We start from the raw sequence: 72,089 nt of genomic DNA, 5'->3' as shown, positions 1-72,089 counted from the left end.
ACCCGAATTTCAACAAAGATAACACCTACAAACCGGTTAAAGGGAGCAACCTCCTTGATATGAGCACTATGATCAACAAATTCCATTAGGTCAAGAATGACAATCTTGACAACAAGTATGAGTGGCTCATTAAAGAAGCTAAGTCCTTTGTCTTGCCTAGAAAGATTTGTCGTATCTCCGTCCGTATACCTGACTACCTATGACCCGTCTCCAAGGAAGCCGAAGTGATAATTAAGCAACATAGGTAATCAAATGCAAAGCCCTCCTCTTCCACCATTGTGACTCCACCATATCCCTTTGCCTACCAAGAATTCAAACCGAGTGGCTCTAATGTCATGGTAGGCAACGACTATTTGACCCAACTAATGCAACAAATGCATAAAGAAGCTCACGAAGACCGAGTGAATGCTTATCGTGCCCAATATCCACCCTACTACATCTAGCTAGGCAAGGACTTCTTGATCCTTCAGGTCCTTTACCTAGTTTGGCGGATAAGGAGGTATTCTTCCCAAGTGCTTCTAAAGATGCCGAAATGGATAGTCGGGTGGCTAGTTGAAAGGAAATTGTTGTTGTTAAAGACGGGGAAGGTAGCAATTCATGCCAAGAAGAAGAAGAAGAAGAAGAAGAAGAAGAAGAAGAAGAAGAAGAAGAGCAAGGTTCAAATGATGATGATGAGAGTGGTGAAGCCTCCAGGTCAATGGAGGTGGATGATGAAGAAGATAATGAAGAAATTGATGATGAAAGTGATGATGAAAGTGATGATAATTGTTGGGCCCAGAATTACCATGGCTCATCAGACATAAATCAGGTGATACCCAAAGCCATTCCTGAACTAAGATCATCCAAGACAAGACAATTGGGACACCTGATCAGGCATCAACCAGGAGGGAAAGACAGGACAGGCACCTAATAGGCATGGCCTGAAAAGATAAACCGTCAGGCATAAAAGCAGCATAATCAAAGCAAGTCAGGCAACAAGAGAAGCACGGTCAGGCTGTAGAAAAAGAGTCCCTATAAACAAGGAAGACCCATTCAAATACTCAAACAAGAACATAGAAGAATTGACCATGCAAACGGCTGGAATATAGAAGAATTCAAATAACCACTTCCGGGTAAATAGGGCACGAGTCCTATTTACCAGGAAACCCTAAAACTAACCTAGAGGAACCGTTGGCAAGCTACTATAAATAGAAGAGAAGAAGGAAAGAGGAGGACACGCATTTACACAGCTACCTACCCACATTCTATTCATATATTTGTATTCAACTAAAGATCTTAACATTATTATTAAGCAGCCTTGTTAATTATCTTGCCTGACATACACATTCTCTGTCAGGCTATCCAAAGTCATAGTGATAATCCCTCGTGGCTTGGTGCCCGTGATTTTTTCCCTTATTCCCAGGGTTTTTCCACGTATAAATATTTGTGTCATACTTTTTCATTTATTTCTTTATTTGTTCAATTATACTAGTCAGGTAATTTGAATTAAGTTAGATTACCCTGCAAAATCTTCACTGGCAGGACCTTATCTTTGATTAAATTCCTGCTAAAACAATTGGCGCCCACCGTGGGGCATCTAGCTCAAAAATAATCAAAACCTAAAACCAAACAACACAAAAACAATTTCAAAAAATGACTGGAGATAGCATTGAACAACAACTGGCTGCCGCCCAGCAACAATTGTTGGAAATGGAACAGTTGAAACAAAAAATGGCCCAGGCTGAAGCTGAAGTTGTGAAACTAAAGGAATCAGAATCTAGTCTGAAACAAAGGCTAGGAGACAAAGCCTCAGGCTCAAAATTAAAAATTTAGCCTGGCACACCATTCTCCTCAATCATCAGGATCATTGATTTCTCCAACTTTGGTACTCCAACTCCATTAAAATCCAGAGCAGGAGAAGGTGATATAAACTCAGAAGAAATCCCAAATGAAGAGGCTGTACCAGATCAAACCAACACAGCAATAATGATGGCCATGCTCCAGGAAATCCAGAAACTCCATGAGAAATTTGAGAAGATTTCTGGAGTACCCACACCCATTGAAGAAGCAAATCCAGAAAGTTATGCTGACTCACCCTTTGTGGATGAGATAGCAAAGATAGATCTACCAAAAACGTTTGTGGTACCATCAATGAGAGTATATGATGGAACTACAGACCCACAAAACCATGTAGCCTACTACAAACAAAGAAGGTTGGCAGCCTCCATACCTAGTGAACTACGACAAGTCTTCATGTGCAAAGGATTTGGGGTAACCCTGAATGGACCAGCCCTACAATGGTACATAAATCTACCAAATGGAATCATCAAGTCCTTTGCTGACCTGATAAACTCCTTCAACTACCAATTCGCCAGCAGCAGGGAACTTGAAAAGAGATCTAGTGATCTGTACAGGATCAAGCAAAAGCCTGGCGAATCAATCAGAGCATTCATGACCAGATTCAACAAAGAGAAAGTATCAATCCCCAGATGTGATGTTGGAACAGCCGTGGAAGCTTTCAGGCAAGGGATACCATTGGACAGTGATTTCTATGATGAAATGACTATGAAGTCTTGCCAAACCTTTGAAGACGTCTATGCACTAGCACTTGGCTACATCTGGTTGGAAGAAGTTAAAGGTTTCAAAGCAGACACCACTGACAACAATTCAGGATATGACAGATCTAACTGGAAAAGCTCCAATAATAGGGGAAACAGTTCCTGGCCATCCCCTTATTCGAGGCCTGACAGATTAGAAGTCAACTATCCACACGAACAACGAGGTAATTCCTATACTTATCCCCCTATTCAAGAATATAACTTCTTTGTTGACACTGCAGGATTAATCAAAAGGCTTGACAACATGAGAGACATTGTCAAGTGGCCAAAGAAGACAGATAACCCTAACTCAAGGAAAGATACAAAAAGGTAGTTTGAGTTCCACATGGATATAGGACACACAACAGAAGAATGCCTGGGACTATGCAGGCAAGTGACTTACCTATTAAAGAAAGGCTACCTTAAAGATCTGATGTCGTCAAAGAGCAGGGAGGACAATGGAGCAAGAAAGGACCAGTAGAAACACAACGTGACCTACCTCCAGCACCACCCATCTATGAAGTCAAATTCATCAATGGAGGATCTGAGATCTGTGGCCTGACCAGTTCTGCTGCAAAGAAAATAGCCAGGGAGTCAAAAATGAAATCTCCTTTTATACCCAAAAATTTACCTCAAATTACTTTTGATGATACTGACATGCAGGGAATCCATGATGTACACCATGACGGTCTAGTCATTACCATGCAAATAGGAACTGCACGTGTCCTCAGGATCTAAGTAGATAGGGGCAGCTCAGTTAACCTGATCATGCTTGACGTCTTGAAAGCAATGAAGATTGATGAAAGCCAGATCATAAAGAAATCAAATGTCCTGGTAGGATTCAGTGGTAAAACAAAGAACACTCTGGGAGAAATCTACCTGCCAACATACGTGGAAGGAGTCTCCTCATATGAGAGATTTGGAGTCCTGGATTGCCTGTCATCCTACAATGCTATCCTAGGCCGACCATGGATCCATAATGTCAGAGCTATACCTTCCACTTACCACCAGTGTGTCAAGATACCAACAGAGTGGGGAATAGCAACCATTAAAGGTGAACAAAAGTCTGCCCAGGAATGTTATACTGAACCATTAAAGCCTTCTAAGGCAGGTAAGTCTCTCGCCTAGCAATTACAGTACCCTGTCAGAAGCACTTATGTAGCTGAAACCAAAATGGAAACAGATCAGGTAATTTTAGACCATGAGTATCCTGATAGGCATGTGCTGGTAGGATCTGATGTCCCTGACAATATCAAACCAAAACTAGTAAGTTTTCTTAAAAATAAATTTTCATGCTTTGCCTGGTCCCACTTTGATATAAATGGTATAAACGCCAATATTATTACTCGTAAACTCAATATTGACAAATCATTTAAGCCTGTGTAATAGAAAAGGAGGAAGTTTGCCCCTGAACGCAACTCAATTATCAATGAAGAGGTTGACAAACTCCTGGACATGGGAATGATCAGAGAAGTCATGTACCCTGAATAGCTAGCAAATGTGGTTGTGGTACAAAAGAAAAATGGTAAGTGGAGAGTTTGTGTAGACTACACAGACCTAAACAAAGTCTGCCCAAAATATCCATTCCCACTTCCTCATATAGATGCCATGGTAGATGCAACAACAGGGCACGCACTCTTAACATTTATGGATGCCTCAAGTGGATTCAACCAGATGAAGATGCAACCACCTGACCAGGAAAACACTGCATTCATCACGGAAAGGGGCATATATTGTTACGCAGCAATGCCCTTTGGCCTGAAGAATGCAGGGACAACCTACCAACGCCTAGTCAACATGATGTTCAAAGATGAAAAAGGTGCTACAATGGAGGTCTATATTGATGACATGGTGGTTAAATAAAAAAAGGCTGAAGATAATGTAAAAGATTTAGAAGTAGCCTTCAAGATCCTGGACGAATTCAATATGAAGCTCAACCCTTCCAAATTCCACTTTGGAGTCTCTTCAGGCAAAGTCCTTGGATACATGGTGACAAAAAGAGGGATTGAAGCCAGCCCAGAACAGATAAAAGCCATTCTGGAATTGGAATCTCCCAGATCGGTTAAAGATATCCAAAGGTTAACATGAAGAGTTGCAGCCCTGAAAAGATTCATATCCAGATCATCAGAAAGATGCAGATCCTTCACTGACCTCCTTAGGAAGAATAAATCATTCAAATGGTTGCCTGAACACGAAGCAGCTTTCCAGGACTTAAAAACATACCTGACTACTCCTCCACTACTGGCTAAGCCAAACAAAGGAGAACCCCTGATGGTTTACTTATCTGTCACTGAAACAGAAGTATGTGGAGTCCTAATCAAAGAGGTCGAAGGCCAACAACACCCTGTCTACTATGTAAGTGAAAGTCTCTTGGATACAGAAACAAGGTATGGACTACTTGAAAAATATGTACTTGCTTTAATTATATCGTGTACTAAATTTAGACCTTACTTTGAGAGTCACCCAATAATTGTCAGGACCAACCTACCTATCAAATCTGTCCTGAGAAAACCTGAGCTTTCAGGCAGAATGGCAAAATGGTCAGTACAACTAAGTACTTATGACATAACCTTTGAACCTAGGACAACAATTAAATATCAGGCATTAGCATACTTTGTGGCTGAATTTAGTCCGAACCTAGAACCAGACCTCATAAAAGAGGTCAACCATCTAGACACCCAAAAATCAGGCCAGGAATGGACCTTACACGTAGATGGAGCAACAAACATGAGAGGAACTGGCCTAGGATTAGTACTAAAATCACTACAAGGAGACCTAACTGCTCAGGCTATAAGTTGCGAATTCAAAGCAACAAACAATGAAGCTGAATATGAAGCCTTGATAGCTGGACTCAAGTTATGTATAGAACTTGGTGTGAAAAAACTTAAGGTAAAAATTGAATCCCTCTTAATTTCCAATCAAGTCAAAGGAACATACGCTGCAAAGGATTCCAAAATGATTCTATATCTAGACTACGTCAAAAACCTATGCAAAAAGTTTAGTTCATTTGACATTGATCAAATACCAAGAGACTTGAATACTCTGGCTGATGCCCTAGCCAGCCTGGGATCAAATTTCAGCCCTGCTATGCTTGATAAAATACATATTGTTCACCTGCTGGAACCAACCATTGAAAAGCATGACCAAACTTGTCCCATCAATGAGGACACAAATTCTTGGACCAAAGCATACTATGATTGGTTCTTACAGGGAACACTACCTGTTTTAGCAAGATTTTCCTGAATGGATCCGGCTAGAATAATTAATAATAAGGGTATCTAGCTCAAATGAATTTAGAATAATAGTGTGAATAAATGACAAGAAAGAATTAAGTATAAATAATATTGTTGGTATTTCTCTGATAAGCTGACCACAAACTCGTGTATACAATTGAATATTTAGGAAAAAGTAAGAAATTAATTATAATACTATTTATGAATAATGATCTACCCTTTACAATTGTTTGATCATGCTATTTATAGATTCTCAGATGTTAACGTTGTATTCAATCTTAACGTTCTTCTTAATTGTCGGAGTTGTTGCCTGATTAATAGGGCACATTCCCTATTAATACGGTTGACTCGTTCTTCTTTGGGTTTTCTCTTTTTGAACGTCTTGATTCATAGGGATGAGGTAGTCTTGTAGTTGATGTGACCATAATTAGCGCATATTTAGCCCCCGAATTAGCCTTGTTCCCATGCTTTTTAGTGCATATTTGGGTCATTTCTTATCTTTAGTTCTTTGTTTTGCTTATTCTTTAGATTTTGATCCCTTGGTAGGAAAGCAGTAAGAATCTTGCATTTTCATGGCAAAACGAGACTAAATTGATCGAATTCAATGACCAAGCATCAAAGAGAGACAAGATTAGAAGGCCTTTGTACATATTATAGTAGAAGAGCAATGTTGAGAAAGGATCCTTGAGTCCCCAAGGAAATCCCCAAGGAATTTATGAAGAAAAGGGAAGAAAAGAAGAAGATTTCTTGCTGAGTGACAATCTGTGCGGATTGCCACCAATCCGGCCGTCCCCCAGCTGCACAATCCGTGCGGCTTTCCTCTAATCCGCTCGGATTCCACCTCCACAATCCGCCCGGATTCCCTCGAATCCGCTCGGACCCCATCGCCAGAATCCGCCCGTCCCGACCTTATTCCGCCCGGATTCCAGCACAGCTTGATTTCCTCTTCTCCAAGCTACAAAGAAATAAGCCCTTCCTTCGAAAAATACCGGCTCCTCCTTGCTCAATCTAAAAAGTGTAATTTCTAGTTTAGCCCTTAGTTAACCCTAATGCATCCTCCCTAATTTCCACTATAAATACCCCATTAGTCTAATTAGAGGAGCATGTTCTTCTTATCAATAATTAGAGTAGTTAATATCAATAAAATCTCTCTTTTGTATTGTAATCAACAATTAATCAAGTTCTAATACAAGTTTTATTTCCTTAATCTCTCTTTTGTTCATCCTTTATTTTGGGTAATTGAAGATTATTTGGGTTATTGTTGGGAGATTGACAACCTCTCAATCAAGCATTCAAGTACTTCTTTTATCTTTGCTTTATTATTGGAATCATTAGTAGGTATAATTCTCTTAATCTCTTTTAATTATTGTTAAGTACTTTCATTTATTCATCATGTTTAATATTGTTGGTATGATTGACAACCTTGCTAGCATGATCAACATGATAATGAGTGAGTAGTCTCTTAGCTAGGGTTAATGGGTGATTAGGGGAAACCAACATGGGGAATGATTCATGCTTAAATTAATATGCTTTCATGTTTTATTTGCTTGCTTGTTTTGATCTCAACTCATGCACATGTTATATTTGATGAAATGCTAAGCCTATGAATCCTTGCATTTACTATCATCTTCCATCTTTTCAATGAGACTTGTAAGACATAACCCAACTCGAGTCTCATTAGACCATGCATGTTGTTGAGTAGGGAAGATTAAGTCGACTTGTAGGTGTTGTACAATCTAATCGATTCGGCTCCGGGACCCAAACTTTCCTAGGATTGTAAGATATAACCCAACTCAATCCATCACAACAATAATTGCTTGCTTATAATTTGAGAACATGTTTGTGTGATCAATTCCCATGATTCCCCTATGATCCCATGACACCCTAGTGTTTTTAATCAATTGTTTACACCCCTTTAATTCATCTTGCTTGTTTATTTTCATTGCTATTTTAGTTTAGTGACCTTCTACATCAACCCAATTTGTGACACCTCTTAGACACCACTAGTTGCAATAGAAATCTCATTTCAATACCCGTCCCTTGGGATCCGACCTTTACTTACCTATTTACTAATTGTAGAGTTGTTTTGTGAAGCTATAAATTGTGTTTTGATTCGACCGTGACCCAACGACCACATCTATTTGTGAACACGAAACGGACCGATCAAAAATGGCGCCGTTGCCGGGGACGGTGTTTGTTTGATTTAGATTTCCTTTTTATTGTTATTAGTTGTGTCTTTCTTCGCCTTGGGGAAGTAAAACTCCTCAAGGTTTGTTCTAATTGTTTTCGAGTTGTTTGATATTTTGCATGTCTAGATGGTCACAAGGTGATTTGTTACCTTTTGACCGTGAAATCGAAAGAACCTTGACGAACAATAGGAGACTTGTTAGGAGGAATTTAAGAGGTATTAGTGAAGTTGTTCAACCCACTAGTGAGTTCATCAATCCTTTCGCAATAGAAGGAGAGGAGAACCCATTACACAATACCCCACAAAATCCACCTACAATGCCTAAATTCTCGTCACACTCCGTACCCACCGAGGAGAATCTACCAAATGTTACTCCTACACCGCAACATCTAACCGGAAATTTTATTGCCAAGTCCGCCTTCATCCAATTAGTTGAGAGGAGCCAATTTTGGGGGATGCCTAGTGAAGACCCTCATTCTCATATGGAAACCTTTTGCGACTATTGTGATGCAATCTCTCAAACGGGTGTGACTCAAGACCAAATTAGATGGGTCTTATTTCCTTTTTCTCTAATCGGCACCGCGAAGCAATGGTTGAAGGGCCTGGATAAGGCCACCCTCGGAGTTGATTCTTGGAAGAAGTTGGCTCTAGCTTTCTACAAAAAATTCTACCCACCGGAAAAGACTAACATGCTAAGAGCTCAAATTACGGGTTTTAAGCAAAGGGATGAAGAATCTTTGTATGAAGCTTGGGAGCGGTTCAAGGGTATTTGTCGCTCATGTCCTCACCATGGACTTAGCGAATGGTTTTTGGTACAACAATTTTGGAATGGTTTATATGAAGATTCTAGGAACATTCTCAATATGGGATCAAATGGAATGTTCACCGAAGTTGATGACAATCAAACATGGAACAAGATTGAGGAAATGACGGTCCATAATTCACAATATATTAGACCTCGCAAGGCTACTAGAGGAGGAAAGCATGAAGTGGACTCCGTTACTCAATTGGGTGCTCAACTTAGTGCTCACATTGACACAATCAACTTGAAGTTTGAACAAGCTATGGCTAGACTTGAAGAAAACTCAAAATCATCAAAGCATCATGTTAATGCCATGACGGCATCTTCATCAATCCCAAGTGGGATATGTGAGAATTGTGGAACTTTGGGACATGACCAAGGTGAATGTAGGGGAACAAATGAACAAGTGAATGCTTTCCAAGCATACAAGAGTGGTACCCCTTATTCCAACTATTACAATGAAAACACCAAATTCCATCCAAATCTCTCATACAAAAGCCAAAATGTTCAAAACCCTCAAACAACATACACTCCACCACCCATGAGAAACCAAAATCAAAGACCCTTTTTCAATCAAAACCAAGGTTACCAAAATCAAAATCCATACAATCACCAAAATGACCAAGGCTTTGATGTCCAAAAAGCGGTCCTCCAAATGCAAAAGAATCAACAAGAATTTTTCACTCAAATGCAAAAAGATAGCCAAGCAAAGGAAACCACCGTCAACAACATCCTAGCTCACACCAAGATGTTGGAAACACAATTGACTCAACTAGCATCTTCAAGCTCACAAAGACAAAAGGGGCAATTACCACCTCAAAGTAATCCCCCTAGACATGAAACGGTTAGTGCCATTCACTTGAGAACTGGTACAAGGTATGAAGCACCGAAGAAGCAAGTTGAAGATGAAGTTGTGGAAGCTAGTGAAAAGGAAGAAATTGTGCAAAGCTCCAAAGATGGAGAATCATCAAAAGAAGAAAGTTCAAAGAAAAATGAAGACAAGGTCAAGGAGAAGGAGCCCATTGTGATTAGACTTCCTTTTCCAAGTCGTCAAGCCAAGCCCAAATTTGATGATCAACTTGGAAAGTTCATGGAAATTGTGAAGAACTTGGAAGTCTCAATTCCTTTCACGGAATTAATCAATCACGTGCCGGCCTATGCGAAATACATGAAAGATATCCTCACAAAGAAGAAGTCAATCCGGAAACTTGAGACTATTGCCTTCACTAAGGTGAGTAGTGCAGTACTTCAAGGGATTTCACCTCCAAAGCTAAAGGATCCGGGAAGCTTCTCAATACCGTGTACCATTGGCGACACAACGATCAACAAAGCCTTATGTGATCTAGGGGCTAGTGTGAGTATCATGCCGTACTCGGTGAGTAAAAGGTTGGGGATGGGAGAGCTTAAATGCACCAACATCACACTCCAAATGGCCGATAGATCGACGAAGACACCATTAGGGATATGGGAAGATGTCCCCGTGCGAATTGGGAAGTTTTTCATCCCGGTGGACTTTGTCATTGTTGATATGGAGGAATATTCCAACATTCCAATCATTCTAGGAAGACCTTTTCTACACACCGTGGGTGCGGTGATTGATGTGAAACATGGTGAGCTCACTCTAGAAGTGGGAGATGAAAGCATAACCTTTAATCTTGACAAGACTATGAGAGCTCCTCGTTTGCATGAACCATGTTTCATGATTGATCATTATAGCCGAAAGGATGAGAGGAAGAAATCGGAACTCCAATGGAAGAAGAAAATTGAAGATGCTCCATTCAAAGAGCAAATGAATTGTGACAAGGAGAGCTTGCAAAGCTCATCAAAATCAATCAAGGAAGAAGAGAATGGCCTCATTGGCCAAGAGAAGAAATTGGGAGAGTTGTCTCCATCAAATCAAGAGATTTTCAATGATCAACTTAATGAAGTTTGTGGTCTTTGGGACAACGAATTTGAAGGGATTTTTAATCCCTACATTGGTAATGCCATCGATCAAGACCGAAAACAAGGGCCAAGGTCTATTGAAGACCTCTACCATGATAATGAACAAGCTTTCGATTACTTTTTCAAGGTGTTGAGCAACATCAACAACACCTTGGACATGCCCCCTTGACATCTCATCAAGAATGAGAGTTTGGTGGAGTCCTCCCTAAACCACCACTTGTAAATATTTCTAACTCCCTAACTCGCATTTCAATTCTTGTATTGCATTTTTGTCATCTTTGGATTTATTTTAATTTACTTTGATCAAGATAATTGTCATGTTTGAGAGAAGTGAGGGAGGGACTAACAATTTCAATTGATGTGTAGTGTTTTAGCTTAGTGTGGGGATGACAATTGCCTAGGCTATCCATGCCTAGTAGTGCCCCCACAATGAAGAACACAAGATTTGAAGAAGAATAGAAGAATGGTAAGGGAAATGCATTGTACACGGATGGAACTGAATCCGGGTACAAGGGGTCGAATCCGAGCGGATTCAGGAGAATCCGCCCGTCTTCAGAAAATCCGAGCGTACTGCAGCAAAGACGCCCGTCCTGAACTGAGCTGAATTTTGAAAATTTTTGACTGTGACAGAATCCGGGCATCCTGAGCAGCAATCCGCCCGTCTTGAAAGAAAGACGTCCGTCTTTGCAGCTGAGGAAAACAAGAAAAATTTCCTGGACTAAAATCGGTCCGTCTTCAGCAAAATCCGCCCGTCCCGTGTTTTTAAATCCGAGCGTCTTCGAAGGAATCCGCCCGTCTTTAGGCGAGATTTTCCAACCCAGAAAAGGCAGAATCCGCCCGTCTTTGGCTGAATCCGCACGGATTGCCCCTGCAGTTCGAAAATTTCGGTCTTTATAAAATCCCTCCCACCTTCATTCATTCATTCATTCATTCATAAACACTACCCACAACATCAAAACCCTCATCCTCTCCATCACAAAATCAAAATCCCTCAACAACATTCACCAAAAACAAATCAAATCATCCTTCTAACAACAAATCAATCACTCCTTCTTCAATAAAAATCAAAACCAAGCACAAAATCTTCAACCTTTGAGTCGATTTTTGAATTCATAAAGGCAAAGCCTTTCACCTTTAAATCGATTTGGGTACACTAAAAATTGAAGATTTTTCATTCTTTTCTTGGTTAATCCATCAATGGGAAGGACTAAGGGAGCAACAAAGGCAACAAAGGCACCAAAGGCACTCTCACAAAGGCAAAAGGCTCTTCAAACAAAGAAAGCATTGGCTATGGTGGTAGCAACACCAAACTTGGAAGTGCAACAACAACAACAACCTTCTATGGGAGCAACAACATCTTCTACTCCGGAAATCGATCAACTTTTGCATTATCCGGAGGTAACTTTTATTTCCGAAACCCATAGAAATACTTTTGCCAAGTTTGCTAGAAAATCAATTCAATCCACCAAATTTATATATGAAGATACCTTGGATAAATTGGGTGTCCTTGAGCAAACTAGAGCCTTTTTCAAAGCCATGGGGTTGAAGAAATTGTTTGAAACAAAGGAATTGACATACCCCTCCCTTACCTTGGAATTTTTAAGTTCTTTGAAAGTCACCAAAGTTGAGAATAGGGAGAATCTCGAGTTTCGTCTAGCTAATGTTAGTAGACGCATTTCCTTTAGGGAATTGAGTGAAATTTTAGGTCTTAGTGATGAACCGCGTTATTTTAAGAATTATGGAAAGTATGACCCCGACCCTCTTTGGGAGGCAATTTCCGGGAGGAAATTTGAGGACTTTCATGCGAGTCGTGCTCTTTTGGTCCACCATCCGGGCATAAGAGTATGGCACAAGGTCATGGGAAACACCATAATTGCAAGGAAAGATACCAACCATTTCACCAAACTTGATTTTATTCTCCTTGAATCAGCTTTGAACATTGGAAGAGTACACACCAAGCCTTACAATTCTTTGAGGCTCTTGGTAGATAGATGGCTCAACATTGATTGTGGGAAGAAGGGCACTACCGTTATTGTCAATGGCGGCCTAGTCACTATCCTAGCTAAGTACTTTGATCCTAACTTCAATAAGGATAACAAGTACAAAGCAAAGGAGGGTGGTCATCTTGTTTATATGCATACTATGATACACAAGTACAAGTGGGTTTCTCATAACCCCCTTGACACTAAGTATGGATGGCTCACTATTGAAGCTAGATCGTTCACCTTGCCTTCAAAGATTTCTCGTCTAAGTGTCCACCGGACCAATTATCTACTTCCCCTTTCTAAAGAGGCCGAGTATATTATTCAACAACAAAAGGGTGAACTTGAAATTCCCTCCTCTTCCATTGTCATACCACCTTACCCCTTTGAGTATCAAGAGTTCAAGCCGGAAGGAGTTGAAGCTAGAAATGACTACGTGACTCTTCTCATGCAAGCAATGCATAAGCAAGCCTTTGAGGATTGGAAAAACGCTTACTTGGCTCAATATCCACCCCTCCTACATTTAGCTAGGCAAGGACTACTTGATCCATCATGTCCTTTGCCTAGTTGGGCGGATAGAGAAGTCTTATTTCCGGGTGCATCTAGGGTCGTTTCGGGTGACAATGAGGTTGTTGGTAATGAAGAAGTTGATGATAACATTGGTGAAGAAACAAGTGAGGAGGAGAGGATGATGAAGAAGATGATGAGCAAGATAAGGAAGAAAGTGATGAAGCAAATGAAGAGGGAAGTGGCAATGTGACCACTTCTAATGAGGAAAGTGATGATGGTCATGACATGATGGAAGATTAGCAAGCCTTGGAGACTCCTACCCTCTCATGGTTTGTCTATTTCTCTCTTTGTTTTTATAATTTTTCTTGATCATTGTTGGAGTAGTCCTAGCACCATAGAGGACTCACACCTCGGTACCATGGAGGTGTTCTCATTTTATTGTTCCCATGTTCAAAATCCAAAATGACAAATTAGTTTCATGCATTGCATAGTGTGTGCATAAACTACACCCATCCTTGGACATTAGCAATAGTGTCTCACTCGGTTTGGGGAAGTTAATGCATACACAACGGGAGTTAATCTAAATTATCCTCTCCGTCATAAACAAAAACCATGCATCATGTAGTATAGCTTAGTATAGATTGCATTTAGTATAGGAAATCATGCATCATCTTTGCATAATTTCCATCATTTTGGCCATTGAGGACAATGCCCATATTAGTGTGGGGATGGGAATTCTAACATTTAACTCTTATTAACTCTTATTCAAAAATCCAAAAAATTTGAAAAATTTCGAAAATCATAAAAATTTGAAAAATTGAAAACCCAAAAACATGTTTATTTCCTCTTGTATATATTGTCTTCTATATATTGTGTTTGTTCTATCCTTGTTCACATTGATTGACTACGCCACATCCGAGACATGAGGATATTGAAGATCGCATGGTATGATCTTTCCAATCTCCTTTTTCCTCTTTATGTTAATGACTATGTGGCTTTATTTTGATTGATGCGGTATAAAAATGTGAACTTAGGACTTGCATTTAGTTTATATGACATATTAGTTGATAAAATCACTTGCATTAGGATGTTTATATTAGTTGCATCATGGCATGTAGTTGCATGTTAGAAATGTTTTGAAAAATGCCTAATTAGGAACATTGACAAGAGCAACTAAGCCATTACAAATACTTGTTCAACTTAAGACTTTGTCTACTAGAATGGTTGTAAAACACCCTAGATAGTGTCATACTAGTATCTTTTGACCCATGACCCAAGGCCTAATCAAGGGTTTGCATGTGAGTCACTTATCCAACCCCGTGATGCGATGTGGACTTGGTTAACTTGTCTAGGTGACCTTGATTGACCTTGTGGTAAGGCAACCCAAAAATATTTTTTATCAATAAGCTTGAATTGCTCATTTCAAAGAATTTTGTCATGTGGAAGTAATTTAATGCCAAGGAAACCTCAAATGTTATGAATTGTTGAAAGTTGAGAAATTTAAGTTGTTTTGATGGAGGCGTACCACTTCGATGTGCTTTGGTGCGGGATCCATTGAATTGGGCCCCCATACGGTTGTGAATTCGGCCGCCCAGAGACAGAGTGACTATCACCCCGAAAAGCTATTGTCTAGAGGTTAACCGGTTGCCTAATAAGCGATTGGCGAAAGCAAAGGACACTAGCCCGGAAGGGACAAACCCCATCTTAAATTTTTGAAATGTGAAAGTGAAATGAGGACAATTTTGAATACTAGTCATATCCACCCGTTGTGAATAAAGATTTGAGCATTTCATTCCAAAAAAGTCTTTTGTCAAGCCACTTGGTCGAGCTTGGGACGATCCATGACCTTTACTTTTGTAGATAATTCGAGACTTGTCATGTCATATGCTACTAGCATCATAGGGATCATCATTCCTCCACCATCCGATCGCTCTTGACGAAAGCATTTGGAAATTGAGGACGAAAGTAGTCTAGTTTAACACCATTTGGAGGTGATTTAGTGCCATCCTCTTAGACTTAGTAATTTGTTGAACTAGTATTTGTGAAGGATTACATGCTCTTAAATTTGTTCCTCTTTAGTGCCTCCGCCACTTGATGAGGAAGTGGCTATTCTTTTGTAGATGCATCCATTATGTGTTTTTGTGTGCTTAATGTTTGGATGTGTCGCCATTTTGGCAAGACCCACCTTGCCTTACAAGAAGGCATCCTACCTCATGGTTGTCTTGTTGTGAGTTGAAGGGGCGGAGTGAGACCCGCTAATTGTCTCATATCGGCTATATTATTAGGATAGGTTAGTATTGGTCCTAGTCTTTGTCACCTCTTTACTCGGGACGAGCAAAGGTTCGGTTTGGGGATATTTGATGTGACCATAATTAGCGCATATTTAGCCCCTGAATTAGCCTTGTTCCCATGCTTTTTAGTGCATATTTGGGTCATTTCTTATCTTTAGTTCTTTGTTTTGCATATTCTTTGAGATTTTGATCCCTTGGTAGGAAAGGAGTAAGACTCTTGCATTTTCATGGCAAAACGAGACTAAATTGATCGAATTCAATGACCAAGCATCAAGGAGAGACAAGATTAGAAGGCCTTTGTACATATTATAGTAGAAGAGCAATGTTGAGAAAGGATCCTTGAGTCCCCAAGGAAATCCCCAAGGAATTTATGAAGAAAAGGGAAGAAAAGAAGAAGATTTCTTGCTGAGTGACAATCCGTGCGGATTGTCACCAATCCGGCCGTCCCCCAGCTGCACAATCCGTGCGGCTTTCCTCTAATCCGCTCGGATTCCACCTCCACAATCCGCCCGGATTCCCTCGAATCCGCTCGGACCCCATCGCCAGAATCCGACCGTCCCGACCTTATTCCGCCCGGATTCCAGCACATCGTGATTTCCTCTTATCCAAGCTACAAAGAAAGAAGCCCTTCCTTCGAAAAATACCGGCTCCTCCTTGCTCAATCTAAAAAGTGTAATTACTAGTTTAGCCCTTAGTTAACCCTAATGCATCCTCCCTAATTTCCACTATAAATACCCCATTAGTCTAATTAGAGGAGCATGTTCTTCTTATCAATAATTAGAGTAGTTAATATCAATAAAATCTCTCTTTAGTATTGTAATCAACAATTAATCAAGTTCGAATACAAGTTTTATTTCCTTAATCTCTCTTTTGTTCATCCTTTATTTTGGGTAATTGAAGATTATTTGGGTTATTGTTGGGAGATTGACAACCTCTCAATCAAGCATTCAAGTACTTCTTTTATCTTTGCTTTATTATTGGAATCATTAGTAGGTATAATTCTCTTAATCCCTTTTAATTATTGTTAAGTACTTTCATTTGTTCATCATGTTTCATATTGTTGGTATGATTGACAACCTTGCTAGCATGATCAACATGATAATGAGTGAGTAGTCTCTTAGCTAGGGTTAATGGGTGATTAGGGGAAACCAACATGGGGAATGATTCATGCTTAAATTAATATGCTTTCATGTTTTATTTGCTTGCTTGTTTTGATCTCAACTCATGCACATGTTATATTTGATGAAATGCTAAGCCTATGAATCTTTGCATTTACTATCATCTTCCATCTTTTCAATGAGACTTGTAAGACATAACCCAACTCGAGTCTCATTAGACCATGCATGTTGTTGAGTAGGGAAGATTAAGTCGACTTGTAGGTGTTGTACAATCTAATCGATTCGGCTCCGGGACCCAAACGTTCCTAGGATTGTAAGATATAACCCAACTCAATCCATCACAACAATAATTGCTTGCTTATAATTTGAGAACATGTTTGTGTCATCAATTCCCATGATTCCCCTATGATCCCATGACACCCTAGTGTTTTTAGTCAATTGTTTACACCCCTTTAATTCATCTTGCTTGTTTATTTTCATTGCTATTTTAGTTTAGTGACCTTCTACATCAACCCAATTTGTGACACCCCTTAGACACCACTAGTTGCAATAGAAATCTCATTTCAATACCCGTCCCTTGGGATCCGACCTTTACTTGCCTCTTTACTAATTGTAGAGTTGTTTTGTGAAGCTATAAATTGTGTTTTGATTCGACCGTGACCCAACGACCACATCTATTTGTGAACACGAAATGGACCGATCAGTAGTTAGACTTGGTCTTCCTTGAGAATATGATGTGAGCATTTATCTTTATATAACCGTCTTGTTGCTCCTTGACTTGATCCAGCATGCTTAAGTGTCCCTCCAGGCTATTCTGCACTTACCATCAGGCTTTTCTTCTAGGATTTAGTAGCTTGCTTATCTTGTGGTACTCTTCATCTGCCAAATAGTAGTTAGATTTGTCCGGTCCTCGGCTGCCTCAACCAGCCTAGTAAGGTCAGACCAAGTTAGAGTCGGACCAGGCTAAATTGGGCCTAACAATTGCCCCTTGACATTTTACCCGTGCTGGATCAGGCCAGGGGTGAGATGTAAATATACCGGGCTAAACAATAAAAATAATCATATTTACTCAAGGACACTTAGACTTCTAGTGACCGTTAAACACTGCAATGGCTAACTGCATGATGTCATGCTGACAGTTTTGCAGGGTTTTTGCACCGTTACTCCTCTTCTATAAATACGGTATTTGTGATGAGTTTATTTTTCACCAAATTTCTTCCACTTTCCTTGCTAAATCTTCTCTAAAATTCTCCCCTATTTCCCAGGAATTCCAATTTGCTAACTTATAATTTCTCATTAAGTAAAATTTATCACGATAAACAAAACAATAAAGGATATGGGAGCCAAAAAGCGTCCTGCTTCCCAGAAAGCTGTTGCTGAGCCTGAACCCACAGACGTCCATGAGGAGGAGGTGGTTGAAATTGATCCTCCTGCTCGTGCTATAGCTTTTAAATATCAAGATTCTATTTTTTCTGCTCTTCAATCTCTGGATCCTTATTTCCCTGAAGAAAACTTATTGAAAACGAACTATGATAGGGTTTTAAGGGAGAAAAAATTAATTCCTGATTCGACTGAGGTTTGGATTCCTGAGTCTTGTCCAGTCAGAGCTAATTGGGTGTCACCTGGTTGGTTCTGTATTTATGAATCGGCGTTCAAAGCAGGTTGTAAGTTACCCTTTACTCCATTAATGATTGATACTATTCGTGCTATGAAAGTATCACCTTTCCAAATCATGCCAATGGTTTGGAAACTTGTCCATTCTATTGAAAATTTATGTGTTAAGCATAAACTTGTAATTACTATTAATGATATCAAGGCAGTATATCATATGAAAAATCCTTCTACTGGTCGCTTCAATTTGAGAATTAAATCGAAAATGTCTCCATTAATTACTAACCTGGACTCTGGAGATGATAAAAGCTGGGCAAAGACTTTCCTGTTTATCCGGACTGAAAGTCTGGGGTCAGGCTTTGATTATTTGAGATATCCTCCTTTGGACAGTGGTAGGTTTCTTGTACTCTTAATTTGCAATTTATATTATACGAAATTAGGATATTCAAATTTTACCTGTGCATTTTTGGTCATTTTTGTAGCTCCTGATTGGAACTTCGACCCTCTTGACGAGGAGGCTGTTTCAAGGATAGAGGCTTTTCTTTCTATTCTTGAGGAAGAGAGGGCTTGGCCTGCTAGTCTGGGCAGGGATTTATTGCCCCGGTATATGAAGACTAAGCTGAGTGTGGTTAAAGTACCCAAAGGCAAGCCTAGCTCCACTGCTCTCTCCTGTATGTCTTCTATATGTCTCTGTGTTGATTGTTGTCTTCTTATCGCTTCTCTTCTGATATTTATGTGTATTTTTTATTTATTCGGTATTCAGGTCTTCTGCTAGGTTGGCCAGCTTTACTGCAAAAGACTTAAAAGCTGGGGTTGCTAGGATTGCTGAACAGTCCAAGAGCCAGGAGGCTAGTAGGAGTGACAAGACGCTTGGCGTTTTGGTTTCTGATGTCCAGCCTCCCCAGGAACCGCCCAGGCTGGTATCACCAGAGGTCGTTCAGGCTTCTAAAAGGAGGAGGGAAGCTGTTATTCCTGAAGAGGAAGGGAGAGAGAAAGAGCATATTCAAGCTCAACCAATCAGGAGTGTCAGGCAAGTGTCTGCTAGGATGGACGATATGGACGCTGCCCGGGCACAGATAAATGATTTTTCTGCTAGAATGAGCGGCCAGCTTTTATCTACTAATACCCTTGAGTCTTCTACTAGAGTGGTTTCTATCTTGTCTTCTCTTGTGGCAAAGGCTGCTGAACTTGCTTCTCAAGCTAAGGAGGTTTGTTGTGAAGGGATATTTTAATTGTTATGTGTTCTTTGTGTTGCTTTATGTTTGGTTGATTGACTTTCTTTTGTTTTTCTGTAGGGATTGGACGCCGGGTTAGCTACTGCCTGTCAGCTCAGGGATGCCCAGGCTAGGATTTTTGGCTTGGAAGAGAAATTATATAAAGTTAACCATGAGCTGCACACATCCAGGGGTAATGAGGTAGTACTCCAATCTCAGCTGGGGCAGCTAGAGAGGCATCCAGGGCTGCTTTGGTTTGTGAGGTGGCTGCAAAAAATGCTGAGAAAGTTGTCAGGCAAGAGTTGGAGGCTGTCAAGGAAGAGCTGGCTGCCGAGAAGCAGGCAATGCAGGATCAGCTGAGGAAAAATGAAGAGCTTGGTGCTGAAAAGGAGCTAGTGGAGGCACGGCTTGCTGATGCTGCTCAATACTTCTTTGGAAAAGGTCGGGTTGATGCTATGACGGATCCGGAATCTGACCGGGCTAATTGGGATCCGGATCGGGATGAGACAGCTTTGGACACCCAGTATCCTGATTTTGCCAATATGGGTCAAGAAGAAGAAGTGGATTCTCCTCCTTCCAAGGAGAAATCTGGTGATCAGGAAATGGTGGATGGTTGTGAGTCGGTTACTGGTTCGAAGCTTGTTTAGATTTATGTTTTTCCTTTTCGTTTTGGCCCATCTAGGGGAGATGTTCCTGGAATGAATATTTATTAGGTATGTGGCAAGGCTAGCTTTTTTGGATGAATATTTTGTCTCGGTTTTGAATAAATATTTGGTCTTTGTTGGTTTCTTTTTTTGTTTTGATAAGGTACATTTGTAGTGTTGGATGTATCTTGGATCGGCGTTATTCAACCTGGATCGGGCGATTTTTTTTTGGATCTCGCGATTCTTTACGCTGGATCTGGCCTGTTCTTTGTGATATGGGTGGGGTTATTGCCCGTCTGGAGGGCATATGTCCCCTGCCTGTCTGGAGGGCTTATGACCCATCTATGTTGTACAAGCCAGGAAAAGGTTTTCCAGGTTTGTATATTAAATTGAGCTCAATATTTTAAGGCCTGTTTTTGCAACTGAAAGTTGGATATCAGTTGGATATCAGTGGGGTGGCCCCCAATCTTTAAAATTTGTTTTAAGTAAAGTACAGTATGTAAAACAAATATTGAAGATTCTATTCGGTAAAGAGAAATACGAGAATATTTACAAGTACTTGGGCACGTAATGGAAGAAATTATATAAGGCATTTATTCATATAATGGCAAATATCATACATTTAGTTTCATATCAGGTCAGGCAGGAAATGGTAAGATGAAGATTATACCTGGACTGGGAGATATATTTTATATGTGAAATAGTTTTAAGTGTGTAATATTCCAAGATCTTGGGATCATTTCGCCGTCCAGGGTTTGTAGTCTATAAGCTCCTTGACCGACTATTGAGTCAATCAGGTAGGGACCTTCCCAGGTTGGGGCCAATTTGCCAGCATTCTTATCTTTTGTGTTTTGAAAAACTTTTCTGAGAACAAGGTCTCCTACCCTGAATACTCTAGCTTTGACAGTCTTGTTGTAGCTTTTTGCAACTCTTTGCTGATATCTTTGCCATTCTAATGTCGGGTTGCATCTCTTAGCTCTTCCGTCAAGTCCAGGTTATCCTCCATTAGAGGTATATTGCTTGTTATCGTATTCAGGCTGTATCTGGCTGATGGAATGTCGACCTCAGCTGGGATTACTGCTTCACATCCATAGACCAAGGAGTAGGGGGTTTGGCCTGTGGATGTTTTAGGCGTGGTTCGTCGGCCCGGAGGACCAAGGGGAGCTCTTGACCCATCTACCTTTCCTTCTTTCTAGCTTCTTCTTTATGCAACTGATTATTACTTTGTTACTAGATTCTGCCTGGCCGTTAGCTTTTGGATATCCTGGTGTGGAGGTTACCAGGTTGATGTTCCATTGAGCACAGAAGGCTGATTTTTTTTTCCCACGAATTGCGTGCCATTGTCGCATACTATTTCAGAGGGGATGCCATATCTACATATGATGTTGTGTTTGATGAATGCTATGACATCCTTTTCTTTGACTTGCCTGTATGAATCAGCTTCTATCCACTTGGAGAAGTAGTTAGTCATTGCTAGCATAAAAACTTTTTGCCCGGGTGCTTGAGGTAGTTTTCCTACTATATCCATGCCCCACTTCATAAATGGCCAGGGTGCGGATATGAAATGTAGTTCCTCAGATGGCTGGTGGATATATGGTCCATGAATCTGGCAAGCTTCGTATTTAGAGCTGAATTCCAGGCAATCGGCCCTCAAAGTGGGCCAATAATATCCTGTTCTGAGTACCTTGCTTGCCAGGCTCCTTCCGCCCTTATGATTTCCACAGTATCCTCCATGGATTTCTGATAGTATCTGTTCAGCTTCTTGTGGTTCTAGGCATCTGAGGTATGGTCTTGCCTGCGATTTCTTAAAAAGCACGTTGTTAATAATAGCATATGAAGCAACTTTTATTTTGAGTGCCCTAGCATCTTGCTTATTCAGGGGGAGGATTCCTTGTTGTAGCCAATCGTAGTAAGGTTTTGTCCAAGAATTGGCAACATATATGGGGAAACTTTCATCTTGTTTGTTTATTGCAGGTTCTAATAAATGTATGATGGGTATTTTGTCAAAGTCAGGGGGACTGAAGTTGGATCCTAGGTCGGCTAGGGCATCGGCCTGGGTATTCAAGTCCCTAGGAATTTGATCAATATTAAAATTGCGGAATTTTGATTTCAAATTTTGGGCAACTTCTAAATAAAGCATCATTTTTGAGTCTTTTGCAGTATATATTCCATTTACTTGGTTTGAAATAAGGAGGGAATCAGTACGTACCTTTAGGTTTTGTACACCGAGGTCAATACATACCTTTAGTCCGGCTATTAGGGTTTCATATTCTTCCTCATTGTTGGTGGCTTCGAATGCACAGCTTATAGCTTGTACTATCTTATCCCCCTGTGGCGATTTTATTACTACCCCTAGGTCTGTGCCCCTCATGTTGGCTGCACCATCGACAAATAGGGTCCATTCTAGGTCTGTTTGGTCATTGGTCAATCTATTTACTTCTTTTATTAGGTCGGGTTATAGGGCTGGACTAAAATCAGCCACAAAGTCTGCCAGTGCTTGTGACTTAATTGCTGTCCTTAGTTCAAATGTTATGTTGTATGTGCTTAGCTGGACTGACCATTTGCACATTCGTCCGGACAATTCTGGTTTTCTAAGTACGGACTTGATAGGAAAATTGGTTCTGACTATTATAGGGTGGCTTTCAAAGTATGGTCTTAATTTTGTGCAACTCATAATTAAAGCTAAAACGTATTTTTCAAGTAGGCCATACCTGATCTCTTCATCTAGTAGACTTTTACTTACGTAGTAGACAGGGTGTTGTTGTCCGTCCTCTTCTTTGACCAGGACCGCACCGACAAAGTTGAAGTGATTTCCGTGGACGACAATGTATCTTGTCGGGGTTTGTCTTTGACTGGTTTTGCCAACAAGGGAGGAGAGGATAGATATGTTTTCAGATCATCAAAGGCAGCCTGATGATCAGGGGTCCATTGAAAGTCCTTGTTTTTCCTTAGCAGATTATAGAATGATTTGCACCTTTCTGACGATCTTGAAATGAACTGTTGTTGGTCGCTATTCTTCCTGTCGGCTTTTGTATGTCTTTGACTGTCTTTGGTGGTTCTAGCTCCAGGATGGCTTTGATCTGTTCTGGGCTGGCTTCTATTCCTCTTTTTGTCACCATATAGCCCAAGAATTTGCCTCTTTGAGACTCCAAAATGGCATTTCTGTGGATTGAGCTTCATATTGAATTTCTCCAGTATTTTGAAGGCTACCTCCAGGTCTTTAATGTGGTCTTCTGCCTTTTTTTACTTGACTACCATATCGTCAATGTAGACTTCCATGGTATCTCCTATTTGATCTTTGAACATCATGTTGACTAATCTTTGATAGGTTGCACCTGCATTTTTTAATCCAAAGGGCATAGCAGTATAACAGCATATTCCTCTTTCAGTGATGAAAGCCGTACTTTCCTGATCTGCGGGGTGCATCTTTATTTGGTTGAATCCACTGGAGGCATCCATGAATGTTAACATCTCGTGGCCTGCAGTGGCATCCACCATTGCATCGATATGTGGCAGGGGAAATGGATCTTTGGGACATGCCTTGTTTAGGTCGGTGTAGTCTACACAGACTCTCCATTTGCCGTTTTTCTTTTGGACGACTACTACATTTGCAAGCCAGTCGGGGTATATTACTTCCCTGATCATTCCCATGTCCAATAGCTTGTCAACTTCTTGGTTGATGATTTCGTGCCTCTCTACAGCAAATTTTCTCCTTTTCTGCTGTACAGGCTTAAAGGATTTGTCAATATTTAATTTAAGGGTTATAATATCAGCATCTATAACAGTCATATCAAAATGTGACCATGCAAAACAAGACATTTTAGTTTTGAGAAAGCTGACAAGATTGGGTCTGACTGAGTCAGGTGCATCTGACCCTACAAGTACCTTCCTGTCAGGGAATTCTGGGTCTAGAATGACCTCTCCTGTTTCCATCTGTGACTGTGCAATATATTCTTTCCTGACAGGTGACTTTAATTGCTATGCGAGGGACTTACCTGACTTTGAGGGTTTCAAAGCCTGGGTGTAGCATTCCTAAGCTGTCCTTTGTTCTCCCCTGATGGTGGTTATCCCCCATTCGGTTGGTATTTTTATGCATTGATGGTATGTTGAAGGGAGTGCTTTGACGTTGTGGATCCATGGTCTGCCCAGGATTACGTTATACGAGGATAGGCAATCCATTACCCCGAATCTTTCATAGGAAGCCATACCATCCACATAGGTTGGCAGGCTAATTTCTCCCAAGGTGTTCTTTGTTTCTCCGCTGAATCCAACCAGGACACTCGATTTTTTGATGATTTTCTCTTCATCTATCCTCATAGCTTTTAGGACGTCAAGCATCACCAAGTTGATTGAGCTGCCCCCGTCTATCAGGATTCTTGATACTTTAGCTGTGCCAATTTGCATGGTAATTACCAAGCTGTCATGGTGTAGATCTGATATTCCCTGCAAGTCCGAGTCATCAAAAGTAATAGCAGGTAATGATTTAGATCTAAGAGGGGGTTGAAGTTTAGACTCCCTGGATATTCTTTTGGCAGCCGAGCTAGTTAAGCCACAAATTTCTGATCCTCCATTTATGAACTTGACTTCATAGATGGGGGGAGGAGGAGGAGGAGGAGGATCTCTGTTGTTCCCTGAATCTCTTTTGTTTTGTCCTTCATCTCTGTTCTTTGGCTGCTGGATTAAGTCCTTCAGATGGCCCTTCTTTAGGAGATATGCCACTTGTTTCCTGAGTTGGATGCATTCTTCTGTGGTGTGCCCAATGTCTTGGTGGAAGTCACACCATCTCATGGATCTTTCCTAAGGTTGTCGGATTTTTTGGGCCATCTAACCGCATCTCCCAAGCTTTCCAGGCGTTTGATTAATCCTGCAGTATTTATAGAGAAGTTATATTCAGGAATAGTTGGTAGGATAGAAAGGTTACCTTTGTGTTCTTGTGCCATATTGACTTCAGATCGTTCAGGCCTGGAATAGGGTGCTGATCTGGGGTTGCCTCCTTTCTGGTAGGAGCTTTTCCTGTTAGTGTGTCCATAGCCTTGCTTTCCTCCGGACGAGTTTGTTCTGAAGTTGAGATCTTCTTCCAATCTGACATGTTCTAAGGCGATGGATTGAACAGTGGCAAAGTTTGGGCAGGCTTTTTTTGGTTAAGTCTGCATAGATGTCACTGTCAAGCAGGACTCCTTACCTGAAGGCTTCTACCGCTGTCTCTTCGTCACACCTGGGAATGACTACCTTCTCCTTGACAAATCTTGCCAGGAATTCTTTGAGAGATTCTTCAGGAAGTTGCTTTACCCTGAACAGGTTGTTGGGTCTCTTGGCCATGTCTCTGCTGCTTGCGAATTGTTGAGTAAAGGCATTGACCAGTTCTGCAAAATTCTTGATACCTCCATTTGGGAGATTGATGAACCATTGTAATGCTGCTCCAGTCAGGGTTGTACCAAAGCCTTTACACATGCAGACCTGCCTGAGTTCACTGGGTATTGAGGCGGCTAACATCTTCTGTTTGAATATGACAACGTGATTTTGTGAATCAGAGGTCCCATCATAAGTTATCATGGATGGGACGGTAAAATTCTTGGGGAGATCAATTTTTGCAATTTCATCTGCAAAGCGTGAATCAGCGAAGCTGTCAACTTCTACTTCAGCCACAGGGTCTGGCACTCCAGGTATATTTTCTATTTTGTTGTGGAGTTTTTGAATTTCCTGAAGCATAGCCATCATTATAGCTGCTTCAGTTTTGTTTGTTTCATCATTGGGAATGATTTGGGTACCGGATGAGGTATCCTTCTCTGGGGTTCCAAAATTGGAAAAGTCAATGTTTTTGATAATGGAGGAGAATCGGGTTCCTGGTTCTAATCTGGTCTTGGAACCTAAAGCCTGATTTTCCAATTTTTTTCTCAGGCTAGACTCAGATTCCTTCAGTCTACTGATTTCAGCTTCTGCTTGGGCTGCCTTTTCTTGAATTGTCTCCAAATCTTTGATCTTAGCCAAGGCAGCCGCCAATTGTTGTTCTGGGGTGAGTTCTACCATTTTTGTATGTGAATGTTAAATGAAGAATGGCAAAAGGAATTTTTTTATTAATGAACTAGATGCCCCACGGTGGGCGCCAATTTTTTTAGCAAGATTTTCCTGAATGGATCCGGCTAGAATAATTAATAATAAGGCTATCTAGCTCAAATGAATTTAAAATAATAGTGTGAATAAATGACAAGAAAGAATTAAGTATAAATAATATTGTTGGTATTTCTCTGATAAGCTGACCACAAACTCGTGTATACAATTGAATATTTAGGAAAAAGTAAGAAATAAATTATAATACTATTGATGAATAATGATCTTCCCTTTACAATTGTTTAATCATGCTATTTATAGATTCTCAGATGTTAACGTTGTATTCAATCTCAACGTTCTTCTTAATTGTCGGAGTTGTTGCCTGATTAATAGGGCACATTCCCTATTAATCCGGTTGACTCGTTCTTCTTTGGCTTTTCTCCTTTTGCATGTCTTGATTCATAGGGATGAGGTAGTCTTGTAGTTAGACTTGGTCTTCCTTAAGAATATGATGTGAGCATTTATCTTTATATAACTGTCTTGTTGCTCCTTGACTTGATCCAGCATGCTTAAGTGTCCCTCCAGGCTATTCTGCACTTATCATCAGGCTTTTCTTCTAGGATTTAGTAGCTTGCTTATCTTGTGGTACTCTTCATCTGCCAAATAGTAGTTAGATTTGTCCGGTCCTCGGCTGCCTCAACCAGCCTAGTAAGGTCAGGCCAAGTTAGAGTCGGACCAGGCTAAATTGGGCCTAACTATTGCCCCTTGACATTTTACCCGTGCTGGATCAGGCCAGGGGTGAGATGTCAATATACCGGGCTAAACAATAAAAAGAATCATATTTACTCAAGGACTCTTAGACTTCTAGTGACCGTTAAACACTGCAACGGCTAACTGCATGATGTCATGCTGACAGTTTTGCAAGGTTTTTGCACCGTTACTCCTCTTCTATAAATACGGTATTTGTGATGAGTTTATTTTTCACCAAATTTCTTCCACTTTCCTTGCTAAATCTTCTCTAAAATTCTCCCCTATTTCCCAGGAATTCCAATTTGCTAACTTATAATTTCTCATTAAGTAAAATTTATCACGATAAACAAAACAATAAAGGATATGGGAGCCAAAAAGCGTCCTGCTTCCCAGAAAGCTGATGCTGAGCCTGAACCCACAGACGTCCATGAGGAGGAGGTGGTTGAATTGATCCTCCTGCTCGTGCTATAGCTTTTAAATATCAAGATTCTATTTTTTCTGCTCTTCAATCTCTGGATCCTTATTTCCTTGAAGAAAACTTATTGAAAACGAACTATGATAGGGTTTTAAGGGAGAAAAAATTAATTCCTGATTCGACTGAGGTTTGGATTCCTGAGTCTTGTCCAGTCAGAGCTAATTGGGTGTCACCTGGTTGGTTCTGTATTTATGAATGGGCGTTCAAAGCAGGTTGTAAGTTACCCTTTACTCCATTAATGAGTGATACTATTCGTGCTATGAAAGTATCACCTTTCCAAATCATGCCAATGGTTTGGAAACTTGTCCATTCTATTGAAAATTTATGTGCTAAGCATAAACTTGTAATTACTATTAATGATATCAAGGCAGTATATCATATGAAAAATCCTTCTACTGGTCGCTTCAATTTGAGAATTAAATCGAAAATGTCTCCATTAATTACTAACCTGGACTCTGGAGATGATAAAAGCTGGGCAAAGACTTTCCTGTTTATCCGGACTGAAAGTCTGGGGTCAGGCTTTGATTATCTGAGATATCCTCCTTTGGACAGTGGTAGGTTTCTTGTACTCTAATTTGCAATTTATATTATACGAAATTAGGATATTCAAATTTTACCTGTGCATTTTTGGTAATTTTTGTAGCTCCTGATTGGAACTTCGACCCTCTTGACGAGGAGGTTGTTTCAAGGATAGAGGCTTTTCTTTCTATTCTTGAGGAAGAGAGGGCTTGGCCTGCTAGTCTGGGCAGGGATTTATTGCCCCGGTATATGAAGACTAAGCTAAGTGTGGTTAAAGTACCCAAAGGCAAGCCTAGCTCCACTGCTCTCTCCTATATGTCTTCTATATGTCTCTGTGTTGATTGTTGTCTTCTTATCGCTTCTCTTCTGATATTTATGTGTATTTTTATTTATTCGGTATTCAGGTCTTCTGCTAGGTTGGCCAGCTTTACTGCAAAAGACTTAAAAGCTGGGGTTGCTAGGATTGCTGAACAGTCCAAGAGCCAGGAGGCTAGTAGGAGTGACAAGACGCATGGCGTTTTGGTTTCTGATGTCCAGCCTCCCCAGGAACCGCCCAGGCTGGTATCACCAGAGGTCGTTCAGGCTTCCAAATAGAGGAGGGAAGCTGTTATTCCTGAAGAGGAAGGGAGAGAGAAAGAGCCTATTCAAGCTCAACCAATCAGGATTGTCAGGCAAGTGTCTGCTAGGATGGACGATATGGACGCTGCCCGGGCACAGATAAATGATTTTTCTGCTAGTATGAGCGGCCATCTTTTATCTACTAATACCCTTGAGTCTTCTACTAGAGTGGTTTCTATCTTGTCTTCTCTTGTGACAAAGGCTATTGAACTTGCTTCTCAAGCTAAGGAAGTTAGTTGTAAAGGGATATTTTAATTGTTATGTGTTCTTTGTGTTGCTTTATGTTTGGCTGATTGACTTTCTTTTGTTTTTCTGTAGGGATTGGATGCCGGGTTAGCTACTGCCTGTCAGCTCAGGGATGCCCAGGCTAGGATTTCTGGCTTGGAAGAGAAATTAGATAAAGTTAACCATGAGCTACACACATCCAGGGGTAATGAGGTAGTACTCCAATCTCAGCTGGGGCAGCTAGAGAGGCATCCAGGGCTGCTTTGGTTTGTGAGGTGGCTGAAAAAAATGTTGAGAAAGTTGTCAGGAAAGAGTTGGAGGCTGTCAAGGAAGAGCTGGCTGCCGAGAAGCAGGCAATGCAGGATCGGCTGAGGAAAAATGAAGAGCTTGGTGCTGAAAAGGAGCTAGTGGAGGCGCGGCTTGCTGATGCTGCTCAGTACTTCTTTGGGAAAGACCGGGTTGATGCTATGAGGGATCCGGAATCTGACCGGGCTAATTGGGATCCGGATCGGGATGAGATGGCTTTGGACACCCAGTATCCTGATTTGGCCAATATGGGTCAGGAAGAAGAAGTGGATTCTCCTCCTTCCAAGGAGAAATCTGGTGATCAGGAAATGGTGGATGGTTGTGAGTCGGTTACTGGTTCGAAGCCTGTTTAGATTTATGTTTTTCCTTTTCGTTTTGGCCCATCCAGGGGAGATGTTCCGGGAATGAATATTTATTAGGTATGTGGTAAGGCTAGCTTTTTTGGATGAATATTTTGTCTCGGTTTTGAATAAATATTTGGTCTTTGTTGGTTTCTTTTTGTATTTTGATAAGGTACATTTGTAGTGTTGGATGTATATCGGATCGGCGATTATTCAACCGGATCGGGCGATTTTTTTGCGCTGGATCTCGCCGTTCTTTGCTTTTGGATCCGCGATTCTTTGTGATATGGGTGGGGTTATTGCCTGTCTGGAGGGCTTATGTCACCTGCCTGTCTGGAGGGCTTATGACCCATCTATGTTGTACAAGCCTGGAAAAGGTTTTCCAGGTTTGTATATTAAATTGAGCTCAATATTTTAAGGCCTGTTTTTGCAACTGAAAGTTGGATATCAGTTGGATATCAGTGGGGTGGCCCCCAATCTTTAAAATTTGTTTTAAGTAAAGTACTGTATGTAAAACAAATATTGAATATTCTATTCGGTAAAGGGAATACGAGAATATTGACAAGTACTTGGGCACATAATGGAAGAAATTATATAAGGCATTTATTCATATAATGGCAAATGTCATACATTTAGTTTCATATCAGTCAGCAGAAATGGTAAGATGAAGATTATACCGGATCGGGAGATATATTTTATATGTGAAATAGTTTTAAGTGTGTAATATTCCAAGCTCTTGGGATCATTTCGCCGTCCAGGGTTTGTAGTCTATAAGCTCATTGGCCGACTATTGAGTCAATCAGGTAGGGACCTTCCCAGGCTGGGGCCAATTTGCCAGCATTCTTATCTTTTGTGTTGAAAAACATTTCTGAGAACAAGGTCTCCTACCCTGAATACTCTAGCTTTGACAGTCTTGTTGTAGCTTTTTGCAACTCTTTGCTGATATGCTGCCATTCTAATGTTGGCTGCATCTCTTAGCTCTTCCGTCAAGTCCAAGTTATCCTCCATTAGAGGTATATTGCTTGTTATCGTATTCAGGCTGTATCTAGCTGATGGAATGTCGACCTCAGCTGGGATTACTGCTTCACATCCATAGACCAAGGAGTAGGGGGTTTGGCCTGTGGATGTTTTAGGCGTGGTTCTGTCAGCCCAGAGGACCAAGGGGAGCTCTTCAACCCATGTACCTTTCCTTCTTTCTAGCTTCTTCTTTATGCAAATCGATTATTACTTTGTTACTAGATTCTCGCCTGGCCGTTAGCTTTTGGATATCCTGGTGTGGAGGTTACCAGGTTGATGTTCCATTGAGCACGAGAAAGGTCGCTGTTGTTTTTCCCACGAATTGCGTGCCATTGTCGCATACTATTTCAGAGGGGATGCCATATCTACATATGATGTTGTGTTTGATAAATGCTATGACATCCTTTTCTTTGACTTGCCTGTATGAATCAGCTTCTATCCACTTGGAGAAGTAGTCAGTCATTGCTAGCATAAAAACTTTTTGCCTGGGTGCTTGAGGTAGTTTTCCTACTATATCCATGCCCCACTTCATAAATGGCCAGGGTGCGGATATGGAATGTAGTTCCTCAAATGGCTGGTGGATATATGGTCCATGAATCTGGCAAGCTTCGTATTTAGAGCTGAATTCCAGGCAATCGGCCCTCAAAGTGGGCCAATAATATCCTGTTCTGAGTACCTTGCTTGCCAGGCTCCTTCCGCCCTTATGATTTCCACAGTATCCTCCATGGATTTCTGATAGTATCTGTTCAGCTTCATGTGGTTCTAGGCATCTGAGGTATGGTCCTGCCTGCGATTTCTTAAAAAGCACGTTGTTAATAATAGTATATGAAGCAGCTTTTATTTTGAGTGCCCTAGCATCTTGCTTATTCAGGGGGAGGATTCCTTGTTGTAGCCAATCGTAGTAAGGTTTTGTCCAAGAATTGGCAACATATATGGGGAAACTTTCATCTTGTTTGTTTATTGCAGGTTCTAATAAATGTATGATGGGTATTTTGTCAAAGTCAGGGGGACTGAAGTTGGATCCTAGGTCGGCTAGGGCATCGGCCTGGGTATTCAAGTCCCTAGGAATTTGATCAATATTAAAATTGCGGAATTTTAATTTCAAATTTTGGACAACTTCTAAATAAAGCATCATTTTTGAGTCTTTTGCAGTATATATTCCATTTACTTGGTTTGAAATAAGGAGGGAATCAGTACGTACCTTTAGGTTTTGTACACCAAGGTCAATACATACCTTTAGTCCGGCTATTAGGGCTTCATATTCTGCCTCATTGTTGGTGGCTTCGAATGCACAGCTTATAGCTTGTACTATCTTATCCCCCTGTGGCGCTTTTAGTACTACCCCTAGGCCTGTGCCCCTCATGTTAGCTGCACCATCAGCAAATAGGGTCCATTCTAGGTCTGTTTGGTCATTGGTCAATCTATTTACTTTTTTTATTAGGTCGGGTTCTAGGGCTGGACTAACATCAGCAACAAAGTCTGCCAGTGCTTGTGACTTAATTGTTGTCCTTGGTTCAAATGTTATGTTGTATGTGCTTAGCTGGACTGACCATTTGCACATTCGTCCGGACAATTCTGTGGTTTTCTAAGTACGGACTTGATAGGAAGATTGGTTCTGACTATTATAGAGTGGCTTTCAAAGTATGGTCTTAATTTTGTGCAACTCATAATTAAAGCTAAAACGTATTTTTCAAGTAGGCCATACCTGATCTCTGCATCTAGTAGACTTTTACTTACGTAGTAGACAGGGTGTTATTGTCCGTCCTCTTCTTTGACCAGGATCTGTTGTGATGATTTAAAGTAGTACTCGTGATCGAGGTATCTGTCAGGGGTTCGTCTTTGACTGGTTTTGCCAACAAAGGAGGAGAGGATAAATATGTTTTCAGATCTTCAAAGGCAGCCTGATGATCAGGGGTCCATTGAAAGTCCTTGTTTTTCCTTAGCAGATTATAGAATGATTTGCACCTTTCTGACGATATTGAAATGAACCTGTTCAGGGCTGCTATTCTTCCTGTCAGCTTTTGTATGTCTTTGACTGTCTTTGGTGGTTCTAGCTCCAGGATGGCTTTGATCTGTTCAGGGCTGGCTTCTATTCCTCTTTTTGTCACCATATAACCCAAGAATTTGCCTGCTGAGACTCCAAAATGGCATTTCTGTGGATTGAGCTTCATATTGAATTTCTCCAGTATTTTGAAGGCTACCTCCAGGTCTTTAATGTGGTCTTCTGCCTTTTTTGACTTGACTACCATATCGTCAATGTAGACTTCCATGATATCTCCTATTTGATCTTTGAACATCATGTTGACTAATCTTTGATAGGTTGCACCTGCATTTTTTAATCCAAAGGGCATAGCAGTATAACAGCATATTCCTCTTTCAGTGATGAAAGCCGTACTTTCCTGATCTGCGGGGTGCATCTTTATTTGGTTGAATCCACTGGAGGCATCCATGAATGTTAACATCTCGTGGCCTGCAGTGGCATCCACCATTGCATCGATATGTGGCAGGGGAAATGGATCTTTGGGACATGCCTTGTTTAGGTCGGTGTAGTCTAAACAGACTCTCCATTTGCTATTTTTCTTTTGGACGACTACTACATTTGCAAGCCAGTCGGGGTACATTACTTCCCTGATCATTCCCATGTCCAATAGCTTGTCAACTTCTTGGTTGATGATTTTGTGCCTCTTTGCAGCAAATTTTCTCCTTTTCTGCTGTACAGGCTTAAAGGATTTGTCAATATTTAATTTATGGGTTATAATATCAGCATCTATACCAGTCATATCAAAATGTGACCATGCAAAACAAGACATTTTAGTTTTGAGAAAGCTGACCAGATTGGGTCTGACTGAGTCAGGTGCATCTGACCCTACAAGTACCTTCCTGTCAGGGAATTCTGGGTCTAGAATGACCTCTCCTGTTTCCATCTGTGACTGTGCAATATATTCTTTCCTGACAGGTGACTTTAATTGCTATGCGAGGGACTTACCTGACTTTGAGGGTTTCAAAGCCTGGGTGTAGCATTCTTGAGCTGTCCTTTGTTCTCCCCTGATGGTGGTTATCCCCCATTCGGTTGGTATTTTTATTCATTGATGGTATGTTGAAGGGATTGCTTTGACGTTGTGGATCCATGGTCTGCCCAGGATTACGTTATACGAGGATAGGCAATCCATTACCCCGAATCTTTCATAGGAAGCCACACCTTCCACATAGGTTGGCAGGCTAATTTCTCCCAAGGTGTTCTTTGTTTCTCCGCTGAATCCAACCAGGACACTGGATTTTTTGATGATTTTCTCTTCATCTATCCTCATAGCTTTTAGGACGTCAAGCATCACCAAGTTGATTGAACTGTCCCCGTCTATCAGGATTCTTGATACTTTAGTTGTGCCAATTTGCATGGTAATTACCAAGCTGTCATGGTGTAGATCTGATATTCCCTGCAAGTCCGAGTCATCAAAAGTAATAGCAGGTAATGATTTAGATCTAAGAGGGGGTTGAAGTTTAGACTCCCTGGATATTCTTTTGGCAGCCGAGCTAGTTAAGCCACAAATTTCTGATCCTCCATTTATGAACTTGACTTCATAGATGGAGGGAGGAGGAGGAGGATCTCTGCTATTCCCTGAATCTCTTTTGTTTTGTCCTTCATCTCTGTTCTTTGGCTTCTGGATTAAGTCCTTCAGATGGCCCTTCTTTAGGAGATATGCCACTTGTTTCCTGAGTTGGATGCATTCTTCTGTGGTGTGCCCAATGTCTTGGTGGAAGTCACACCATCTCGTTGGATCTTTCCTGGGGTTGTCGGATTTTTTGGGCCATCTGACCATATCTCCCAAGCTTTCCAGGCGTTTGATTAATCCTGCAGTATTTATAGAGAAGTTATATTCAGGAATAGTTGGTAGGCTAGAAAGGTTACCTTTGTGTTCTTGTGCCATATTGACTTCAGATCGTTCAGGCCTGGAATAGGGTGCTGATCTGGGGTTGCCTCCTTTCTGGTAGGAGCTTTTCATGTTAGTGTGTCCATTGCCTTGCTTTTCTCCGGACGACTTTGTTCTGAAGTTGAGATCTTCTTCCAATCTGACATGTTCTAAGGCGATGGATTGAACAGTGGCAAAGTTTGGGCAGGCTTTTTTTGGTTAAGTCTGCATAGATGTCACTGTCAAGCAGGACTCCTTACCTGAAGGCTTCTACCGTTGTCTCTTCGTCACACCTGGGAATGGCTACCTTCTCCTTGACAAATCTTGCCAGGAATTCTTTGAGAGATTCTTCAGGAAGTTGCTTTACCCTGAACAGGTTGCTGGGTCTCTTGGCCATGTCTCTACTGCTTGCGAATTGTTGATTGAAGGCATTGACCAGTTCTGCAAAATTCTTGATACCTCCATTGGGGAGATTGATAAACCATTGTAATGCTGCTCCCAGTCAGGGTTGTACCAAAGCCTTTACACATGCAGACCTGCCTGAGTTCACTGGGTATTGAGGCGGCTAACATCTTCTTTTTGAATATGGCAACGTGATTTTGTGAATCAGAGGTACCATCATAAGTTCTCATGGATGGGACGGTAAATTTCTTGGGGAGATCAATTTTTGCAATTTCATCTGCAAATGGTGAATCAGCGAAGCTGTCAACTTCTACTTCAGCCACAGAGTCTGGCACTCCAGGTATATTTTCTATTTTGTTGTGGAGTTTTTGAATTTCCTGAAGCATAGCCATCATTATAGCTGCTTCAGTTTTGTTTGTTTCATCATTGGGAATGATTTGGGTACCGGATGAGGTATCCTTCTCCGGGGTTCCAAAATTGGAAAACTCAATGTTTTTGATAATGGAGGAGAATGAGGTTCCTGGTTCTAATCTGGTCTTGGAGCCTGAAGCCTGATTTTCCAATTTTTTTCTCAGGCTAGACTCAGATTCCTTCAGTCTACTGATTTCAGCTTCTGCTTGGGCTGCCTTTTCTTGAATTGTCTCCAACTCTTTTATCTTAGCGAAGGCAGCCGCCAATTGTTGTTCTGGGGTGAGTTCTACCATTTTTGTATGTGAATGTTAAATGAAGAATGGCAAAAGGAATTTTTTGATTAATGAACTAGATGCCCCACGGTGGGCGCCAATTGTTTTAGCAAGATTTTCCTGAATGGATCCGGCTAGAATAATTAATAATAAGGGTATCTAGCTCAAATGAATTTAAAATAATAGTGTGAATAAATGACAAGAAAGAATTAAGTATAAATAATATTGTTGGTATTTCTCTGATAAGCTGACCACAAACTCGTGTATACAATTGAATATTTAGGAAAAAGTAAGAAATAAATTATAATACTGTTGATGAATAATGATCTGCCCTTTACAATTGTTTGATCATGCTATTTACAGATTCTTAGATGTTAACGTTGTATTCAATCCCAACGTTCTTCTTAATTGTCGGAGTTGTTGCCTGATTAATAGGGCACATTCCCTATTAATCCGGTTGACTCGTTCTTCTTTGGCTTTTCTCCTTTTGCACGTCTTGATTCATGGGGATGAGGTAGTCTTGTAGTTAGACTTGGTCTTCCTTGAGAATAGGATGTGAGCATTTATCTTTATATAACCGTCTTGTTGCTCCTTGACTTGATCGAGCCTGCTTAAGTGTCCCTCCAGGCTATTCTGCACTTACCATCAGGCTTTTCTTCTAGGATTTAGTAGCTTGCTTATCTTGTGGTACTCTTCATCTGCCAAATAGTAGTTAGATTTGTCCGGTCCTCGGCTGCCTCAACCAGCCTAGTAAGGTCAGGCCATGTTAGAGTCGGACCAGGCTAAATTGGGCCTAACACTACCTAAAGACAAGAATGAAGCCAGGGCCCTTGGGATCAAAGCCTCCACCTATACTATTATAAATAACATGTTATTCAAAAAGTCTCAGGCTGCACCTTACCTGTGTTGCCTGGAACCTCATGAAGCTAAACAAGTTATTGAGGACTTACACGATGGATATTGTGGAAATCACAAAGGTGGCAGAAGCCTGGCTAGCAAAGTTCTAAGGACAGGCTACTTCTGGCCAACCCTCAAAGCTGATTGCATAACTTACAGCTCCAAATGCGAAGCCTGCCAAATCCATTCTCCTTTCATCCACTAACCATCAGAGCTACTGCATTCCATCTCATCTCCCTGGCCGTTTATGAAGTGTGGAATGGACATTGTAGGCAAGCTAGCTCAAGCCCCTGGACAAAAAGTCTTTATGCTAGCCATGACCCACTACTTTTCAAAATGGATAGAGGCAGACTCATACAGGCAAGTCAAGGAGAAGGATGTCATATCATTCATCAAACGCAACATAATATGCAGATATGGCATTCCTTCAGAAATAGTCTGTGACAATGGTACTCAGTTCGTGGGAAAAAGAACAATGGATTTTTGTGAACAATGGAACATCAGCCTGGTAACCTCCACGCCAGACTACCCAAAAGCCAATGGTCAAGCAGAATCCAGCAACAAAGTGGTAATCAGTTTCATGAAGAAAAAACTACAAAGAAGAAAAGGCAGATGGGCTGAAGAACTCTCATTAGTCCTCTGGGCTGACAGAACCACACCTAAGACATCCACAGGCCAGACCCCTTACTCCCTTGTCTATGGCTGTGAAGCAGTAATCCCAGCAGAAATCCATGTACCAACCACCAAAAAGTAGCATGAATACTATAGAGGAAAACATGCAACTACTACAGGATAGCCTGACCCTGGCTGAAGAGTTGAGGGATGCAGCCAAGATCAGGATAGCTTCCTACCAGCAAACAGTAGCCAGAAGCTACAACAAAAATGTAAACATCAGGTTATTCAAAGAAGGAGATCTAGTCCTGCGAAAAGTTTTCCCTAATATCAAAGACAAAAAATGCCGGAAAGTTAGCCCCCACATGGGTAGGACCTTACCTGATTGAATCAATAGTAGGGCAGGGGGCCTACAGGCTCCAAACCCTGGACGGAGAAATGATCCCCATATCTTGGAACATTTCCCACCTAGAACTATTCCACATATAAACATCCTATGATCCAGATCAGGTAAAACAACTAACTTTTTCCCTTGCCTAGCTAAAATTTTTAGACGAAAAACCCTTGAACAAAATCATGTGACCTGAACATGATATGCTTGCTAGTTGCCATTTTGCCTGAATATCTGCCTGTTTTATTTAAATATAAATCCTACTATGTCTTCCTATTATGTCCTTGCTATGTAACAATCCTGAAAACTTGTTTTACGCCTTTTTTCCATAACTTATGTATTACACACAGGCTTAAACAAATGTTCAGGATTGAGGGTCACTCCACCCAACCTGAACAGCATCTCAGAAATGCGTCACAAAACTTGGCACCTGCCTGCCTGACACAAAAAACAAATACAAAAAACTGAGCTCAATACAAAAAAATAAAAAGACAAGTATGATGGTGGAAAAGACCAGACCACTTGTATTTAAGCCCTCCTGACAGGCTGAGGGCCATAAGCCCTCCTGAATGGCAACCACCCCTCTTACCTAAAAAAAGCCCTCCTAACAGGCAGAAAGCCATGATTTCCTAAAAAAGGATTGAGGGCCATAAGCCCTCCTGACAGGCATTTTCCTAACTAAATATTTTGAACTACATTATTACAGGTACCAAACCAAGATATTCAAAGGGAAAGGAAAACGCCTTCAAATTGCATCAAAACAAAGAAAACAGATCCAAAAATTGACCAGAGAACATCCCTCCCGGGTAGGACAAAACATTGACAATATCTAAAAATTGTTTGTCCAGAAAACATCCCCCCTGGATGGGCCAAAACAAAAAATAACTACCCTAAAAACCAAAGTCAACTAGCATGCCTTGGAAGCAGTAGCAGAGCTAATTCCTTCATCAACGGGCTCCTCTTCCTCCTCGTCATCCCTCTCATCACCATCTTCCCCGCTCTTTTCCTTGGATGGAGGAGAATCTACCTCGTCATCAGCATGCAATTTGCAGAGGTCAGGATAAGTGGCATTGAGATCAGCCATCTCTTGATGAGGATTCCAGTAAGGCGTGACTTCAATGGGCTCCTTCATAGCATCTACACAACCTTTACCAAAGAAGTATAGAGCAGCATCCTTATGTCTACCTTGCACAAAGTCCCTCTCAGCAGCCAACTCCTCGTTCACCTTCAGTTGATCCTGCATAGCCTGCTTCTTAGCCAGCAACTCTTCCTGAACCATGTCAAGCTTGGACTGAAGGGATTTTAGAGCACTATGAGCAGAACCCAGCTTTCATGTCTCCATCACCAACTGCACTTTCCCTGCTTCATTCTCCTACTTCAGAGACTCATTCTCCGTCTTGGCCACCTCCAAATCTGTTTTCAAAGATGCAACATCCTTCTTCAGACACTGCACCTCCCAGTCCAAAGTATCCTTGACACCACTCGCAGAATCCAACTGGCAGGCACCCCTTAACATATCATTCACATTCTGCAAAAATACCACCAATCAGGCAAAGCAAAATAAAAAGCAACCAAAACAAAACTGACAAAAACAAAAAACATTACCTCCTGCAGCATAGTAACCAGGTTAGCAGCATGATCCCTGGAATGGTACATAGCAGCCAAAGCACGAGCAGAAGACTCCTCAGCCTGGTGCTTATAGAAGGGATCATCGACCAAGAAAGAATGGGCCTGGATTTGTTCCTTGGCAAATTGGACCTCGTCAAGCCTGGCCCTAAACTCCCCTAATCTCATCAACTCCCTTTGAAGTCTCATCACGCCTCTTCCTCTTTTCAGCCCGACCAGGCTCATCATCCACAACCTTTAGGGGAGACACCAACTGAGTCTATTGGGCAGGCGCCTGAACCTGCAATGCACTATCACTCCATGTAGCCTCGCTACTCCACGATTTCTCCCTTGTAATTTGGGAAACACCTGCCTTCACCAAGGATAATCCAAAGCCAGCAATCCTAGTAGAAGCCCTAACAGCTACACGAACAAGCCCTACATCAGTAATACTAACATGTGTTCAAGCAAAATAATTCACAAAGTAAAGGCAACAAGACTTACTGCCTGATGAAAAAGCCCCTGAAGCTTTAGCACCCTTAACAGCTTTATAGGTACTCAACTTAGCTTCCTTGAAGTGAGGCATAGGTGCTTGACCCAGACAGGCAGGCCATGTTCTCTCCTCCTCAGACAATGCCATAAAAGCAGCAATCCGATCTGTCGATCCCTCAGCATCAGGATTATTAGCCCAATCAGCCTCTAGAAGGACAAATCAAGTAAGCCTATTTTCAAATAAATCAAACAAATTATCCCTAACCAAAATTGAATGTAAGAAAAAAGAAACTACCTCCTTCAACGGCAGGATAGTTAAGATAATCTTGATCAGGGGCAATGGAATCAGCCCTGATAAATATATAAGTCTGTGCCCATCCTTTGTCATCACCTGAATAAAAATTGGTGATCGGATGAGCCATCTTCGACCTCACTCGAAGATTAAAACGCCCACTAGAATTGCTCTTCAAATGATAGACATTTTTAAAATCATCAAGAGTAATGACCAGCTTGTGCTTAGCACACAATTGTTCAACAGAGAACGATTTTCCAAACCATTGGCATAAGTTGGAAAGGAGGGACCCTGACGGCCCTGATAACCTCAGCCATGAACGGAGAAAGTGGAAGCTGACAGACTCCTTTGAATGCCCACTCAAAAATACAAAAACAGCCGGGACTACACCAATTAGCCCTGACTGGACCACCTTCAGGAATCCAAACTTCAGCCTCAGCAGGAAGAAGACCCCGTCCCTTCAAATAATGCTCAAAAGCAGGTTTCAACTAATTAGCCTCGGGAAAGGAGGCAGAGAAAGCCTTTACAGGGGCATAAGTAACTCCCCTGTGCGTCATGGACAGAATTTCTGGAGGGTCAGGAACCTGCATTAGCTCATCCTCTGAGATGATTTCACGAACATCAACAACCACAGGAACCTTTTCAACCTCAGCAGCGGCCTTGGATGCGGCTGTCTTTCTTCTTCCTCCAGCCATTTTTTAGGGTTAAAATTTAAGGTTGATTTTTTAGAAAAGACAAATTGGATATTTAATAATTATAGAAAGAGGGAGAAGAATTTAAAGAATGGAAATATGAAAGCAAATTGGACGGAACAAGGTATTTATAGCCGCAAAAACAAACGGGCAGCACAAGTGGACAAACCTAATAATGACTCTCTTAGGGTTTGATGAACCTACCTCATTTATGGAAACTAGTCGTTATAGAAGTTGAAGCAAACCCAAACTCTTTCCGATAAAAAATCATATACACCTTTTTGCCTAGCCCAAATTTTTATCTCCTTATCCCTGGCCAGATCCATTGGGAATAAGAAGATAAGGGGCAATTGTTGGGCCCAGAATTACCCTGTCTCATCAGACATAAATCAGGCTATACCCAAAGCCATGCCTGAACTACGATCATCCAAGACAAGACAATTGAGACACCGGATGATGCAATAACCAGAAGGGATAGACAGAACAGGCACCTAATAGGCCTGGCCTGAAAAGATACCACGTCAGTTATAAAGGCAGCATAATCAAAGCAAGTTTGGCGACAAGAGAAGCACGGTCAGGCTGTAGAAAAAGAGTCCCTATAAACAAGGAAGACCCATTCAAACACTCAAACAAGAACATAGAAGAATTGACCAAGCAAACGGCTGGAATATAGAAGAAGTCAAATAACCACTTCTGGGTAAATAGGGCAGGAGTCCTATTTACCAGGAAACCCTAAAACTAACCTAGAGGAACCGTTGGCAAGCTATTATAAATAGAAGAGAAGAAGGAAAGAGGAGGACACGCATTTACACAGCTACCTACCCACATTCTATTCATATATTTGTATTCAACTAAAGATCTTCACATTATTATTAAGCATCCTTGTTAATTATCTTGCCTGACATACACATTCCCTATCATGCTATCCAAATTCATAGTGATAATCCCTCGTGGCTTGGTGCCCGTGGTTTTTTCCCTTATTCCTAGGGTTTTTCCACGTATAAATCTTTGTGTCATACTTTTCATTTATTTCTTTATTTGTTCAATTATACTAGTCAGGCAATTCGAATTAAGTTAGATTACCCTACAAAATCTTCCCTGGCAGGACATTATCTTTGTGTAAATTCCTGCTAAAACAATAATGATGGCGGCGATGAAGTCGGTTATGAGGGTGTTGAAATGAGCGTCAATTGAGGGTTGACAAGCTGTTTGGAGGATGCCACAAATGCGGGGTTGATTACTTGACTTCAACTTATTCCATTGTGAGTTTCCTACACCTCCTTTAGCTTTGTTTATATCTCTTGTTTTAAAATTTTAATCTTGATCATTTGTTTTGAGTCCTAGCAACACTTAAAGGACTCCCACCTCAGTTCCATTGAGGTGTCTCATTTATTGTTCCCACTTTAAAAATCCAAAATGACAATTATCTTCATGCATTGCATCCTTGCCTTGTGCATGAACTTCCCTATTGTGACACTAGAAATAGTGTTTTGATTGGTTTGGGGAAGTTCAAACACAAGGAATGGGAGTTAATTCAAATTAGCTCTCCGATCAATAGAAAGCATGCATCATATAGTGTAGTTTAGATTGCATTCATTTGTTATATATGTCATATAGTTTGCATATTAGTATAGAAATCATGCATTTTCATTTAGTTTGCATTGCATAATTTTCTATCGTTTTCGCCATTGAGGACAATGCACATACTAGTGTGAGGATGGGAAATTCTAACTTAACTTTTAAAATAAAAAATGATAAAAATTGAAAAATTTCGAAAAACACAAAAATATGTTCTTTTATTTCATAAAAACAAAAACCATAACAATTTGAAAATTTGAAAAAACCAAAAACATGTTCATTCCTTAGTAGTGTACAATTGTATATTGTGTATATACTTGTGTTTGTTTGTCCTCCTATCACATTGGATCGACTACGCCACATCCGAGGCATGAGGAATATGAAGAAAGCATGGTATGATTTTCCAATTTCCTTTTTCCTCTCTATGTTAATGACTATGTGGCTTTATTTTGGTTGATGCGGTACAAACCAATGTGATTTTAGGAATTGCATGTAGTTTACATGGCATACTAGTTGATAGAAGCATATGCATTAGAGTTGTATAAATGTTAGTTGCATCATGGCATGTAGTTGCATGGTTAGAAAATGTTTGCGAAAACATCTAATTGGGAAACTTGACAAGTGTATATAAGGCCCTTGTAGATACTTTTTCTTCTTGAGACTTTGCTCATTATAATACCTCTAAAACACCCTAGGATGTGTCATGCTAGTATCCTTTGACCCATGGATTAACCTACTCAAGAGTACCTTGTGGTGTGATAACTCCTTTGCTACCGTTTATTCCAAGTTGACCCTCTAAACCATGCAACCATCTTCCACTTCTATCACATTTTGTCATCAAAAAGGGAATGGGCACAAAAACTATAGATTTGAGTTCAAGCAATCAAAATGAAAAGTCAAAAAGTTTGCACAAAATGCATCAAAGAAAAGAGGAGCAAAAACAAGAACTCCTATGCTTCAAATATAAGCACCCTCATTACAAATTAGGGTTACTTTGAAAATGTTCAAAAATGCAAAAGTTGAAAATTTGTCAAGCATCAAAATTGCCAAACATCAAAGAAATGGCAAAACAAATTGTTCTAAAAAATGTCAAATGCCACAAGAAAATTGGGGGGAATAACAAAATCAAATGCAAACTCCCATTATGAAACTCAAAATATATTGATCCCTTTATCTATTGAACCCACTTTTGTGCATGGTGGAGAGGGGACAACCCTTCTTCTTGTCTAGGCAAGAAGGGGAATTCCGCGATCCTACAGTGTTTCTAACACCTTAAGGAGTCTACTCTTGACGAAAGCATTTAGCGATTGAGGACGAAGGTACCCTAGCTTGACACAACTTGGAGGTAATTTATTGGTATCCTCCTAGGCTAAGTGACTTAAAGAAACCATATCTGTAATCGAGGGTGTACCCTTAGATTGCTTTCCTTCTAGATAATTTCCGCCACTTAGATGAGGAAAGTGGCTATTAATTTTTGTAGATCCATCCATTACTTGTTTTGTGTGCTTAATGCTTCGATGTATTGCCATTTTAGCAAGCCCCACCTTGCCTTACAAGAAGGCACCCTACCTCATGAATGTCTTGTTGTGAGTTGAAGGGGCGGAGTGAGACCCGCTAATTGTCTCATATCGGCTATATTAGTAGGCTAGTTTAAATAAAGGTCATAGTTTTAGTCACCTCTGTACTCGGGACGAGCAACGGTTTGGTTTGGGGATGTTTGATGTGACTCATATTTGAGCACATTTAGTCCCCGAATTAGCCTCGTTCCCATGCTTTCTAGCATATATTAGGGTCATTTCTTATCTTTAGTTTCCTATTTTGCATATTCTTTGAGGTTTTGTGTCCTTAGTAGGAGAGGATCACTAACCTTGCATTTACGAGGCAAAATGGAGCTAAATGGATCGCATCTAATGACCAAGCAAACAAGAGGAGACCAACACTAGAGGCCTAAGCAAATAAATAAAGTGAAATGGGCAATGATGAAAAGGTCCTTGCATCCCCAACACGATCCCCACGGATTGCTAAGGAGCCAAACAAGAAGAGAACCATGTGCCAGGATCCGAGCGTCCTGAGCACAGGACGAGCATACCAAAGTGCCACGATCCGAGCAGCCTGAGCCCAGGATGAGCGGATTGAAGAGCCACAGGACGAGCGTCTCCATTGTGATCCGAGCAGATCTTCTTAGAGGACAGGTCGTGCTTCAGATGAGGACGAGCGGATCCTAGTGGGAGTTGCATGACGATCCACGCATGTCCCTCGGGATGAGCAAGATTGTTAAATTTTCTTAGGGTCTTAATAGTCATTTAAGCCCTTAGTAACCCTAATCTTTGTAGAAGATTAGAAGCAATTTGCAGGACATTTTTTTGGGATGGAGGTGTTGAGTATCAGAGGGCTTCTTTGGTGGCTTGGCACAATGTTTGTTATAGCAAGAAGGAAGGTGGTCTAGGTATAAAGCAGGCAGGGGTGTGGAATATTGTAACAGTGGGAAAGTTAGTCAATTGGACATACAAAAAAGCTGATAGATTATGGGTATTATGGATTGATTATGTTTATCTGAAAGGAAGGGATTGGAATTCTTATCAACCTCCTACTGATTCCAACTGGAATTGGCGGAATATATGCAAGGTGAGAGATTGCATGGCAGCTGGTTATCTCAATAATGTTTGGCTACAAGATCCTAAAGGTTATTTAGTGGCTTCTGGATATCATTGGTTACATGGCATACACCCACATGTTCAGTGGTATGATGATATTTGGAATGTTTGGGGTGTTCCTAAACATGCTTTGATTGGTTGGTTGATCAAACATGAGGCTTTAAACACTATGATGAAGTTGAAACAAATTGGCATTTGTAGCACTGATCAGTGTTTATTGTGTGAGAATGGACAGGAGACACATGAGCATTTGTTTGTCCAGTGTGATTACAGTCAAAGAGTGTTGCAGTATGTTACTCTTTGGTTGCAGGATACTGGGAATCAGGGAAGCAGTATAGTGAAGACTAGGATTAGACGGGTTGCTATGTTGGCTTGCTGGTACCTGATATGGCTGGAAAGGAATAGATGTAGACATGAATTGATGCTAGCTCGGCCTGAGAAGATAGGGAAGGAAGTTCAGATGCTGGTCAGGCAGAGAATTCAGCATTTCATTCAGAAACCAGTTGGTAACAATGATAATAATTGGCTAGTTCAGATTGGCACTAATGTAATCTAGAAATAGCTACTCCAAAGTACAAGACATTGAGTTGTAATGCCTTATTTTTCTTATGAATGAAAAAAGCTCACATTTTACCAAAAAAAAAAAATGCTAATCTTTGTACTTAATTTTAGTATAAATACCCTATTGTAGTACCTAGATTATAATCTCATTTTAATCAAGCTTTAATCTTACAACAATTAGTTCTTAATATCATCTTAATCCTCTCTTAATTTAGTTGTAATACACATTTCTCAATATTAATCACATCTTAATCTTTCCTTAATTTCTCAATTATTCTTAGTTTAGTTGGGTATTTAGAAGATTTTTTGGGTTTATTGGAGGATTGACAACCTTCCATCAATCATCAAGTACTTCTATTATTCTTTGCTTTATTATTAGGATCATCTCATATAGGTATAATCCCTCTTTTACCCTCGTTTAATTATTGTTAATTACATCATTTATTCATCATGTTTTGCTTTGTTAATATGATTGACAACCTTATTAGTATGTTAAACTTGATCATGAGTGAGTAGTCCTTTAGCTAGGGTTAATGGGGAATTAGGGGAAACAAACATGGGGATTGATCTATGCTTAATCTAATATGTTCTCATAATTAAATTGCTTGCTTGTTGTTGTTTCAACCTATGCACATGTTATGTTTGATGAAATGTTAGACTATGAAACCTTGAATTTTTTGACCATCCCTTATCTTTTCAATGAGGCTTGTAAGACATAAACCAACTCGAGCCTCATTAGACCATGCATAGAGCTGAATTGGAGGAGACTAAGTCGACTTGTAGGTGTTGTACAGTCTAGACGACTCGGCTCCGAGACCTAAATCTTCCTACGGATGGTAAGATATACACTAACTCGATCCCATCACAACAATAAATGCTTGCTTTTAATTGAGAACATGTTTGTATGATCTATTTCCATGAATCCCCTCTGAACCCATGACACCCTAGTGCTTCTAATCAATTGTTTACAAATCCCTTTAATTGCTTTACCTTGTTTTCATTAATTTTCTTTCATCTTGTTAATTAGTTTAGATTACACCTCATCTCAAACCAATTTGTGACACCCTAAGACATAGCTACTTGCAATTGAAAATCCTACATCAATACCCGTCCCTTGGGATCCGACCTTTACTTACCTCTTTACTAAGAGTAGTTTGTGAAGTTATAAATATTGTTTTGGTGGATAGCTTGGGCGACGAGATACATCCGCACCAGAGACACTTCAAGGAGTTTTAAAAATGGTCAATTCAACCACCTAAGAAACTAAAACTCACAAGGCCAAAACCCAAACTATCAAAGGAATCAAAATTTTCAAAACCAATACAACAGGGGTTCTTTTCAATTTGGAAACCAAAGGAAGAACAAGAACTTTCAACAAGGAGGGGATTCCTCCTCTCAAGAGGATGATGACATGTCCACCAAAGAGATGTTGAAAATCTTTGTAAAGGGACAAGCTGATACAACTAGAAGGTTTGAGAACATGGATTCCGATAAGCTTTCAAGTGATGCAAGGGTCAAAAACCTTGAAATTCAACTTTGCCAAATCTCTCAAGAAATTTCCAAGAACAATCAAAAGAACTCCACCTCAATTATTTCAACAACATTTCCTCCAAGGGAAAATGCAAGTGCAATATCATTGAGGATAGAGAGAATTCTAGATACCCCTCCAAAGAAGAAGAGAAAAGCAGAGTCAAAGGAAAGGGAGATGGAACAAGTTGGTGAAGATGAAGAGGAACTAGTGATTGAGGAAGCCCTACAATAATGGGAAAAGAAAAGGACATTAAGAAATCAAGGGAGAAAATTGATGAAGTCACAAAGGAATACATCGTTGAGGTACCCTTTCCTCATGCTCTCACATTCAAAGTGGTTTGAAATAGATGAGGATCTCTATGAAACCTTTAAGAAGTGTGAAGTTAACATCCCCTTACTAACAGTGTTGAAAGGTGTACCTCGGTATGCCAAATTATTAAAGGAAATATGCACACCTAAGAGGAACACCAAGAAGGGTAACCAAAGAGTGATAGTAAGTGAGCATGTCTCCGCCATTTTTAAAAAGCCACGCTTCCTAAGAAGTGTGGTGATCCAAGCATGTTCACTATTCCGTGCTCTATTAGGAACAAAACTTTTGCTCATGCCATGCTTAACCTAGGAGCTTCCATAAATGTTATGCCCTATGTCATTTAAGAGACCTTAGGACTACCCCCTTTAGAAAGGACCGACGTTGTGATCCAACTTGCGGACCGATCTAACATTCACCCAAAAGGGATGGTAGAGGATATCTTAGTGGAAGTAGACAACCTCACCTTTCCGGCCGATTTCTACGTCTTTGACATGGAAGCGGATCCTAGTTCAACTCTAATACTCTTAGGCCGACCCTTCATGAACATTTCTAATACAAATATTGATGTCAAAAGTGGGAACATAACCTTGAAATTTGAAGGAAAGAAACTCATATATAATATTTATGATGCAATGAAAAAACCCAATGACTTACATTCGTGTTATTTTATAGACATATTTGAACCCTTGGCACACCATATTTATAACTTGTATCATAAGGACCCACTTGAGGTAGTACTCACTAACAACTTGAGCCAAGAAGGGTTGCGTTTTTTGTTGTCTCAAGATATGCAAGAAAGTATAGGGGAATTTGAGAGGGAAGAACCTCTAGATGAGAGTAAAGAAATCAAAACAAGAACGAAAAATTCACGTGGTACTCCTGAACTATGTCATTTTGTACGTGGTATCTAACTTTTTAAGTTTGTGCACAAAGTACTCTTGAGGTTTGACTTTTAAGCATGACATGTCCTTTTTATCATTCTCACAATTTTCAATTAAGCATAAATCATAGACCAGAATTCAGATTTTGGCAATTCTTTTTTTCAAATTGATTAAATCTTCGAGATCTATAATTTGGCAAAACAAAAATGGTTATTCAGAAATTTAAGAATAAAATTATGGTTGATTTGAGGTTTTTGTTCTAAAAAAAGCCCGACAAAACGTGGGTCAGCAATTTTTTTTCCCTTAAATCATAGAGTGTGACGAGATAATCATTTTAGAAAAAAAATTGGGTACCATGTGCAAAATGGCAAAGTTCAGGGGTACCACGTGAATTATTTGAAACAAGAAAGAGATAGGAGAGAAAAATAGGGCAAAGCGCAGCCTGCGCAATGTAGCGCAGCCTGCGCAATGTAGCGCAGCCTGCGCAATGTAGCGCACCCTGCGCCCCACCGCGCAGCTTGCACAATGGATTGCCACCCCACCCAAATTTATTGGCTTAACACCTTGAGTCAAAAGGTTAAGTTTCTACCCCTTGAAGCCAACCTAGAGAGACCACTTCCTTCTACAATCTTACCTCATAAATGCAACCTCAAACCTCTACCAACTCATCTTAAATATATTTTCCTTGGAGAAAATGACACGCACATTCCCCCTATCATCTCCAACAAACTCAAACTTGACCAAGAAGAAAAGTTGGTGAGTATACTAAAAGGACATAAAGTAGCATTTTGGTGGAGCATCGCGAATATTAAGGGGATAATCCCAATCACTAGCATGCATAAGATTAGGTTGGAGAATGATGTAAAACCCACCCGACAACCACAACGAAGGCTTAACCCACCTATGATGGAAGTTGTCAAGGAAGAGGTTATCAAGCTTTTGCAAATGGGTATAATCTTTCCAATAAGTGATTCCCAATGGGTATTCCCTACCCAAGTGGTACCCAAGAAAGGTGGAGTAACGGTAGTAAAAAAACGCACAAGTTCATTGATTCTCACCTGCTTTCAAACGGCGTGGAGAGTGTGCATTGACTACCGTCGCCTCAATGCGGTAACTCTAAAAGATCACTTCCCCTTGCCCTTTCTAAATCAAATGCTAGAAAGGTTGGGGTCAACGAATTCTATAGCTTTTTAGATGGTTATTCCTGTTATTTTCAAATCCCTATTTTACCGGAAGATCAAGCTAAAACCGCCTTCACATGCCCCTTTGGAACGTTCGCATATCGAAGAATGCCTTGGTTTATGTAATGCATTGGGAACGTTCCAAAGGTGTATGATGAGTATACTTTCCGAACTTGTTGAACGAACTTTGGAGATCTTCATGGATGATTTTACCGTACATGGATACTCCTTTGACTCATGCTTGGACCACCTCACCAGTGTCCTAACAAGATGCATTGACTCTCATTTAGTTTTGAACTCCAAAAAATGTCATTTGATGGTCGAGAGTGGCATCGTGTTTGGACATGTGGTATTTAAAAGAGGGATTAAAGTGGATAGGACAAAGGTAGAGGTCATCCAAACCTTACCCTATCCCAATAATACTCGAGATGTGAGGTCGTTCCTTGGCCATGCGGGTTTTTATCGTCGCTTCATTAAAGATTTTTCGAAGATTGCTAACCCCATGTGTAGGTTGCTTCATAAGGATGCGGAATTTTTATTTGATGAAGAATGCAAGATGGAATTTGACAATTTGAAGGAAATGCTAGTCACCGCTCCCAACATTCAAGCTCCAAATTGGAAGCTCCCCTTTGACATAATGACGGATGCTAGTGACTACGCCATTGGGGCTGTTCTAGGCCAAAAGGAAGGGAAAACCTCTTACGTTATTCAATATGCTTCCTCATTGCTCAACGATGCCCAAAAGAATTCCTCAACCACCGAAAAAGAGTTTTTAGTGGTGGTCTATGCTCTAGAAAAAATTTGCCCCTATCTTTTTGGTGTCAAGGTTATCATCTACACCGACCACAAGGCAATTAAACAACTTGCAGAGAAGAAGGACACAAAACCGAGGTTGATGAGTTGGGTTCTTCTTCTTAGTGAATTTGATATAGAAGTGAGGGATAAGCAAGGAATGGCCAATGTGGTGGCCAGCCATCTTAGTAGGATACGCATTGATAAAGATCAAGCTAGAATAATGGGTATGGTGGATTGAAGCCTACCCGATGAGTCTCTCTATGCTCTAACGATGGTTGGGCCTTGGTATGCTAAATTGGTGAACTACATGGTAACCAACAAATTCCCCCCCCCCCCACTCTTTCATCTGGCTAGAGGAGCAAGATAAAAGCAAAATCAAAGTACTATTTGTGGGATGATCCATACTTGTGGAAATTTGGTCAAGACCAAGTGGTGACAAGATGTGTGCCAGATCAAGAAATCTCCTCCATACTCCATTTTTGCCATGAATATGCTTGTGAGGGACACTTTGACCCTCAAATAACCGTAATAAAGGTGCTACAGTGTGGGTTGTATTGGCCAAGCTTATTTTGAGATGCCCATTCATTTGTGAAGAGTTGTGATAGGTGCCAACGGTGTGGTAACTTATCAAGAAGACAAGAAAAGAAATAACAACCCATGCTTTTTTGTGAGATATTTGATTTGTGGGGGATTGACTTTATGGGTCCCTTCCTAATCTCACATGGATTCGTCCATATCTTCTTAGCCGTGAACTATATACCAAAATGGGTGGAAGCAATTCGTACCCTAAACGATGATGCAAAGAAGGTGAGTGCCTTTGTCGAAAGCAACATCTTTTCAAAGTGTGGATTCCCTAAGGCTATCATAGCGATATAGGGACACATTTTTGCAATACGCTGATTGAAGCATTGCTTAAAAAGTATGGAGTGGTTCATAAAGTTTCCATGGCTTATCACCCACAAACGAATGGCCAAGCGGAAGTTTCCAACGTAGAAATAAAAGGTATCTTGGAGAAAACAGTAAACCCTGGGACGGCTTATTAAACTACTATAGAAATGTTCCCATATAGGCTCATCTACGGAAAAGCATGCCATCTCCCAGAGGAAGTTGTACACAAGACTTATTGGGCCGTCCAAGCCGTAAACAAAAACCTTGATGAGGCGGGATTGCATAGAAAATTGCAAATCCAAGAGATCGAAGAAATACGGCTTGATTCTTATGACAACGCCGCCATTTACAAGGAGAAATCACGGGTTTGGCATGACAAGCTAATAAGTAGAAAGGAGTTCAAAGAGGGGCAAAAAGTGCTTTTGTTCCAAAACCGGCTCAAGCTTTTTTCCGGGAAGCTAAGATTTTGATGGATGGGTCCATATGTTGTGACGAAAGCTCACTCTCATGGTGCGGTGGAATTAGAGAACCCAAGCTCGGGAAAGACAATCAAAGTCAATGGGCAAAGACTAACACCCTATCATGAAGGATTTGCAGTGCATGGAGAAGAGGAGCTTACACTAGAGGACCCGATTTATAACAATTGAATCATGAGAAGCACTAAGTCGAGCCATCGACGTTAAAAAAAACGACACACTTTTGTAAATACTTTATCCTTTATAATAGTCTTTACATGCATTGATAGAATAGTTTCAATTCCGTAAATTTATTGCTTTCCTAGTTAGTGTGTACTTTTATAAATATATGAGCATCAATTTTGGAACCTTTTGACGGTTTGTTGAAGTGTGTAAGGAATCGGAAGAAGACTCTTGGGAAGCTTGTCATGGTAGTAATGAGAGTTGAAATGGCCCGGAACGTCAACTACATGGGTCAAAGGGGAAAAAGGAGGAAAGAAGGTAAGATAATTTTCCAAGACAAAAAGTTAGAACCCCAAGTGAAGCTAAGTAATCCAGTCCAAAGCGCAGCCTGCGCAATAGGGAGTAGCCTGCGCAGTTGACTGTCACGGGTGAGTTTTAAGCCTCCAACACGAGAATCCCATCATACCTTCACATTTTTTCAACACCATTCATCTCAAACACCATCTCTTACCAACACCATCAACCATCCCCTCAAATCACCCTACAACTTCAATAAATCACCAACTTCATCATCAAATTCGTCTCCCAACAACATCACATCATCAATCCATCAACATTTGCATCAAAAATCTGAGTTTTTGCCCAAATTCGTCCAAAATCCTAACTTTTCAAGCACTTGATTTCAAGCATCTCAAGGGGTTTCTTTAGGTATTGGAGCATTTAAGGAGGGTTAATCGGTATTATACATTAATCATCAAGCAATTTAAGTAGATTCGGAATGGTATAAGATAACTTTTCCAACTCTTTCAATTCTTGCTTTAGAAATTCGTCTTATTTTTTATCAAATTTTGGATTGTGATTGTCAATTGTGGTGTATAATTGCTGGATTAAACTTATTTTCTGAGTGAGGACTAAGGGATTCATCAAATATCATTCACTTCTATCCTCTTGAAGTAGTGCATAGAAGGTGTTTGTTGAATTATCTCTAAGAGTGAAAAATCAATTTTGAGTGCATTTTTGGTATTGTTGTTGCTTCTTCTTGCTAGGTAAAATGGTTTTCGATAAAAGAAAGGTCGTTCAACAAGGGGAACCAAGTGCACCAAAGCCATTTGTGGGAGATGAGAGGTTAAATGCCAACCTCAAAAAGGTTTTCAAAAACTTAGAAAAGGACCATTCCCTACCCGTAACCAAATTTCTCCACCGCGACACCCTCCAAAAACTAGGCATAGAGGGGCTCACTTTCCAACTTTTGAGTAGGGTCGGGTTAGAGAGCTACATGGATGCGTATGCGGATTCTTTTTGGTTATATACCTTTGAATTTCTCACCATAATCAACCTTATGGGGGAGGGGGCTCATGAGTCGATCAACTTTAGGCTCAACAAATTGTGGCACTCAATCACTTTTGATGAAGCCCGGGAGGTGATGGACTTCACCAAACCTCCTACCCTTATTAACCCACCTCGGGGGAAGCTCAATGAAGTATGGTGTCGTTTCACGGGGAGGCACGCCCAAGACCACAATGACAAACTCTCCGCCATCACAACCCCGTTATCCGCATTTTGACAAGGTTTATTGCTTGCTTGTTCTTCTCTATGGGAGAGCCAACCAAAGTGAGTGATGCGGTGAGGGAGTGTATATGGAAAATGCTTCCCTAAGGTGAGGGGGTACCAGATTGGGCACAGTTTTTTGTTAACTCATGCATCAAACACCAAAATAGAAGAGGGGGTCCAAGCAATAGTGGAGGTTTTGTCACTTTCTTTGTGGCTAAGTATGTGGGAGATGTTCCGTATGATCAAATCCTTGTTTAGGGAAATGCCTTCTACAATGCACAAGGTTTGGAGGAAACCCACATGATCAAAGTCATTGATGAAATTTATTTCTCATGCTCTTGCCTAGGAATGGTTACATGGCCCTTCCTCAAAATGCTCTAATTCCTAGTGGCTCCCATGCCATACATTTCTTTTGCCCGGCCGATGAGGAAGAACACCAAGGGCCAAGGATAAGAAGAATAAGAGTAGCCATGCCACCGGTTGTTAATTTTGAGAGTGAGGAAGAGCGGGAAATTGGGAGTGGCTCGACCATACAAGACACACGAATGTATGAAGCGGGCGAAAGTTCAAGGACTCCAACTGTCCCTTGGTAACAACAATTGTTTGAGTACTTCAATGAACCTGGGGGACTTTGGAAGCAATTAATGGGAGATTTAATATCTCCTATACTTGATAACAACAACAACAACAAGGGCCAAGATTATAGAGTTTGGACCAATGGAGGATAGCTAGCATTGAGCATCAAAAGTTGAGTGTGGAGGCCGAAGAAGCCCAAATGACCATGCTAAAAGAGATAGCCCAAAGCCAATAAGACTTCATTGCTTGTCAAAGACAAAAATGGAGTAATGGAGAGCAAATGAAGCCTTGTGGAAGGAACAAAATATTTGGGGAGGACAAGTGACCGAGCAATTTAGGGTCCAAAATGAACGCCACACCCAATACATTGAGGATTCCGATGAAGATGCGCAATCCCAAGGAGACTCTCTTGGCATCATCCGTGGTCTTTTCGGCATAACCATCAACAACAACAACCCCGATTTCCAACCAACAATCAATCAACAACCAGTAGATGAAAGTTATAAGAGAGCAAGGAGAATTAGGGAAAACCGTGTGAAAGGAGAAGAAGAAGCAATGGGACATACGAGCATGGCGGTGGCTCAGGATTCCACAATGAATGAAGCAGAAGTTGGTGCCACCTCCATATTGGGGACAATGTGGAAAACAAGTGTCGGGGAGGAAATATCCTTGTAATATACTCTCTCTATACCACACCAAAGGTAACACTTACTATAAACAGACGTACCACACCAAAGGTAACATTCCTTATTTGGCCCACAATATTACCATGTTATCCTTATACACATTTGATATTTACACAAAATGCCATTACATACCCTACCTACCAATGCACAATTAAACCCACAATTACATACTCCACCTATTTTTTCCCTCTTTACCCTTACTTTTTCCACCTTTTCTTAAATACTCCATTTTTCCCTACGTTACCTTTGGTGTGGTACGGAGGGAGTATGTATGTAGTTCCCTTTGATGCACAAAAAAAAACAAAAATCCTGGCTAGGTGAAAATCCACAAGGGTGGGCGCCTAGGCAAAAATGGGAAGATGGCCAAGGACGGAATGAAAACCTGAAAGGGCATTCCGGGCAAAATGTAAAATAGAGAAGCGAGCTACCAAGAGAATAAAGGACAATCTAAGGTGAAACTTGAAAGGGCACCTTAGGTAAAATGAGGGATTTTCGCAAAAAAAAAAATGAAAAACAGAAAAAAATCTGAAAAATTTGAAAAATACCAAAAAGATGGAGGGAGAAGAAGGAGCAATAAGGAAGGTCTCGAAAGGAGGTTAGGATAGGAATTAATTTCTTTTTGAGTCACAAAAGTTTGCTCTAAATCGGTGGAATTGTGTTCGTTGCTTGGTTGTGATTCTTTGTGGTGTTTAGCCAACCAAGTAACATGATTTTACATTTAATGGAGTGATAAGGGGTTGCTATAAGGAGTTAGATTAATGATGTATGAGGAGGTTTTATAGGCCACTTTGCTATCAGTTATCACCTTTTGGGATAAGGTGAGAGTGGCCATGTCTTGCTCGGCGATATAAGAAAGGTGGTTATGATGTTGATCAGTCGGAGTTGGAGGTGTGTTGTGTCTTGTGAGAGGGTGATAAAAGGAGGGGGTGTGAGAGAAGAGCGAGTGTCAACAATTGAGTCTAGATTTTCCCTTTTTATTGGTGGTTGTCAAATGAGGGGAATATAAGAAGGGAGTTGCAAGGGAAGAGTGATCGACTTCTCCCATGCTCAGTTGACGAACTCGGTTGATGTTTTACTTAGTCTTGATTTTACTCGGGACGAGTAAGAGTTCAAGTGTGGGGGAATTTGATAAGTCGTTTTCTGTCTTGTCAATTGTGTCAATGTAGGATGTTTATTGAGTTGTAAGGCCGATTTTGTGTACTAATCTTTGACATATACCAACAAATTCCATTTGATTCTGGTTTGGATATGTAGAACTCTACCTTGGTGTATACATCTCAAAGGTGATTTCAAGCTTTCAAATCAATGAGTTGAGATGGAGATTTCATTTTTTGCACTAGCCGAGACATGAAGTTCAGCTAACCAAGTATGATCAAGTGAAGACGGGGAAGCAAATGATCAAGGTGATGATCGAATTTTGAAGAAGAACTCCTGAGGCGGGCGCAGCCTGCGCCTTTCTCCAGACCCTGCACAATTTTAATGAGACACGGGCCTAATTTTCCGCAATTGGGGCTTGTGAGACGTTTAACCTAGATTCATTTGCAGCACTATAAAGACCCAATCTTTTAAAGAAGAATTTATCTTATGCTTTTGTTTTTAATCTTGTAATAATGAAAGACTTAATCTTCCTTAGTTTATGTTAATTATTCTTCAATTTGTGGGTTGTAACAAGATTATGGAAGGCTAAATCCTTCTTTACTTTGTGTAATTCTGTCCCTTTGGCATCTCTAAAATTTATATGAACCTCTAATCCTTCCTTTGTTTAATTTAAGCATTTCCTTTGTTCTTATTGTTCACTATTGAATGAATGTGTGTTAGAATTGGACATTCTCACATATAGATGTTGAACTATTGTATATTTTAAGCTTGTTGGTCTAATATTGCTTGGAATTAGTAGAAGTACTCTTTTTTGTTGCATCCTTTAGTTAAATTTTGTATCTTTAGGGAAGGGTTATGCTTGTATATTCTTGTTATGGTGGTTTCATCTACCTTGGAACATATTCTATCAATAGCTCACATGGAATTGTTCTTATTACTCTAGATTGTTTGGTATGTGTAGGTCTTATGCATGTTTCCTTTATAGAAGGGCTTATTACATGGGATCATGTTTTTAGTCATCATCTTGTGAGTTATTATGTTGGATTATTAGAAAAGGAAGGGGAAGAGGGGATTATTAGTTAAGTTTTGATACAAGGTTGAGTTACACCAAGTCTTTCTCTAATTATTGTCAAATCTTGCACAACAAGTGTTTGGTGAATTGTTTTCTCTAGTAAAGCTTTGAACTTTAGTTGTTTCCTTTCTTTCCATCACATGAAAATCTCCTTTATATGTTCATCCTTGTTTTCCATTGTTTATAACCAAAGTTTGTGATTAAGTGGTCGTGTTAATCCTTTGGTTGTTATTAGCATGTTAATTAGTAGTGACATTTAGTTTAAAAATCGAGTCTTTAGCTTAACGTCCTTCTCTTGGGTTCGACCCTTACTTCCACTTTACTATTATCTTGTTTAGAAGTTAGTAGAGTCAAGTTAAGATTATAAATTGTTTGTTTGATAACTTAATTCTTGTTAATTACGACGTCTAGTTTTTTCCTATCATTAGCCTTCACTGTATTGAAAAAACTTAAGTTATGTGCATATTATAAGAAAGTTTTACATCTTAAATGATAGTGCCAATAGACCGTTTCGAAAATGCTCAACATAAAAATTTACTTGTTTTAAGAAAGCATACCTTGTTTTTCGCCATATTGCTGCTTGTTTCCTGATTTGGACGACTCTGTTGCCATTGCCGAACTATTCTGTCTACTGGTTGCCTTTTCCTGATTGGGGGTGGGGGGAGCATTGGCTGTACTCAACACAAATTATGTGCATATTGTAATAATGCCTCTGCTATCTTAAATGGTCATGCTAATAGACTGTCCAAAAAACATTTAACGAAGATTAGGTCTTGCATATATGAAAAATACCTTTTTTTGTGGGCACACCGCCGCTTGTTCCTTGTATCGGCATTCTCTGTAGCGCTGACTTTTATATGACGGGTTGGTTGTTTGCTCCTGGTTGTTTGAGGCATTAGCTGCTAGGCGTTGACCAGTAGGTCTCCCTCTTTTAAGTGCCTTATGCATGCCTATGTAGCGTCGAAACACGGACACTAGTTGCTACGCATGCGTATCATACATTCAGTTGAGTTTACCGAAATGTCGCCTACAGATTAACATGCTCTTGAAAGTTTGTAATTTACCTTTACTACATGTCAGATTAAAAATAGTTCAACTATAAACAATTCCAAAGCCTTGGCATTGTGTCATACAGCACGCATTGGCATTTGTTGGGCCTTTAGTGATTGAAATGGCACAAGTCATCACTGCACGTATTTCAGTTGTCAAAGGTAATAGAAGGCATAATTTAAAGTCCACCAAACATGCTAGACAGTTCAGGCATGCTGGTGTGGGTTTAAACATATCTCTATACCACCACTTTGAGACATGCATGGTCAGAATATGGTTTTATTTTAGTTGACAAAATGTTCAGCAACAAAAAGCATTTGTATTTCTAAAATAGACTTTCTTGGGTAGACGACACCGAACAATCATCAGTTCCCATCATTCGCTGAGTTTTCTATGGCTGGTAATTTGTTTCCTCTTGGTTGTTGGAGGTATTACCCATATGTCGTTTACCAGTAGGCCGCCCTCTTTTGAGTGCAGTTATAGGTCCACCCATATTAATACCATCTGGAATTGTTCATACTAATCAGTTAAATTTGCTATGTAGTTTATAAGCATGCACAATGCTTCGCACGCATGTCTATCTTACATTCATTCGACTGCACAAATATGTCCTCTACAGATAATTTTTTCAGTAAAGTTTGCAACCGCATCTGTATTACGTATAGAAGCTTTGTTAAAGGGGTCAAACTGCATAACTGATCCGTAGAAAGGTTATACCACCATACACCTTTTTTTGTTTCTTAAAAAAAAAATTGCCTGGAAAAAACCCACTTCAATGCACCAAAGAACTGCTTCCATTAAGTTGAGAACTATTAGTAGTCAGGTACAAACCTTTTCCCTCCGACAACTCCATTGACAAGCTTTCAACTTCCAAACTTAAGCCACAATACTTTTTCAAAATTTCTTTCCGGCAACATTGAGCAACAGCAACTGTAGAAAACTGAAGCATTTAAAATGTACACAGCGAATTAAACCTCCATATTCTTAAAGCCGATCTTGAACCAAATGTTCAAAGGTATTCGGATGTAAACTTCAGTTCCCATTTTCACTATAAATACTATTTGGTAACTGAGTACAATGGTTTGAAATCTATTATAAAAAGACACATTGTAAGCTAAACTACAAAAATCTAGCTAACACTTTAAGAAACACTATATATATATATATATATAGATTCGGGATCCTATGAGAACCATCAAGATAATGAGAACTGTGAGAACCACTCACAGCCCTTAGATCAAACTTATGATTGACGGTGAGATGAACACTAAAACAAACTTTCTTATTTTGTTAACGCACCTCCAAACTCTGAATTGTGATTCATTTTACGAAATTGACTTTCTCTCTCATCTTTCTTTCTCTGTCTTCGACGATCACATCATTCGACGCATTGCAGCTTCTTCTTTCTCCTTCTTTCTCTACATTCGATCATCACAAACATTCCAATCAAACTCTTCGACGATCATAATCGGATCCGATAATTCGACGAGGTAAACTTTTGATATTGCTGATTAATTTCTACGAAATTAGGATTTTTGTCTTTTTCTCTTTGTAGTTCTTTTATTTGTCGATTAAATTAGATAAATTTAGGTCTTGATCAATGTGTTAAATGATGAATTATGTTTGTGAAATTAGGAATTTAGTGAATTAGATTGGGGAAATTGAGAAATTAGGGTTGGGAAGGCGAGAAATTACATAAATTTGTTGAAATAATGAAATTAGGGGTGCATTTCGGATGTTTTCGTAATTAAACAATAATCAAACCCTAATTTGTCATCTCATTTATTAATTTCATTTTTAACATGCGAAAATGCTTCATTTTGCAAGAATGCCGATTTGGATGATTTAGTATCCGAATTAAAGTTTAGCAAGAATGCCGATGCGAGGGCGGTGAAGAAGCATAATCAGGCCTTGGAGTATAATCAGGAGGTGGAGGCGAAATCGAAGGACTTGAGGAGGGGATTTAATGAGGAGAAGGGAAAATTATCGGGAAAATTGATCGAGACGGAGGCGGAATTGGCGAATTTGAAAGAAAAATTGAAAGGAGATAAAAGTTTGGAGATTGGTGGGAATTCAAAAGCGGTATTTGGAATTTTGAAAGCTTTGTTCTTTTAGTTAATTTGGTTTGCTAATTGCCAACATTGTTTGCTGTTTTGCTCGCATAGTCGCATGATTCGGACTTTTCTAATTGCATCGTAGTTATTCCTCCGGGATTTTGATCGTTAAAGAGGCCCGATTAGAGCATTTAGCCTTGAATTTTACGCGAACAAGCAATGATACTCCTATTATTTTAGATAACTTTGTGAAACCATTTTGATGCATAGCAAATGACTAATGTTTCTGGAAGTATGAGAACAATTGATCATAGTTCGGTTTTGTTCTCGAATCATGCTTTTTCTTTCTGCTTTTCCGTTTGATTCTCTCGAAAAACGAATTGACCGGAAGCATTACCAAAATCTGTTGAGAATAGCAAATATTTTTGGGAGATGGACAAGGAGAGATTTATTTTGGAATAAAAACATAAAGGACAATTAAATACGGAGTACTACTTTGAGGTGGCAAAATCAGGCAAAGTAACGGATTAAGGTGGGGTATTTGTTGTCGTTGATACAGTGGTATTTCTTTGCTTGTTAAGTTGTGGTAACTTGTAAATGGTAATTGATAAACTGTAGTTTGAGATGTGACCAAATTGTCTATCCTGGTTATAAGAAATGAACCCGTTTACCTGTTTTTTTTGTCCCCTTCTCTCCAATTCGATCCGACTTTTGAAAGTCGTATCAATGATGTAAAATGCCCTTTGAAGGCGATCACGAAATGTGGTGAGACTGCTAAGGCGACAACCCTTTCTGAGGAGAAGCTTGTAAGAGAATTTGGTCACATCTCAAACTAAGATTCTATGATAAACTGTAGTTTGAGATGTGACCAAATCTCTCCTCGTTGTTGAACTCCATGGCTTCATGAAATAAGATTCTATGTGCATGAAATAAGGTTCTATGTTCATGAAATAAGGTTCTATGTGCATGAAATAAGTGTTAAATGGGCATAAATAAAATTATATGTGCATGAAATAAGGTTATATATGCATGAAATAAGGTTCTATATGCATGAAATAAGGTTCTATGTGCATGAAAAAGTTGTTCAGTTACAGTTGGTTATATTATGATACTAATTACTTTTGGTTAAGGACGTTAATTTTATGGGCATGAAATAAGATTCTATGTGCATGAAATAAGGTTCTATGTGCATGAAATAAAATTATATGCGCATGAAATAAGTGTTCTATGTGCACGAAATAAAATTATATGTGCATGAAATAAGGTTCTATGTGCATGAAAAAAGGTTCTATGTGCATTAAAAATTCTTGATTGCATTAGTTGGTTATATTTATGATACTAATTACTTTGTTAGTTAAGGACATTAATTTTATATGGGCATGAATAGATCCTATGTGCATGAAATAAGGTTCTATATACATAAAATAAGGGAAATGACGGTGGAAGAGATTTAATGTATTTACCGGTCTTTTTATGTAACTACAAGGCATTTTAGTGTATATCTTACATATCTTACTATGTGAGAAACATTTCAGTGTCCTTATATCGTTATTTAGGTGCCATAATATGAAACGCCCGTTATTTCATAATCGTATTTGTATGACGTATTTTAAAGGCTATTAGCTCAATGGTAGAGCAATGTGCAAATTGTGCACAAAGGTATGGGTTCGAATCCCATATAGCCTATTAAATAACAAGTCTCTTGACTGAAACTTGTCGAGATGCAAGTGGTACATCGCAGCGAAGATTAAATGACTGTAATCATACTTGAGCAATGACGAGTAGGGTAATAGCCTTGTAGTGATCAGAAGTTCAAGGACTAGCTTATGCATAGAAAATATGACCATACATTCCGGTTTTTGGTGATCTCAATGTAAAAGAAACACGGGTAAAGACATAAACCTACTATGGATTCAAGTTGGAGTTGGAGAAAGATTTGCCAGGTTAAAGACATCATGAACCAACTGCATAATCAAGGAGATGGTCCTGGCAGCTACAGTATTAAGCATGGATATAATTCTGTGAGGGAAATCAGGCCTGTGGTGCCTTGGTTTCATCAGGTTTGGTCATCCTGGACTGTTCCAAAACACAGAATAATCGCTTGGCTAAGCTATCAGAATGCTCTCAACACAAGAGCTAAGCTCTACAGACTGGGGGTAAGTGACAGAGACACTTGCTGCATATGTGAACAAGGGACTGAGACGTTGCAACACCTGTTTTTTGGTTGTGAGTATAGTAACAAAATCCTAACATATTTGGAGAATTGGCTGGGAATCAAAGTGAGCAGAATAGACGCATTCCAATGGCTCCTAATGTGCAGGTTCACGAGACTCAAAAAGAGAATTATTAGAGCAGTGATGAATGCGTACCTGTATACTATTTGGCACCAACGGAATGTTAGCGAGTTAGAGATGAAAGCGGTGATGCCTATTATTGTAGCTTTGAAGATACGGAAATTGGTACAAGATAGGTGCTCTCCTAACATCAGGAGACCTGTTGGAGCAAAGGACGTACAATGGATAGAGAGATTTGAGCAGAGATGAGGTGTTTGGCAGATTAAATTTCATTGGAAGTATGTAATGAGATAATCTGAGAGATAGGAATTGTTTGTGAGTTGAGCAGTGGAGAATCCTGCATTCTTGCATGTTAGAACTCTATATGCCTACTGGTTGGTCTTATGACTGACTGCATAGACCATCTATATGTATATCTCCTTCAATTTATATATATACTTTACATTTTATCAAAAAAAAAAAGAAACACGGGTACTTCCTAGCCAATGTGGGAGTTGAACCCACATCTTGTGCATTGCACAATGCTCTTCCATTTGAGCTAATTGGCTTGAAAGTATACGAATTGAATAATAATCAACATACACCACAATACATTTCTAGCAAAAACAGGATCAAACATCAAAATTAAGATTTTGGACCCCTGATGAAAAGGAGAGAAAAAGAAAATATATGAGGCATGGCTAAGTGCTAACACACCAGAACAATGAAGTATTAACACAGATTTTGTAGTCAATATAACAAAGGCTTGAAAGCCCTTTGATGAAAGACATGGACATTAGACTCTTGACTCTTCAAGTACACCATGTCACAGCGCACAAAGTAAGTATGCAAGTTCAGCAAGGCTTTGCGGTGGCAAGTAGACAGCTGCTCATAATCCAAACGATGTACCATGTTTATCAGTTTCAAAATGCGTGTACAAAGTGGGTAGGAAAGGATGATCCAGTGACCCAAGAATCTCTCTTTCAGTTTGGGCCCTCAGAAGTTTCTTTCTCCTCTCTAAGGCTCCTTTATTCATGACCTTCATAGCAAAATGAGTCTTGGTTCCAACCAGTTCAGCTAGATACACCTTACCAATATCTCCACATCCCAACTGCTTCAAAAGCCTGAAGTGATTCAACTGCAACGCGCCATAATGCGACACAGCTTTCCCAATTGCAACCCATCTCACATCATTGCCCTTGTGAGGCTTATACATATTTTTAATCTCCAAATCACAGATTGCAGGAGGAAACCAAGGTAGAAAATTACTTCACATTAGCCAGTATAACATTAGAATTCAATCATAACACCAGAATTCGACAACCATAAGAGGACGGCGATGAATTATCGTCATTGCAATTGATGAATATAAAAGCTAATTATCATCAACCAACAAGAAATACTCCGTACAAAATAAATTGATGAATATAAACTCTAATTCGACTAATTTAATTGATGAATCGTAAAATTAAAAGACATAAAAAATAAACCCTAATTTCACTAAAATGAAAATCAATTTCAAGTCTTTACCTCGACGAATCCATATACTGCTTCCATTGATGAAGAACGGATGACGAAGTTTAATTCACAAAGTGTGGAATGTGATCGAAGAGAGAAAGGGAAAGATTCATAGCTGCAAAGTCGCAAGATTGATGTTCGAGCATAGAGAAAAAAAATGTACTGGCAGGTTTGAAGAGAGAGAAGAAAAGGTGGGAATAAAAAATGTAAAATGACGCGTTTTAAAGGTTTGGGTTTGGTTAATCTAATAGGTTCTCATGGTTCTCATTATATTAGTGGTTCTCACCGGATCTCGACCCTATATATATATATATATATATATATATATATATATATATATATATATATATATATATATATAGAGAGAGAGAGAGAGAGAGAGAGAGAGATTGGATTTGGTGTTTTTGGTTCTTATGGTGAGTTGTGAGTTGGGTGAATCTCAGCCATGAGATTAAATTACAGATGAGTGGCCAAGATTAATCTTAGTTGTCATATAAAAGCATTGTTATTTAGTTTATTTTCTCTTTTTTTTTTCTTTTTCTCTCTCTCTCTTCTTTCCCTCATTTACTCTCTAACTGATTTCCCTCTCTAATTAATTATCCACATTACTACTAAACGGTTTATATAATCATCACAACTGCAAGCGTTCCTCTCTCTGCTATTATTATTGTGTTATTCTTCTTCAACTGTTCGTCTCCTTCGCTTTTTCTCTCGTTTTCTCTTCGCCGTTCATCATCTTCCTTCCTTTTGAAGGTAATTTCATGTTATTTTCCTCTTTTATTTTGTTATTTTGTTTTATTTCATGCTTTTGTATGCTTTTTTATTCGTTTTTCAGTTTAATTATCGCTAGGTTTACTTAATCGAGTACTTTAATATCGTTATTGCGTTTATGCAGTTTTTTCATTGTAATATTATGCTGCATTTTTGAGTTTCTGATTTTTCCTGAACTAATTTGCATGTTCTTAGTCTTTTCTGCAGTTTTCTATAGTTTTGAAGTGATTCGCATGTTCTATGTGACGCGTTGTGTTGAGAAGTATGGTATCGCCAATAACAAAAGTGGGATACCACTTAACAAAGTTCAGGAGACCCTGCTAGAGTCTTTGGTTGCGGACGATGAGTTTAAGAAGACTTTTGTTCTGCTTGCCATGTCGTGTTTTCTTGCTCCTGTGTCGGGTTATGTGCTTGATCTTAGACTTCTAAGCGCTGTGGAAGATGTTTCTAGGATCAAGGACCTTAATTGGTGTCAGTTTGTCTTCTCAGACTTGGTGACTTCTGTGCGTGAAGCCCTTATCGGGAGGAAAAATATTCGTTGTAGTGTAGTGTTGTTGGCTATCACCTATTTTCACCGTTATTTCTTTAGCGGTGATCAGGTGAATAATGAGCTGCCGCTCATTAAACATTGGGATTTTAAGTCTTTCAATGAGAGGTTGCGGCGTGAGGTGAGGCTGCGATGCTCGGGCACGGGGAGCGTTCGGACGTTGCTTTCCCATTGTCTCGCCCAAACATCGTTGGCTCTGGTCAACGTACTCAACGTCGATGTCTTGTCTTTGGATCTACCCGATGATATTCTTACGGATGAGCAAGTACAGTCCGCAGCGGTCGACGTAAGCACTTGTTTGATTGTTTTTAAACGAATCATTCTAAAATGTTATTCTGTTATTTTCTTCAAGCATTAGTTGTCATCTTGCTATTATTATTTTACTATTATTCCACCGTTATTCCTCGGTTTTCCTACTTGTCATTCCCTTCGTTATTCTAATTTTCATTCCAAGTGTTACTCCACCGTTATTCTCGCTTTGTTATTCTACTACTACTCCACCGTTATTTATTCTCGTTGTTAGTGTCTTTGTTATTCCTTTGTTATTTTATTACTTCACTTTGTCATTCTACTATTAATCCATCGTTATCTATTTTGTTGTTAGTGTACTATTATTCCTCTGTTATTCTACTATTATTGTCTTGTTTTAAGTAAAATTTTGGGATTTTAACTTGACAGGATGTTCATCAACTTATCTTTGCTTAATGAGAGGGACTCTCAGATTTTATGCCGCCGATACTTGGAACGGGCGGAACTTATAAAGTCGAAGATGATGAAGAAGACCCAGCGAGCTATCGTCAAGCACTTTGCTAAGTTGCTTGACCAAGTAACCCGACGAGTCTGCTAAAGAAAGCACAAACAAACAATCAGAAAAAGTTGGTTGTGAAGGGTCGAGAATTTGGTTGCCACCTCATCTTTCTTCACGGATCAAGTTATCCGTGAGTCGGATTTAACGGGTAAAGCATGTATTGGCTATGCAAGCGGCCAATAAATCGCGATCAACTGTTCTGAAGAACCACTTCCAAAAAAGCTAGACATGAAGATGTCATCATTGAATCCCCATCATTTAACCTGTTTTCTCAATTCTATGAGGAGTGTGTCGGGTCATTTCGGATGTGCGGCCGACTATATCGAAAAGAAGGGTGTAGTCGAAAAGAAGGGTGTTGAACATAGTCCCGTCATTCAACAAAGTACAAAGGTGGGGACTCCACAATTGTCATCACTCGGTTTAGATTCTATTACGACGGATATCGTGGCGACATTCGGTTTCGTTATGGAGAGCCGGTGATGTCGGGGAGAAAGTAGTTGATGTTGGGGATATTACCATTGACGTGGAGGATTTTAACAATGATGTGGAGGACGTTAACATTCAAGTTGAAGACTATCTTGTTGATAATCGCCGAGGAGGACGTGCCTAATCTTTTGTTGAGTGTACACGGTAGAGGTTCAAGCAATCGAAATTCCAAAGACCGATGCTTGTTTGCTCGAGACGGAGGTGACGGATACCGGTGCGACATTCCATTGCGTAATGACACTCAAAGCATTCCACTCAAATTGGCGTGAAGCATTCGTGGATCGCGAGAAGAGGAGGTAGCGGATGTGGTGATGTCTTGTCATGCAGACTTGTTGCTTGGGGTGCGTCGAGATAGATAAATCGATAAACAGGATTCCGAGGTTGTGTCGGAGGTGAAATCTTGTTGTTGGTGAGGCTGTCCGAGAGGACAATGGCGTTCTTGGGTTGAATGCTCCTACTATCTCGTACAAGTTATTTCTTTCGCACTCTGCCGCACATGAGAGGAGCTATCTTGTATCCGTTGTGCCTCCGAATTTCGGATGCACATATGATTGTGGTCCTGTGGCTCTCTCGCTAGTTGTCTGTCAAAATCAATGATAACGATGGGACATGTTTTCAACCCAATGCTATTGAAGCGGAAAGAGGTTGCGGACTCATCGCTTCTTGAATGATCATAACATTTCGCAAGGGTAAGAGCTTGTTTTTATTGTAAAAAAATTTGGCTTTCTGTTTAATATATTATCTTCGCTTTTTGTTCTTCAAAAATATATTCATGTGACTCTTATTTTGCCTGTTTATTCGGTTTTGAAGGGAGAATCTTGTCACTTGGGGTGTGGACGATTCGAATCGTGAGGATATGGAATCGATGGTTCCAGATACAATGATAATGCTTGGTGTTGTCAACTGGTGGTCCCTCTTTCTTAATGATACTTGTATAAGAGGAAGCCCAAGTCGACTTTTCTTTGGGATGGGTGCAACGGTTAGTTATTCTATCTTATCGTTTCTTTTACTTTATTTTTCATTTTTGCATCACGTTTCAACTCTTTTTCTCTAATTTTTGTTTAGTATCCATTGCGGCGACTTTGTATGCCGTCGAAAGATGATAAGGCTTCCAGGAGTGATTTATGTGCGGAAGTCAAATTGTCATTTACTGTCTTTGTCAATAACAACAAGAGAGAGTGTGATCTTACTTCAGATATGGTATGTTTTCTGTATTTTGTGTGTTTTCTACTACAATTTTACTATTAGTCTACTATTACTCTGCTTTGTTATTCTCTTTGTGTTTCGCTTTTTAAAAGAACCACATAATTAGTAACAATTTTTTTGGCCAAATATTTTCCAGCATTTTCATCCCAATTCTTTTGCAGGAGCACTTTAGCTGTTTGTGCATCAATTTCATTGCGAAGAGGGTTGAATATCTTGATAATGTATTTCAAGAGGCGATGTTTGCTGATGATCAACAGGCGTGTGTACGTTTGGTGTATTGTCAAACTGCTGTAAGTCATTTATTGTGTTTAATTTTCTCTTGGTGTTTAGCCTAGTTTGTTTAAGTATTGTTAGTAATTATATTTTCTTTTTCCTTTTTTTAAAAAAAGGTGAACTTGATGTCTGATTTCCTGGTCCACAAAGGAGTTGCCCGAGGTGGGGAGGTTAAAGATTATAAAATTGTCAACGTCCCTTTTACCTGGCAAACTGCTGCGATTGAAAATTTGGACTACGGTGTATATACGATGTTGCACATGCTCTTTTACCGTGGAACTGTTTTTGATTGTGACTTGGGTAATTCTGATTCAAGAGCCCTTTACCGCGCTGAGATCGTTGCCTTGTTGGTGCTGTCTGATATGAACGAGTCCAGGGGTGATGTGTTGAAAAGTTTGGAGGAGTTGAACAAGACAAGAAAGGAAACCCTGAGTGTGCTTGAAGAGAGACGGCGTATTGAGGATGCGGAAAAGAGGGCTTCTCAAAGCGGTAAGAAACGTCGTGGTTCCGGCAGGGTGAAAACTGTTGGTAAGAAGGTTAAGACATCGCAGCCTGTTGTCGAGCCCGTCGCTTCTCCTACTGTCATTGACAGCACTAAATTCTCTAGAAATACCCCTACTGCCAGCCGTCAAGTGGGAAGCAGGGGTGTGGATAGCCCCGTGAGTCCAAAGTCGGCTTTGGGTAGTCGTAAAAGGGGTAAGGCAGACGACGGGCTGGGTTGCTCTATGGATTGCGGGCCAGAGGACAGTAGGTTTGTTGCGGTGTCGGATTTGTTTCGGAAGAACAAAAAATAGTTCTCTAAGATGCTGAAGGTGCGGAAGCAAGTGGTGGACTTTGTTCTTCGTGAAGACGCTCAGTTGAAAGAAGAGTATGTGTCGATTTTCATTTCTTTGATTGTGGTGTTCCTGTTCAGTTAGTCTTTCTGTTTCCCACTTTGTTAGTCTCTTGTTAATGTCTTTGTTATGATCTTTGTTATTTTGTCAACCTAGTGAGTCGTCTAATTTCACCGTTAGGTCCCTTTGTTATTCTCTTTGTTATTGACTGTTATTCTCTTTGTTATACCACTATTATTCCATTTGTTAGTCCACCGTAATCCCACTTTGTCAATCCCGTTTTGTTATTCTCATTTGTTATACCACTATTATTTATTTGTTATTGTTCTGTTATTGAACTGTTATTCTCTTGTTATACCACCGTAATCCCACTATTCTCATCATATGTTATTTTTATGAATGCAGTGAGATGTTAGTGTTGTACAACGACGAGGTCGGCGTGTTTTTGGACAAGGGGGATATTATTTCCATTGTAGATGCAATTTGCTATGATGACACCAAGAGTAGTTGATGTTTGGTCGATTCTTTTGAATTCGTTGGAGTTTGAGGAACGCTCAGAACCAAGCTCAATGTTTTTCGGAGTTCGTCATATGGTATTTTGTTTTTTCCTTTGCTATTTTGCGTTATTACCTACAGATTGACTCACAAGTATTGATATAAAGTTAACACTTGTGCACTATTTTTGGTTGTTTATGCTTTCTGTTTTGAAGGATCCTCTTTATTCACTCTTAGAGAACTTTGATTCCTCAAGTCCTCTTGACGGTCCGGGTAAGAAGTCTGTTGGCATTCGGAATGTGTTTTTCGATTCCGCAATGAAAGATGTCGTCTCGAACTCCGACCTTGTGTTTGTGCCGATTCTGTACAATGATCACTACTCTTGTTTCTGCATCAACTTTTTGAATGAATCGATTGATATTTTGGACAACATGACTCACGATTCCAAGCAAATAGCCGATTCTGAGAAGATTGGCCGAGATTGTGGCAAACTATATGTATGTTTTTATGGAGGGTCATAATTTTTCAAGTCCGAAGATTGCCGCAATTTGAAATCGTTGATGTGCCTTTTAAATGGAAAAAGAAGGAACTGCTGAATTCGGAGTCGGGGTGTTTCTTCTTTGTATACGATGGCGGAATATGGTGGAAGCGTGTTTGAGTGCAATCTTCACAGCAAGATTGCTCGTCAAGCTTCGTGTTGAAATGTCGGCTTCCCGATCTTGGCGGATATTAATCTTCATAGGCAAGTAGTTCTTGACAAAGTGACGGCTTGTGAGTGAAAGAAAGGTCAAGACGTTGGGTTTGGCGGCAGCAAGGAACAAGTTGCCGAAGTGCCCCCCGAAGTGCAACCCCAATCATCTGCTGGTAGTGAAGAGTCAGGCATCGTCATGAATGCAGTACCTTTGAATGTTGTGTATCCAGGGAAGTCAGACTAAGTTAGTGTAAACTGTGTTGTTAAACAATTAGTGTGCTGTTAATGCATTGTTATTCTGTATAATTACTAGTTTATTGTGCTGTTATTCCCGTATTACTCTAGTGTTATTCCAGTGTGTACTCTAATTTAATTGAGTTTTCATATTACTTGTACTTTTTTCAAACACCATCCATTTTTACTCTAATCCCACTATTATTCTGTTGTTATTGCAGTATTATTCAGGATAATGAGCAGTTTGTTGTGCTGTTATTGCACAATTAGTCTACAGTTATTTTAGTCTAATTAAGCTTTCTTATTACCTTTGTTTTCTTGAAACACTATCCATTTCTATTCAAGTGTAAATTTAGTCAAGTGTAAAAGTAGTGGTTTAGACTGCGTTTTTCCCAGTGTTATTCTACCATTATTCTGCTGTTATTACAGTATTACTCCGCATAATAAGCCGCTACTCTGCTGTTATTGTACTATTAGTCTACACTTATTCTGTTGTTATTCCACTAGTTTAATTAAGGTTTACAAACACTATCCAATTTCTACGAAGAATATGCATTTTCTTTTCAACTGTCAATGGCTGTTTTTTCTCAACTGTGATTCTATTGTTATTGCACCGTTATTCTGCTGTTATTGCACTATTATTCCGCATAACTAGTAGTTTATTCTGCTGTTATTGCAGTATTATTCCACAAAAGGACTAGTTTATTCTGTTGTTATTCCACTGTTAGTCCAGCATTATTTTGTTCAAACTATTCATTTTTATTCAAGTGTAAATTTAGTCAAGTGTAAAAGCAGTGGTTTAGACTGCTTTTATTACACTGTTATTCTACCATTATTCTGCTTTTATTGCAGTATTATTCTGCATAATTAGCAGTTATTATGCTGTTATTGCACTATTATTCTGGCAAAGACTTCTGTTATTCTAACATTACTTAAAAATAGTAGTAAATAGCACTTAAAGATAGTACTTACATAATAAACATTAACGTTCTAAAATATTAAAGCCATTATTTTTAAAGCAATAAATATTTTAAACATATTTTAAAGCACCAGCCCTGGCCCATCATCGTTAGATTTTTATATCTTTATTCTATTCTCTGACGCCTGCGCGCCGATCCTTGGACAGTGCTCTCAACTTCCACCGACTCATCCTCAAAAGGGTTTTTGTATGCTTCCATAAGTTCCATGGCTTTCAGAACTGATGTCCAATTGCCAGAGATTGAAATATCGGCTTTTCAGTGTAATACTTCCTCAGAGCATTCACACTAGCAATGAATTGATTGTCCATGTCGGCTTCCGTGTAGTTCCTATTTTTCTTTTCCTTCAACTGTCTACGCATACGTTCATTTTGAAGTTCAGCAACCTTCAACTGTGCCTTAACACTGTCGACCTCTCTTATTAAGGCCTCTTCACGGTTTTCTGCTGCCTCTAAATTTGTCCTTGTGTCGATCAACTCTATTGTGAGGGACTCTATCGTCCATTTGGCTTCATCGATTTCCTCCCTTGTCGGGGACCTTCGGCTATCGTCAGTTACGTCACTCATCCTGCAGCATTGGAAGTATGAAACTTTTTGCATTATAAAAAGACGTTTAAAATATTTTAACCAAATTAAAAGCAAACCAAAGCAGAAGAAAGAGAATTACCTTTTCTGCAACATCGAGTATAGTGTAGACAGATAAGAAAAATAAACATCAAAGAAAAATAAAGAATAGAAAGATAAAAAATTACCTTTTTGCAGAGGAGATAAAGTTTTTTTTTGGAATGGACTTTTTCAGTGTGTGTGTTTGTTTTTATACTCGAAATAGCAGTATTTTATAGGGGCTTGGGGGAATAGAAACAGTTTTTCTGTAATAAAGTATAGAAAGATAAGAAATTACTTGTCTACCAAAAAAAAAAAGATAAGAAATTACCTTTTGCAGAGGAGATGCAGAGTTTTTCCTGGAATACAAACAGTTTTTCTGTACTAATTCAGTGTGTGTGTGTTTTTTTTTAAAAAAACCACGCAATAGCAGTATTTATAGGGGCTTGGGGAATACAAACAGTTTTCCTGTAATTACATTAGATTAGGTTAGGTAACTGTTTTTAATAAAAACTGAAAAGTGGAACTGCTTTTTATAAATATTACTAATCTGTTATTATTCAACTATTATTGTAGTGTGTAATTGCAATTTTATTTTTGTGGGTGGTTTGTAAAAAAACAGTCAGATAATATTAACAAAAAAAATTAAAATAAGTAGTATTAATTCTCGTATAATGTAGGTCTCACTTTATTATCTAGAAGATACATTTTAGGTTAAAATGTAATTCAAACAATGACAAATAGTAAAAGTCTTTGACATTTTTAGGCGAGGTCTTCATTGTAGCCATTTGTCTTTTGCGTCTCTTTTGTCTTTGTTAGTTCATGCATCCGATTCATATTCTGCAATTTTTGCTTAGTATTTAGCAGCTACATTAATAGCAGAATA

At 39.8% G+C, this 72,089-nt stretch overlaps 2 protein-coding genes and 1 non-coding gene across 3 annotated transcripts; 2 read left to right on the top strand and 1 right to left on the bottom strand.

Moving 5' to 3' along the window:
- Window positions 1-8,686: 8,686 nt before the first annotated feature.
- On the bottom strand, window positions 8,687-8,793 carry LOC141609577 (small nucleolar RNA R71). The gene has a single exon (XR_012527501.1). It is a non-coding gene; the product is annotated as a small nucleolar RNA R71 (small nucleolar RNA).
- A 35,808-nt stretch (window positions 8,794-44,601) lies between these two features.
- On the top strand, window positions 44,602-45,174 carry LOC141607952 (uncharacterized). Its single transcript, XM_074427302.1, has one exon. The coding sequence runs from the start codon at window positions 44,602-44,604 to the stop codon at window positions 45,172-45,174; it is 573 nt and encodes a 190-aa protein (XP_074283403.1).
- Window positions 45,175-61,396: 16,222 nt separating this feature from the next.
- LOC141607951 (uncharacterized) lies at window positions 61,397-62,032 on the top strand. Its single transcript, XM_074427301.1, has one exon. The coding sequence runs from the start codon at window positions 61,397-61,399 to the stop codon at window positions 62,030-62,032; it is 636 nt and encodes a 211-aa protein (XP_074283402.1).
- Window positions 62,033-72,089: the final 10,057 nt, after the last annotated feature.

Source organism: Silene latifolia, chromosome 10 (assembly GCF_048544455.1).
Source record: "Silene latifolia isolate original U9 population chromosome 10, ASM4854445v1, whole genome shotgun sequence".
Taxonomy (NCBI): Eukaryota; Viridiplantae; Streptophyta; class Magnoliopsida; order Caryophyllales; family Caryophyllaceae; genus Silene; species Silene latifolia.
Note: the sequence above shows the minus strand (reverse complement) of the source record. Positions and strands in the feature narration are given on the sequence as shown.

Bases quoted from the DNA above. Each gene is read 5' to 3' on its own strand.
- LOC141607952 (XM_074427302.1), top strand. From the start codon at position 44,602: ATGGCAGCTGGTTATCTCAATAATGTTTGGCTACAAGATCCTAAAGGT.
- LOC141607951 (XM_074427301.1), top strand. From the start codon at position 61,397: ATGGATTCAAGTTGGAGTTGGAGAAAGATTTGCCAGGTTAAAGACATC.